The 57,715-nt window shown below is 33.6% G+C and overlaps 1 protein-coding gene and 2 long non-coding RNA genes across 3 annotated transcripts; 1 reads left to right on the plus strand and 2 right to left on the minus strand.

The window, feature by feature from the left end:
• The first annotated feature begins 666 nt into the window (after window positions 1-666).
• LOC123536331 (uncharacterized) lies at window positions 667-41,757 on the plus strand. Its single transcript, XM_053528719.1, has 6 exons — window positions 667-909; window positions 17,776-18,142; window positions 38,083-38,170; window positions 38,692-38,870; window positions 40,678-40,805; window positions 41,737-41,757. The coding sequence occupies exons 2-6, from the start codon at window positions 18,013-18,015 to the stop codon at window positions 41,755-41,757; spliced, it is 546 nt and encodes a 181-aa protein (XP_053384694.1). The 5' UTR covers window positions 667-909; window positions 17,776-18,012.
• LOC128550263 (uncharacterized) lies at window positions 25,683-27,849 on the minus strand. Its single transcript, XR_008368185.1, has 3 exons — window positions 27,210-27,849; window positions 26,736-26,919; window positions 25,683-25,780 (listed from the first exon to the last, which is right to left on the minus strand). It is a non-coding gene; the product is annotated as an uncharacterized LOC128550263 (long non-coding RNA).
• Window positions 31,384-35,817, minus strand: LOC123536332 (uncharacterized). The gene is made up of 3 exons (XR_006683304.2): window positions 35,591-35,817; window positions 34,437-34,612; window positions 31,384-32,759 (listed from the first exon to the last, which is right to left on the minus strand). It is a non-coding gene; the product is annotated as an uncharacterized LOC123536332 (long non-coding RNA).
• Window positions 41,758-57,715: the final 15,958 nt, after the last annotated feature.

A 57,715-nucleotide genomic window follows, 5' to 3' on the forward strand; every position in this document is an offset into this window, starting at 1 on the left:
ATACATTTGTTGTTCTTGATTCCACATTTAATACGCGGACACACATGTACTTAACCCAGGAAATTCTCTAAGAATCGATTAAAATGCATTTCAGATAAGTTTGTAGAGATTTATTAAAGTTTAAATATATTAAAAATTTAAAAGCGGGACAAAATCTTGATCGATATGAAACTAATCAATTTCTACGACCACGAAATTCTAGCCTCACAGCCGTATCCAGTTAGTTCATATAAGACTTCTACACCTGTGCAAAAGTCATTAAACGTAAACACATTAAAGCCATCGGCCTCCTATTCAACGTAAGATTAATTTAAAAAGCTGAAAGTAAATAGCGTTTTATGAGAAAATTTACAAAATATCTTATACATATTATTTTCATTATTAATACGTGCCATGCACTTACTATTTCAGTTTTCTTAAGCTTTTTTTCTAAAGCTGCAGTTGCCGCAAAAAGTACAGCCATGATAAAAACGAGTAAAAAGACATTATATAAACAAATTACAATGGAAATCTGTTTTGCGATGTCTATGAGCGACATTTCACTGTTTATTTCACTATTTACTTAAACATGAGCAGCAAAATAAAATATTCATAGAGCTATAGCGTCATTTTATTTTCGATCATAAATAATAGGTTAGAGACATTAGATTATAATGGCGGACATTCGCGTGACATCGTCTACTGTATAATTAAGTTACAAAAGTAAATAATTGATTTTAATTTTTTTCACATTTTGAAAGCTAAATAGATGCCATAACTTTATAACTTTTATTGTATTAAAACCTTAAATTTATAATATAGGCTGTTACCACGTTTTGAAATAAATAAGGAATTCAGAATAAATGAAGGTTTGGAGTACAATGCGACATGGACAACACTATGAAGGCTTGACAGGATATGAGCTAGAAAGTAAGTAGACATTTTTATACATTTTTTTTCTATTCAATTATGTAAGATGTATTGCTGAAAAACAAGTTTACAAATTGTTAAAGTTTTATTTCGATTCACCCATGACAGGCCATATGTGTTGAGCAGGTCATATATGTTGAGTAGGCCATATGTGTTGAGCAGGCAATATGTGTTTAGTATGTTATATATATGTTGATCAGGCCGTATGTTTTGAGCATGTAATATGTGTAGAGTAGATCCTAGGTGTTGAGCAGCCCATATGTGTTCAGCGGGCCACATATGTTGAGCAGTACGTGTTTAGCATGTCATATGTGTTGATCAGGCCACATGTTTTGAGCAGGTCATATATGTTGAGTAGACCGTAGGTGTTGAGTAGATCGTATGTGTTGAGTAGGCCATATGTGCTGAGCAAGTCATGTGTGTTGAGCATGTCAGGTGTGTCGAGTAGGTCGTGTGTGTTGAGCAGGTCATATTTGTTGATCAGGTCGTGTGTGTTGAGCAGGTCATATTTGTTGAGTAAACCGTTGAGCAGGTCATTTGTGTTGAGTTGGTCATACACGTTGTATGTAAACCATATATCTTGAGCAGGAAATATGTGTTTTGCAGGTTATAGACCTGTGTTGAGTAGATCATAGGTGGAGAGCAGGTCATATGTGTTGAGTGGGAATTATGTGTTGAGCAGGTCATATGTGTTGAGTAGGCCACGTGATCAGCAGTCATAGATGCAATACGTGAACTGTTTGGCACTCAGGAAAATATTTTGTCACTAATTAAACTTTTTAACAAATTAACTAAATACACAAGGCTTCAGTTGCTGAAAATGGGACTATGATATTACAATGTACTTTAGTTTTCGGAAACGGATTTTTAGGTAAATTATTACAGAAATTTTGAGAGATGACTATATTTAGTAAAACGTGTTAAGGTTTTAGGTCACTAATAGTAATGTTTACAAAATGGCCTTTGCTTGGTATATTCTGAAAGGTAACCGTGTTTTGTAGTATTTTGCAAATTTTAAACAACTTTTACCGCGCCGTTTTTTATAAATTTTGAATAACTTATGGTGTCTCCTCAAGCTCAAGTAGAGAGAAATTTCAAAGTGATAGCCACTATCCAAAACGTTTGCAGAGAACTCATTTTACCATTAATTTCAACAGAAGAAACATCAAACTGTTGGTAAACAATTATAAAACACAAAATATAAATGTCAATATCATTTTTTCTATGGTGCCTCAAGTAAACAGATTTAATGAGACAGAATTCATACTTCAACATTGAAAAAAATAAGGTCGATTGATGTGTTTCTATTTTGAATTTTGCTAACTCCATTTAAAAATAACCTTAGGGAAGATGTAACACCTACCTAAATTTATTCCACAATATATAATCTAAGAGTGAAAGCAAAATAGAGAGCTTTCACCGCGTGTAACTCAATATTTTTAAAGATGTTTAACTCTACCCCTTCTCTTTAAGTAGTAAATTCACTTTGAACACCAAGAAATCGCTTATAAGATTCATCTTTTTCCATTTTTGTACAAAAAATCAATAATAAGTCTTGAAAGAAGTAAAAACTTACTAGTAAAAAAGGAAAATAAGAGGAAAAAAATGTGGTCCCAGTAGGGCTTGAACCTACGCACCCCTAAGAATTGCAGTAAAAGTAGGTTTATGGTAGGAATTGAATACTCTTCAAAAAGAAGGTTCTCTATTAGTGATCTAATACCTTAAATATCATATTTATAGATAGGAAGATTCCCTTCCCCTACCCCACCCACCGTCTTAGCTTTCACTTTATTGTCATTGAAATGATACATTTTTTGTTTAATAAAATTAAGAGAAACCATATAATAATGTTTTGATTTTACATTGTCCTGAAGTTTGTTTAAATTACATTATATCAACCGGTACATGTAACATAACCAACACAAACAAAAATCTGAGAACAAAAAATAAAGTTTCTGGCTCGTTTTGATAGGATATCAGACTAATGAACATGTATCACATGACAAGACCACGGATATATTCAAACAGCACTCTCTTTTTTGATGTAACCTATTACTCCGCTGACATATTAATATTTCAACAGAAAATGACAGTCATATTTGTTCGGTTTGAGCTTTAATGGGTAAAAGAATCGTTTCATTTGTTATAAAATCTCGGTTTACATGATTTTAAACAGTTCGATTTTCTCTTTCTGATGAAATGTTGTAACTTTAAACATGTATCCCTATCATATGACTTTGAAAATCGATTTTAACATTATATGAGCCGCGCCAAGTGAAAATCAACATAGTGGCTTTACGACCAGCATGGATCCAGACCAGCCTGCGCATCCGCGCAGTCTGGTCAGGATCCATGCTGTTCTCTAACGGTTTCTCTAATAGCAATAAGCTTTGAAAGCGAACAGCACGGATCCTGACCAGACTGCGCGGATGCGCAGGCTGATCTGGATCCATGCTGGTCGCAAAGCCACTATGTTGGTTTTCTTATGGCGCGGCTCAATTATGTTTAATATTCCAAGCTGGCGCTGTATGAATGGAATTGTGATTTTGTACGTTGGTAAAGGAAATTTATATAAAATGATTTATGGGGAGGTCTTTTCATCATCAGAAGTCCCTTTTCAGTATGACATTAGCATGCAGACTAAGTTTGGATGAAATATATTGAATCGTAAACTATAAAAAAAAACAGGTAGTTTGTTGATGGAGCATATTAAATTAACTCTATTTATTTCTTAAAGTTTATTTTGCATTTGCATGATCCTTATTTACTTACATCAATATACTTGACAGATACGTGTACATGTAATTAATTGATTATTGGTCAAAAACTCAGACTTGTTCCTACATAAAATTTTAGCGACTGAAAGAAAGCCGACTCTTGGTCCATTTATGTGTTGAAAATTAAAGCACTGTTTTTAAAATGAAACTAATGTTTACAATTAGTTTTATTTACAGTGAAACCAATAAACAATTAAAAGAAAACCAAGCTAAATTTCTTCAAGAAATTATCAAAAGAAATAGATATAGATATGTGTACGTACACGTGTTCATGTATGTGCAGAAAATCTGCCTGCTGGCGGCAAGTGATTCTGCCTTTGCGACCAGTGTAGACCAAGATCAGCCTGCACATCCGTGCAGGCTGATCATGGTCTGCACTGCTCGCTATTCAGTCAGTAAATTTTCAGTAAACACAGCTGAGTAATAAATAGTATTGCCCAAATTGAATGATAGACCAGTCCATTTTAGAAATTTAGCAGGCTAAGGGCTAAGCACACCAAGCGTCTGCTAAAGAGTGTCAGATTAATTTAGCAGACGTAGTTGTTCAGTACTGAAATCACCTTTGACACCTAAGACGCATGAATTGATACCCTAGATAGAGTCGCACTTTAACACCAATGACAGCGCACCCACACGAATGGTGAGATTCCAAAACGCGTACACACGTGTACGAGAACACATAAGCTTGAGTAAAAATAAAATAGTTTCTATGTTGTACAAGTTTTTAAATAACATAATTGAGCCGTGCCATGGGAAAACCAACATAATGGGTGTGCGACCAGCATGGATCCAGACCAGCCTGCGCATCCGCCAGATGGAGATCCACTGTTAACACCATACAGCGCGAATTGAGATTTCAAAACGCGAACACACTGGAGTACAAGAACACATAGCTCGGATAACAAAAGTAGTTTCCATGTGTAATAGTTTTTATCATAACCATATCGTAATTTGGCGCTTCTAAGAAACAAAAAAAAAGAACTAAATTTTGACCGTTAAGAAAGGGTATAATTTCTTCGACCATGTAGTTATACTCTAATATCTGTATCTAACTGGTTCATAAAAGACGTGCACACCCTTTCAAAAGCTTTTACAATCCCTATGAAATGTAAAAGATATCGGAGTCCTATACGACGTAAGATTCATTTAAATAGATGAAAGAAAACCTGTTTTTATTTTTTAAAAAAATACACAAAATGCATGTATAGTGTACGTCTCCCATTCATAATTGATATTTGAGCCGTGTCATGAGAAAACCAACATAGTGGGTTTGCGACCAGCATGGATCCAGTCCAGCCTGCGCATCCGCGCAGTCTGGTCAGGATCCATACTGTTCGCTTTTAAAGCCTGCTGCAATTAGAGAAACCGTTAGCGAACAGCATGGATCCTGACCAGACTGCGCGGATGCGCAGGCTGGTCTGGATCCATGCTGATCGCAAAGCCACTATGTTGGTTTTCCCATGGCACGGCTCATTTAACATTAACTTACTATGTATTTCAATTTACTTCCGATACTGTTGAAAGCTCCAATTGCCGCAAAAAGTACACCCGTAATACAAAATGAGTAGAATAGCATTACAGTGAAAACCTATGGGCAATATTTCACTGTTTATTTCACCATTTACTTAAATATGAGCAGCTAAATAAAAGATTCATAGAGGTATAGTGACACTTTCTTTTCAGTCGCAAATAATAGGTTACAGATATGGAATATAATAACGGCTTTCATTTACCATTTAAGTTTCAAAAGTAAACAGTTTACTTTAAAAAAAATACATTTACTAAATGCCATAACTTATTAACTTTTATTGTGTTAAATTTTTTAAATTTATTATGTCGGTTGTTCCTACATGATAATAGGTAACACTTTTTGAAATAATAAGGTGCTTGAATAGGGATGTAGAATAAATAAAGGTGTGTATTATACAAAACAATTTGGATAACTAACGAAAAGGCTTGGCAGGATATGGGTTTGAAGTAAGAGCATATATTTTTTATAAATTCGTTAGTTGCATGTATTGGTACCGACGTGGCTCTTGATATGCGTCGTACTTTTTCAGAAAAAGAAAGGATAAAAGCTAAATCAATTTTTTTTGTTCAATTGGTAGATTTCCAAAATAACTTTCAACTAGGTATCATTCTTTTCTATATATACTTTAAAGAAAAAAACAACAAATAGTCGCTTGCTCTAAGATACATTGTTGTGCGTAATTGAAAGAAGAAGAAAAAACTCTGGAAACTACTCAAATTATATTTTGAAAAAAGACGATTTGATTATAACACATTTACTTTCGCATCCCAGTCAATCTAGTGTCTTATAAGATAGGACGCCAGATCACATGACAAGACCAAAAGTGTGATCACTTTTATTTAACATATTACTCCACCGTTACAATAATATTTCAACATATTTGTTCGGTTTAAGAAAAAGAAAGATGTTAAAATGTACAAAAAAATGCGTTTGTTGTTTACCTATTTTTGACTGTTCGATTTTCTTTTACGAATGATTGTTTCAAAACATGTATCTCTATCTTATGACTGAAAATCGATTTTAACTTTATATGATTAATATTTTAAGCAGGCGCTGTATAGACACATTGTACATAGAATTTACATAAAATGATTTATCGGGTGGCCTTTTCATCAGAAGTCCCTTTCTAGTATGTTTTTGTAATATGGACCAAATTTGGATGAAAAAACATTGAATTGCGAGCTTTTAAAGCGGTACTTTATAACTGAGCATAATTATTTTGGTATTTATCTTTTTACCATTTATTTCGTATGATCGTCATTTGCCTGCATCTAAAGACTTGACAGATATAGTAAATTAATTCACAGATATATATAATTAATGAAATTTTAGTCAGAGGGTCAGCATTTCTATTCACAATTTTATAGGCTGCAAGCGCGTGACGTCAGGCCTGTTGCACATTTCATTGCCTTTCATAAACAGACACAACCAAACCGAGTGAGCTATCATTCTGCCAGCAGGCTGCGATCTATGCTTTCAAATGAACTTATAAATCACATTTCATATACGCAATACCTATTTCTGGTATACAAATTATAACTTGCAAAACTCACAGAAAGTCGCATTTTTTTACACATAGCATTTGTAGAAAACTTAATGAAAATTGTGTGTGTGCAAAAGCGTATTATTTGTTTAAAACAAATGGGTCCAGCAAGAAGTTTTCGGTCTTTCCCTGACAAAAACAAAAAGAGTACCAAATTCGTCAGATTTATAAAAACTTGGCGAACCTTTGTATGTATATAATATGCAAAGAATTTGAAAAAGGCCAATATAATAGACCAAATTGTTACAATTCGGACAGTTTATGACACTTTTCAGGTAATAGGCCTACAAAACATCGGTTGTACACCGGTCACTACTGTAAATGCTAATATTCAGTTCTATTCAAATTAAAAATTCATTTATTTTGTGGTCGTTTGTTTCTTTGTAATCCTTTCTATGGGAATGTAGTAAACAACATAACATGTTACACTTAACCTTTTAGCCTGCTAAATTTGTAAAACGGACTGGTCCGTCATTCAATTTGGACAGTATCATTTAGTATTCGAAGGGGTATTCACTGAAAATTTACTGACTGAATAGCGAAAACAGTGCAGAACAAGATATGCATGCTGATCTTGTTCTGCACTAGTCGCAAAGGCAAAGTTGGCTTAATATAAAACATGAAGTATGCCGATCGGTTAACAACTGTGTTAACATGAAGTATGTCGATCGGTTAACAACTGTGTTTTGTAAACAACTCGGGAGAATAAGACGAAAATAGAATATTTCATAATTTGTATAATATTTACTTTTTTGTTTTATAATAATAATAATAATAATTATTATTATTATTATTATTATTATTATATTATAAATGATAATAAATAAGAAGAAGAAACAACTCTGCTTTCATTAAATACTTCATACAAAGTGTACATAGCATAGAAATACTTGCAAATTTATTTTCATATTTTAGAAATCCTTCATCCAGCAACAATCCTAACTTTTTAAAAAAAATCACAACTTATTTGCTATAAAATCAAATTTTAAGGGAGTTAACTCACATTTACCAAAGACGGTCGTATATATTAAAATACCATCAACAACAAGTAAACAATATCATTACCGTAAATCAATATGAAATATAATTCATTTCAATTTCTTCGATTTTTATCTTATCAATATTATTAACATCACAAAATGACAGAATAAATTTTATAAAACTGTATTATTCAATTAACAGAATTATAAAAGGGCAGGAAAACATAGCTTACTCTCATTAGTAAAGAGCTTACAGATATACTAAGACACAAGATGCTTAAACCGCCTCGGTAGCCTAGTGGTAGACCGTCCGCTTCGAGTGCGGGAGGTCGTGGGTTCGATACCCGGCCGCGTCATACCAAAGACGTAAAAATGGTACTAGCAGCTTCCTCGCTTGGCGCTCAGCATTAAGGGGATAGTGCTAGGACTGGTCAGCCCGGTGTCAGTATTATGTGACTGGGTGGGGTATCATGCCACGTGTCTACGGCGTGATATTCCAGTGAGGCAGCACTATAAAGTTGGGCATTGTGCTCACTGCTACAAGTAGGCACCGTCGTTTATATGACTGAAAAATTGTTGAAAAAGATGTTAAACCCGAACACACGCACACACACACACACACACACACACAAGAGGCTTAAAATATGTACCCGGGTTTGCGTCCCAGTGGGTATATTAAAATGCCTTAAATGACATATTTTATCACCGGCAAAATATTAATTTATACGTAATAAATACATCAGAAAAACAATTTGTAATCCTACAAGGAAAAGAACATAGACAATACAAAAACAATAGTAAATGAACCATAAAAATTATTAGAGAATATATACTATTCGTTCAGTTTCAATAATTTTTCAAAGTCAAAAGCGTCCTGGTTTTGATTATTTCGTACTCTTGTGTACCATACTATCACTGTAATAAACATGAACTACTGCACTCTAATATTTGATTAAGGTATTGTAATCAAATTACCCATGTGTTCAAGAATAACCTTGAAAGCATATCATTGCTCAATGAATTAATACGAGGGTTCATACCCTAAGTATTCAACTGTTATGTAATGTTTATGGCAGTGTTTATGGCAGTCTAACTCAATCATGTGTTTAGAAATTATACATGACCACTGTGAATTTTTATATTTGAATCATGGTGATCTAAGGCTACTCAACTAGAAGGCATAACTTGGATAAAGTTGTCTAAGAGTTCCAGGCTACGTCAGGCTTAAACTGTTGATTCAATATAAAGTCGAACTTCCATTTGCTCAAAACTTGATGGGACTGGATAAATTTGTTCTAGTTATCTGTAGTTTGAGACATTGAACAAAATACATAATATTGGGATAATCTTTTGGGTAATATGTCTTTCTAAACATTTCTTTTCTTCCGAATGCAATTGTCTTTCAGTTCTGTCGTCAGATTTCGAAAATAAACTCGGATAGAACATAGGACAGTTATTGTATCTGTAAAATATAAGAACTGGAAAAAAAAAGCGCCAAAGCCTCGGAATTTGAATGTAAATGGATAAACTGAATTGATATAATCATGAAGTTTTTTCACCGATCATTAATACCAATCTATACAGCAAATCCGAAGTGCTTAAAAACTCACATTAATCGTTTATAGAGATCATCCCATCATTTTTTAATTAAAACACAATTTTCTTTACCCGTATTATAAACCATATTCATTCGGAGTGAAAAGCCCCACAGCTTACTAAAGATCGATCGTTTATACATCGCTATCATTAAGTCTTTCCAATAGTTTATCAAATATAATTACATACAAGTCTTTACAATTCTCTGCATCATTTCCGAGATTAACGGTTTCCGCGTGAGGGAATTCGTCAAGTAGAAAACTAGCGTCTCTTAGATCGGTGACCATGGAAGGGAAACATTCAGAAACTACTGAGAGTATATCGATTTTCATCTAGAAAAGGATTTTACTGAATGGAAAAAAAGAAAAAGCAAGAAACTCTAAATAATTCTGAAAATAGGAGTTTATTATTGATATAGGAATAAAATAGTAAGTTTATGTTTTTCAAATATAAAAAAAAAAACGTGAAGTACAAATATAAAACAGGACTAAGTAAAAGTAAGTTTAATTTTTCTTTTATTTGTATCCTGTGGATGGACAAACGGTTTTAAAATAAATGCTGACTAAAACCCTTGGGATATATTTGATTTCCTTGTATAGCTGAAATATATGTAGATGCAAATGTTTCATCCAGAGTAAAGTAAAATTTAAAGAAGGGACATATGCATATTAGCTTTATTTTTCTGTGTTATGGTTATGTTTTAATAAAACATGTTAAATAAGAGACTAGCACTGGTTCTTCCCATGAAAGAGGTTTCATGTGTATCGGTACAATACTCCAGGTACGTTAAATTACCAGACTGTCTATTCACAAAGAGCCAGGCTAAGTTAGCCGAAGATGCCTGTATTTAGAATAGATTTTTCTTTCTTTGTCCGGGTTTTTTTCTCGCTCTGTCCCTTTGGTCAGATCGCCTGTGTCTGTGCAGAGGATGAATTTGACGCATCGAGTGGCTGCCTTTGTAGTTTGTACTATGTAAAGCGCCATTGAACGTGTTTATCATCAAATGGCGCTGTATAATCTGTGTATATATTGTAATGTATAACAGAAATTTTCGCAACACCTTACCTGTAATACGACGCCGCCACTTCATTTAGAGACCACTTACTGCTGTAAATTACATTCATTAACCCTTGTCCAGGGGTCTTACCAAAACAATGAACTGACTAATATATACCTGTAATGATCTGACATGGAACCGGAGTCATCTATATCATTAATCTAACACTGAATGAATCAATCGTTACCAGATATAGGGATAAGATATAATTACCTAGTGACACCATTAAGACCGTGCATTAAACACCACGTGCCATTTTGCACTGACCGTTCTAAGGCGGTCCTACTGCAGTATTCCTTACTGTACTTGTAGTTTAGTCATTGTGTGATTTGATTTGGTAAGGCAGGAGTACATCAGTATTGTTACTGATTCCTTTTACTCTTTATAAATGTTTCTGATGGATATTTTCTAGTATTTACAGTAGTTTTCAAAATATGTGCTGAAATATTCTTTTAACGAAGATACTATTTATTAATTATGACTGGTCAAATACAAGTAAAACAATGTCACTATTAGAACTGGTACATTTTAAATCTTTTACATGTTATTATTGTAAATGAAGCACAGTAAGTATTCTCATCCTAAATAAAATCAATTTGTGATTTTGTAAGTGTCATTTAGTTTCAAGCGGTATTTATTACTTCCTACTTTACCATCAATTATGATCATTGATTGTTTGTTCAAGCAATATGTTATTAAGTTGGTTCCAATTTAAGTAAATACTGCAATACTGCTTCGACTAATATGTAAATAATTTTAGAATAAACGCATGCATCATTTGTCTGCAATGTAACAAGCAGTACTGTATACGTTACTTTCATTTCAGTATCTGTATACGATGTATCTAAAAACATTGGACTTGATCAAACATATGAATTTCAGCTCGTTAAGATATTAGAAAAGTCATCATCTAAATATGTTTTAACAATATGCAATGTCAAAAAAGGCAAATTTTGCGAACCTTATTTAGTTTTGTATCCACAAAGTATATTTACTTTATGTCTTACTATCTTGTACCTATTAATTAAGATTTTAATCGCGTTTCAGACAAAACATAACGAATAGATAAACAAAGACACACAAATTAAGGGATAGGCAAGTGGATACATAAAGTATACTCAAAATAGAGACGAACAAACTCCGAAGGCAATTGTGTTTTCCTTCTATCAAATGTGGAGACGTTGTCGGATTTTGAAAAGAGAAGTGAATTTGTTAGAAATGAAGGAACAACTCGGATAGATCATGTTTGAAAAAATATAAATTCATTTTATGTTTAAAACGGTGCGGCAAGGGACTTGGATGAACCGTATCGATATAATCATACAGTTTTTCATTGATCATTAAAACCAGTCCATAGAGCAAATCCGCAGTACTTAGAAACTCGCATTAATAGTTTTCATTGAGATAGTCCCAGCACTTTTTAATTAAAACACTTTTTTCTATACATATATTATAAACCATATTCATCCGAAGTGAAAGGCCTCACTGCTTACTAAAGCTCGATCGTTTATACATCGCTATCATTAATTCTTTCCAATAGTTCATCAAATATAATTACATACAAGTCTTTACAATTCTCTGCATCATTTCCGAGATTAACGGTTTCCGCATGAGGACATTCATCAAATAGAGGTTCCTAAGTTTGTATAAGAGTTTTTTTTTTTTTAGATTCAAACGAATATGTCTTATGTCATTGATTGCGAATTGCAGTGACTAGTCGTTAAGTTTTATTTAGATTGAATCCAATTCAATGGTCACTTCTTAATATATTGAAAACCCATTTCGGCTTATATCTTTAAAAGTGTAAAAATAACGCATGATTAACTGCAAATGTTACTGGCAATACCCTATCTCATAACTGTTATTTCAAAGGACAGACTTCATAAAATACATGAGCTTCAACGCGTAGATAGATCAGACCTCCTCATCTTAAGATGTTTTAGCAATAGAAAAGGTCAAAAAGGCAATGTCTGTGTACATAATTCAGTTTGATAATAAAAAAAATATATTTACTTTAAAGCCTAATTATCTTGTACCAACTAAATTTTAATCACGTTTCATGAAAAATATTTCTAATAGTTACACAAAGAGACATCGATTTGGGGATAGGGAAATGGGTACATAAAATTCAAATAAAATACAAACAAGAAAAAAAAGATCAGTTAAGTTCAAGAAGTAGGGTAATACCAGTCAAGAAAATGGATTTCCAACATGACCATTTTAGTGGCGGGTTTATCCGCTACAAAGGTTATAAGTGTACTTCTGACAATCATAGAATCTTCATTTTGTTCCTAATCACATCAAAAAGCTGTCCATGCGCTACGGTGAATTATCAATGATCAAGCAGTCCTAATTTAACCTGTCTCCATTCATACTAACCATTCAGATTATATAAGATCTGTGGTTGATAAGATACTCCAGCCTATGGTTACATCACTGCATTTCGGCGACCATTTAGATGATTTAATGTGAGGTCATGTAGAGGCCATCTTAGATTTGAAGCACATTTGTATTTGTTTGTTATACATGTATTTTAATAGTTTGGACAAATAGGGTGCTACAAATTGTTCAGAAGAATATTATTGATAGCGCAATTTAAAAGTGATGAATTTTAATACATTTGTATTTCTAATATTATCACAGTGAAGCTTTATTTTTTTATTTGCATGCAAACTGTTTGCTATTGTGTTTCATAAAGCTACATTTTGTACAGGTAAAAATGAGACAAAAAGTAAATACAATACACAAGAGTTGCCATAAAACAGAAAATAAATCTACCAAAATCGGCCCTAATCAGACGTTTCAATGCTTTGATCATTTTGACCGATCGGAGTACACCTTTCAACAGTTAACAGTCGAGATCTGGTAGTTTCCTTACAAGACCAGTACTGAATTCTTAAAAAAAACGGTATTAATCGTGGTCTATTGAAAATTGAAACTTGTGTACTGCATCAAGGGCCACATGCAAAAAATAGTTCTACGAAATGTCTAGACTTATTCTGTAATCTTGGTCCCTCGAGGAAACAGTTCTGGGTATTAAGGAATATACGATTCCCTAATCCTTAATGATTCTTATTAAGAAGAAACTCATACCGTTTATTAAGTAAATTTTAATTATAAAATACCGATAGAATACCGATTATTTGGCAGGTTATACATTTTGTTTTCAAATTCTAGTAAATTTTACATTAACATCTTCTGCACTTTGATGAGATATGGAAAGCATTGCCTTCTTTGCAGTAAAGCATTTACAGATTCGTATCTGCCATTGCAACTTTTAAGCTCGATTATACAGAGTAAATGGAGAGCTGCCCTGCTCCCCGGCCTCCATGATGCACCATCCCCAATATTACTGAAATACTAAAATAGTTGTAGCACATGATCACCAGTATTATATACGACAAACTCAATAGCATTTAGTTGGCAGGCATGTCACACAATGATAGAGGACATTGAGAGGAAGTGCAGTGTGCTTTAATCAAAACTATTTCTTTCCACATTTAATCTCCTATGTTAGTTTAGTCCGACATCGCTTGTGTTTATAATGAAATCTTTTGTATGGGCTATGTTTTACGCTGCATCGTCTTTTGCAGTATGCTATAAGACAAAAGTTTACACTGATAAACCCTAAACAAACAAACAAACAAACAAACAAAACCACTGGCCGTTCGAACTTTTAAAGATATACAACGGAATCACTTCTGAAACTCGGTTTTGCACATCCGGGACACTATGTGGATGAAATAATATAATTCGGGAAATAAAAACGAACATTTCTTTTATCAAATAAGGATGATTAAGTGCAAACACAGTACATGTTTAGTTACTGACCCCTGAACAATAATTCACTGCTCTTCTTGCATCTTGCATAATTGTTTTTAGTTCAGTGATGTACTGATATCTCATATTGACCTGTCTGTTAAATTGGTATTATTTTATACAAACCAGTTATTTGGTCACTAATATTCGAGTTTAGCACAACCCGAAGCCATTTTATTGATGATTATTTCGACTGTCAGCTTTAATTCTAATAATAATAGATAAGTGTGAAACTGGCTATCAACAAACACATTCAAATTCTCAGTTTCCTTTTTAAGAGGTTCCAGGCGTTACATGGCGACGTCTAAATTTTCAAATTGATTTGTACCCGCACTTTATTGTATGCTAAGTCTGATTTTTTTACACCTTCTAAAAATACACTTTTTAAATTGTATTTTTGTACGCCCGAAGGGACGTATTATGTTATGACGCTGGTGTCCGTCTGTCCGTTAGCAATTTCGTGTCCGCTCTGTAACTATTGAACCCCTTGAAGGATTTCAAGGAAACTTTACACAAATGTTCACCACACCGTGACGATGTGCAGTGCGCATGTTTTGGATGTCTCGCTTCAAGGTCAAGGTCACACATAGGAGTCAAAGGTCATATCACTTTGTTTCGTGTCCGCTCTGTAACTCTTGAACCCCTTGAAGGATTTCAAAGAAACTTGACACAAATGTTCACCACACCAAGACGACGTGCAGAGCGCATGTTCCGGATGACTTGCTTCAAGGTCAAGGTCACACTTAGGGGTCAAAAGTCATGTCAGTTTGTTTCATGTCCGCTCTGTAACTCTTGAACTGCTGGAAGGATTTCAAAGAAACTTGGCACAAATGTTCACCACATTGTAACGATGACTCACTTCAAGGTCAAGGTCACACTTAAGGGTCAAAGGTCATATATGACTTTGCTTTGTGTACATTGCTCTGCATTGCAGTACTCCTGTTTTTATTTGGCAGATCTCTTTTTTGTACTTACAATAATTATTTTTTTAATTACTTCCCTTATTATGTTACTATAAATAGTTTATTTTGAAACTTTTTTTATTATTGGCCGTAGGGAAAAACCGAGACCACTTTTCTGTGGTACAACATGGATGGTACCTCCAATTTTAAGGTGTATTTTTACATACCTGTACCTGACAAGGATTTTTTTTGTGGACTTCGATTTGTTTTTTGAAGTTTTCCTTTTGTTGTTCCAGTCCTTTGGAGCTACAACAGTCAAGTTCTTAAAATTTTGCTCCCATCCTATGATGTAAGCCTTCGGGCGTATATTGCCCCGCTTGGCGGCGCTCTTGTTCAATATGAGATAATAATTGGTCCTTTTTGATAGGTATTTGAAGCTTTCCATCAACTATATTTATCTACTATATTGTCAATGTTTTTGCCTGCTTTGTGTGGCTCTGTTTGCCAATGTTGTGATCAATGCTAGCAGAGATTCTAATCTTACTCATAATAATTTCTAATTATAGGGATGCTCAATACAAAACAACGGCCAAAAATAGACACCTTTTGCAAATTCGCTGGCTTACTTCCTGTAACTGTTTCTATTTATTGCGTTCTAATTAACTTTACCGCCACCCAGTAGTGTTGCCATGAGCTCCGTCACAATGAATTCTACGTATTGATAAAATCATATCGGTTTCAATTTCTCGCCTGTCACGCTTTTCACATTTGAGTCGTGCTATGAGAAAACCAACATAGTGGCTTTGCGACCAGCATGGATCCAGACCAGCCTGCGCATCCGCGCAGTCTGGTCAGGATCCATGCTGTTCGCTTTCAAAGCCTACTGCAATTAGAGAAACCGTTAGCGAACAGCATGGATCCTGACCAGACTGCGCGGATGCGCAGGCTGGTCTGGATCCATGCTGGTCTCAAAGCTCCTATGTTGGTTTTCTCATGGCGCGGCTCATTTATTGCGATTAATATCTCGCGCGTTTGTCATTTTGTAATATTCCATCGATTAAGGTTGACGTTTATTTAAACAAATTGTTTTTGCGCTTTTAACCTTTTCGAAATATCCGATACAGAACTCACAACTATCTAGAACATATTCGCAAGACATGGCATCAAATAGCAATTCATTTTATACTCATTTTACAGTTATTTATTTGTTTTATTTGTTACAAAGTACTCCAGCTTCAGAAATATTTGATTAATGTTGTCTCGATATAAGGCTTATTATCTGATCAGCAGCGTACAATTTCTATATAAGACACCGTTACATCAATATTTTTGTGGACTTTTCCCAGCAATAAAACTGATAATCATCTAACCTGACAAACATGACAGAAACGTATAAATAGAACAATATGATAGAAACGTATAAATCGAACAACTTGACAGAAACGGTATTAATCGTACAAAACTTGATAGAAACGTAAATGCATGAAACAGAGAAACGACAAACGTAGTTGTAGATTATATGAACACAATTAAAATGTAGCAAGGTGGTTAGTAAAAAAGTTTCTACAGCTGACAGAAGCACTCGTGTGTTCTGCTATACCTAAATGGGTATTTTTTCCTCAATAGCTGACGAAAAACGTTTCACGACAATAAAAAAAAACGTGTTTGTTTAGTGTTCCAGAAGGATTTTACTCATTTTCGCTGTTTCTCAGACTAGACTTTATATATTCAGCTCATGCAGAATTTAAGTTATTACATTGATAGAAAGCCTTTTAGGTAAAGCCGAATGAAAACGTACTTTTGGCGAACAAATTAGCACGGTTTTGATAAAATTAGTTTATATTTTTATGTTGTACTCTAGCTCCATGTATATGCAGCATGGATATATTTTAGACATTTTTATACTGGAGATAAAGCAAAAAACTCCAAAGTAAAAATCTATAACATCTAACAATTTCTTCAATGCTTCAGATATTTTATTGCCCTTTATATATCAGAACGTAGACATGTGAGCTAAAATATTTAGAATATCAATAGTTTATCTTTGGCATCCTGATGTCGGTGCCACCGAACATAACCGCATTTCTAAATTAATTCAAAACGAGTTTCCTGTTAGATGAAAGGACACATTTCATGTCATAATATTTGCGTTCGTTGATACATTTGTACATAGTAGGTGGTGCCTAGCATATTATGAAGCCGTCACTGAAAGCAATTCTGTAGCTAGAAAAGGGATTGATAAACTCTTCATATCATAGCAACATCTTAATTAACTGTTTATACTAGTCATTTTATTGAAAATCCACATCCCAGATCGATGTTCAAGTCCGCAATAACGAAGGTTAATGTCCTCCCTCGTAAAAATATCAAATAACGCCATTACATTAACTAGATATAATAATAATAACTGCAATCAGCGTTGATATTAATCTTCATTTATCATTTGCAGAGCTAAGTCTGTGTCCCTGTTGTTTTCAACAGATTATTCATATACTAATCTGGAATCAATCTAAAATTGTCGCTAGTTTCAATGGATATTTGTCTTCCTTAGTTTTATTGGATATTTGTATCTGGAGGAATTAATTTAAAGTATTTCAGGACATTATCTTGTTCATACTGCAGCAGTTATTAACTTTCATATTATGACTTCAATTATAACAGGAACAGTCAAGAGAGCAACCGTCACGGAAGTTGGATAACCCAGTGGTATGTGAAGTGCCGTTAAACGGTCAAATCGCCTACAAAAAGGAAACAGTGTTTTTACAAAATTGAAATATAAAACTTAAGTTTGAAGAACATGGAAATTTGAACAAATAAACAAATTTAAACCAAAATTGAAATGTAAATGAGGGGTAAAGCTGAAGCACAAACTACTTTGTCGTGACATTGACCAACTAAATGGCGCTTCTTTACGAAAAGGTTGTAAGCACTGTGAGTAAGAACCCCAGTGAAAGGACGGACGCGGAGATAGAAGGAATATTGCCTTGGTTTCGGAAGAAGTCGGAGCTTTTCAAGTCGCAGAAAGCAGGTAAGCCTTCACTTGTAGCACCTTTTTAATTACTACCAAAGACCATGCATGATTTATGTATTTTCATTTGAAGGTGGGCTTTAATCAGAGGTAAAAAAACTGTAAATATGTACATGTACATCGGAAAAGAAACTATACAGCCAAGTTGTCACTTTTCACAAGCGGTCTTAAGTACAGTTAATGCATTGTACAATTGGTCACATAATCACATAAGCGTAAGTTTGAAATAACTTATATATTTTTCAGATCGTCTATTTCTTCAAAAAATATCAATTTTGCATAAACACTTGTACTTTACTTAGTTCAAAGTAGCTGCAGTGTAAAGGGAAAATCATTTACCTCCAACGGGAAACACGCTGAACATAATCCCCAAGTGTAGTTAGTCTGACGTTGTAGTAAATCGTTCAAATAGTCACGTGTACGAGTACTTTCGATTAAACAACAACAACCGTGTCTACTTTTGTGGGAAATAATTTAATCGTGGACATTGGAAAGTGCACAGAAGTATTCCAGTGACTTGTGTTTATTTCTGAGAAAAACCTTGATGATACATTGGTAAAAAAATCACACGAACACCAAACAGCCGGCGCTGTTTTGTTGTTGTTACTTTAATTTAGATATTGCATAGATTTGAACTATGTCAGAATACCAAAGATGGTATTGTTCAAACAAAACACGAGCTGTTTATATGTCAGCTATATATGTCGCCTTGGCGGCCTTTCGGAGAAACTGTAATTTACAGACAAAAGTATGATTGGACATTGACCTTTGACCTAATAACGATAGAGATAACTACTGAGCTATGTAGTTTGATAATGTCATATTTTTGCTCCAGTTATTTATCAATAATCCATTCTATTATCTGACCTTAAAATATGACCTACTGACTCAAAAACGTATACTTGACATTATTTGAATACAGACAAATATAATATCAAGTTCGACAGCCATAATTGCAAGCCTGATTGGAAACTAGTTTTCAAACTCGAGGTGACCTTGACCACGACATTTGACCTTAGAATAAACAGGTGTCATCTAATGACCACATACGATAAACCTATGAATTGTAAAACTGTAAGAAACTCAAGTTATCATTTTTGAGACTGTTTTCAGTCTTAAAGTCGGAGGGACTTTAATCATTGGATCCTATTAACCGCAAAAAAAAACAGTAGAGGTAAACTACTGGCCACATGTACTCATCCTTTGAAGTTTGGCCTGAAGGCCCAAGCTCTCTCCAGTTACTTTGCTGCAAATAATTTCCAGTTTCGATGTCAATATAAACTCGACACGACCTGTAACCAAAATATGTCATTTTCTAACCAAAGCAAATCATCCATTGAAGTTTAAGCGCTCCAAGCCAAATTTTTCTCCGGTTTTTAAAGAAGAATCCATTTGCAGTGTTGAGGCCTTTTTTCCTTACTTAAATGCAAATCACTTAGACCATGACCTAAAACCTGCTATACCCTCTTCCGCGGCTCCTCTAAACTAGAATCTACCGACTACATGCAATCATCATGTGAAGTGTGACTACTGTAGGCTAATGCGTTCGCTAGTTATTGATTGAAACTTCAAGTGTCTACTAACGGACCGGGCGGACGGGTGGGACTGACTTTAGCAAAACAGCAAACGTGGCGGGGCGACATTATAAAATAGAACATTTCTGAGCGTATACAAATATTTTTCAATGTTTGGTTTTATCTATTTTACACATAGGCAGGCGAAATCGCAGCTCGGTACTTCTGCAACACATACTTTCTTAAGGTACTTGGTAACCATACTATAAGTTTTTCTGTGTACCAAAGTTCATTTTAAAATACATTCAGTAAATCTTTTCACCGATATCTAGACTCAGAGACTTAAAATTTCAATGCATATGGATTATCAGAAATCTAACATTGGTATACCTTTTTCAATTTTTTTTTTAATATCTATCATCTAAATTATTTTTCAATCAACTGAAGTATTCTATAAGAGTTTTGCTTTTTACACTTAGTCTATTCCTTAGATAAATTATTCAAGTCCATTAAGGAGTCGTATTTCTATGAAAGCGGAATAGATCATGGTTATAATACAAGACATCAAAAAGACATATTTAAACCTATTCAATAACAAAGGTCAGGTCATATTTCTTAATTAATATTCTAAAACATTTAAAAACTGCTCTTATATATGTTTTCATATAACATTTGGTTTGAAAATATTGATAATGCCTTATTGACCTTTCTGTTTACATTAGTGAAAGACAACTTTTCATCAGCAATTTTTTTAACGGGATCCAATATTTCCATCGTTAAATTAAGAATTAAGAGAGAAACAGGTATTTTAATGAAGTATGCTTTTAGCAATTTGTGTCATGTTAATAAGTTAAGTAAAGATATGTTTGGGCAAAAACGTTAAGCAATATGGTATCGCGATATATGCGGCAACTTAAATTTAAATATGAGATTGAATTTTAGTTAGAGAAGGAATCAAAATATCATTCAAAAAGAACTAATATCATATTCTGTAACAGTTCTAAAATAATATCAGTGCCTTGTTTATAGCACGGAAATAACTCTACATGTATGTCTTTCAAAAATCTATACATTATATCCAGGTCAGGTTAGGAAAAAAAAGAAGAAAAATACGCCAGATATAAAATCGTCATTTGATTTTGAGAAGTCACAAAAACAGTTTGAATAACATCTATATCAAGATCCTTTCGAAGCATAGATTGCAACTTTATAGAAAAATAGAACATACCATTTGCCTGGGTCTGTTCATGCCACCCACTCTACACCCTACTCTTGAGTCTAGTGTACAGATATATTGAATGGACTACATCATCACAAAGGGACAATACAACCACATTGAGTTCAGGTACAGGTGGGGGTAGAGGGGGGAGCATTTTATGACCGCCAGCGGTCCTTAAAATGATGTGATAGGTAAGAAGTCTGTAAATAAATCATTTGGAAACACAGAACGCAAAGCGTTGACCTGTTTGAATAAGTCTGTACTTGTAAGATATAACTATGTGGAACACACTACACTCATGGGACCACTTAATATCAGCTTCAGTTGAAGTATTTTATACAGGTACTTTGCATACTGAATGCACTCTATTATTTTAAAGGGCTACAATTTTTAACATTGAGTTAAAGTACCGAGGTGACTTTCTAGACCGCCATACGGTATTTGAAGACTGTTGTTGTGAAAGTTAATAAAATCAGTAAGGAGATTATTTTGTTGCATAAAACGAAAACAAGAAAAAGAATAATATTTTCAGTTTGGGTGAGTCTGTTCTTAAGAAATGATCAATCGTGCCACATTCCTCACGCTTTTCGACAGTCTTTGGATACACCATACTTCATAGGGACAACGGTTTATATCCAAAAGGTTGAACAAATAATCACTTTTACATAGAACAAGCTGTAACACATTTTGGCATGGCAACAAAGTGAACAAAATACTCTTTTGATTATGCTAACGAGGTGTATTTACAAAGGTTTATAGACACTCTCTATATCAATCAGTCTTTAAGAAATTTGTTTAAGGGCATCTAAAATTGTACATCAAAGTAAGCAATTGAAATACTTTAAACATATCATATCAGATATACTTCAAGTTGTAACGAATCTGAAATCTGTAATACTTGGCAATTACTTTTCTTTTCAATCCAATGCCACGGTTGTGTTGCCTTGGCAACAAGTCATTGATATCATCATGCCCTTCATACTTTGGATTGAATTTAAGGTGTTGCGAATGCTCAAACCAGTTAAAAATGCCAGGCACTTTTCTGCACCTTACCGCTCCATGTTCTGTTATTCATATTTGTTTTTCTCTTTATCTATGTGCCGTACTTATATTTGTGCATGGTTCGTCAATATGTATTGCCGTGTTTTATTTGGAGGATTTGGAAGAAGTCCCAGTGTGGTTTATACCCGTATAAATGCACAAAAAAATAGTTCTTTACATTTTTACAGTAGTTTACTATGAAAATAAGTGGTTTGCTTTCCATGAGTACAAGAAAATTCAAATTAAGATTAGGATATCACTCTTTTCAACATCTAACTAGAACAGACAAAAAGACCCGCGAGATGGCTTACAATAAGTCAATATTATTGATGGCACATATTCGTATTGTTGAGAACAAGTACATGTGTGCACTATTACAGATATTCGCTGCAAACCAAATTCAAGAGCATACTATTATTTGTCAGACACATTTCGAAGGTGATATTGATAATTGTTCAAGTACAGATACTGACTCAGCAAGCGAAAGCGAAAGTCGACTTTCAGTTATAATAAGAAATGAAACTGATAATGCCTTACAGAAAATATAATAAAATAAATTTAGTAGTTAATAAATTATAATACCTTGAAAACAAAGAAACGAATATTAAAGAAATTATTATGACTAAAATCATTAAATGACATTCTTTGGGATGATCCCGCACCTGTCAAATTCTCTTACTAAGTTGTGCAGTTATTTAAAAAAAAAAACTGTTTAGCATCTTTTATACAATGACAATGTCTGGATATCCGCTCAAAAGACTTAGAAGTCAGTGACGCACTATACATAACATTACAATTAATACACTGATGTAAGTGATTTCTTAAAGGGAGCTGTATTCTTGATGTAAGGCTATACTTTTGCGATCGTCCTTGTTTTAAGCAATTTTATACCATTTATGCTTTATATTTGGTTTCAGTTTAGTTAGGGGAAACCTATTACGATTCCTGTTAATCATAGATTCAATTGAATCATAATACCTGTTCGCACAATTGCTTTATGTTCATAATTGAGCCGTGCCATGAGAAAACCAACATAGTGGGTTTGCGACCAGCATGGATCCAGACCAGCCTGCGCATCCGCGCAGTCTGGCCAGGAACCATGCTGTTCGCTTTCAAAGCCTAATGGAATTGGAGAAACTAATAGCGAACAGCATGGATCCCGACCAGACTGCGCGGATGCGCAGGCTGGTCTGGATCCATGCTGTTCGCAAACCCACTATGTTGGTTTTCTCATGGCATGGCTCAGTTATATCATATCCATGTTCTAGGTCTGTGATTTCGTATCCCTCTTTTAGTACAAAAACCTGCAACAATCAGAACTTACATATGCTTTAAGACATATTAGGATCGATTATTAAAGATCATTCTTTTTATCACAGAAACATTATTTTTCACCTTTATTTTTAGGACTAACTGTATTACTATTGACTAAGGCTACGTGAGAATGTTGCCTACTCGTATGTTTTCTGTATGCTAGGAAACATTTTTACCTGGAAAACCCTTATAAATTTTCATAGCAGATTGTCTTATTTTTTATTGTTAAAGTTTTGACTGTACGAGTTGTCACATATTATTGTATCACACAGAATACTTTGATTTTTGTTTTATTTTTCTCAAAAATAATGCGTCCAACATATATTTGGTTTCTTTCTAAATCTGATTAAAATATTGCTTACACTGATAAATTAAATAAACGGAGGTCACTGCTTTTTGCTTATATGACTGAATTATATCACCCTTCTATTATCTGAGTGGACAGTAGCTATTTTCACGATTTGTCGTATCGGTGTTATGACTTAGATAGCTGACCGAGCTATTCTGTAATCAAAGAAATTAATTATTTAGTTGAAAGAGGTTTGACCCGCACTATTGCCGTCGCGATACAAGTGTAATGTGGAACATTTTAAAGTCTTCTTGACCTGCATTGTTGCATAAGCCTTTTTGTCAGTCTTTGGAATATATAGAATGTGAAAATTACATTTTTATGATTGCCACCTTTTGAAAAGAATTTCTTTTTACTTTGGAAATAATTTCTGCTTACAATCACAGTCTATGCTTTGTTCGAAACATGTTGAACAGTGATGACAGAAATAGGCTCGTTTAAAAGGCACAATCTTGTTAACTGATTTTTCTATATAGGTTTTGTGGTATCAGCTTCAGTATTGCATTAAAAATAAATTCAGAAGCGTAGAACGCAACCTAGCAGACTCAGTTTGACTGAGTCTAAAGATAGGATGTAACAGAAAAAGCAACACTCCTCAAACACCCTAGCACTAACTTAAGGTAGTTCTGCACATTTGAATATTTTTTTTCTACAATATAGAATTTGATTTTTTTTAATCTTCAAAATATACGTAGACAATGCGGCAGATAAAACGATAGGGTCAATTGTTTGAGTTTTTGACCTCACACATATTTTTATAATGGGCGGTCGTGGGAAAATTACAGCTTTGAAAACATTTTTATCTACAATGTACATTTTAATGAAACTTCGCACAGTCGTACGTACACAACCTATGGTCCGTAATATGGTGAAATAAGATGTATAAATCCGTGTGTTTGTTTTTAAAAATATGTGCATATGATTACAGAGAACCGCACATTAGATGTTGATTTTAAGACATTATTCAGAATTGTTAATTGTGTTAATATCATATACATGTATTATCTTTAGAAAGGTAGTGACGTTGCCAGACTGTCGTTACTTCGTAAAACGTTTTTGATTTTCAATGTACCGAGTCCTATGTAAACCATGTTTTTCTGATGGATCGCTTTTGCAATGGTACACCTAGGAATCATTTGTATGAAAATTTTTAAGGTAGATCTTCACGTTTGATAACCGGGAGTAATGGCGTAACTTCTTTTTTTCCCCGAATAAAGCCTGGAATCGGCGCACGGAAAGACAATCTTTTTATGAATCATGGTATTGGACCCCTAATAGTAATGTTTAAAAAATGGTATTTGCTTGGTGTATTTTTAAAGTTGACCGTATTTTGCACTGTGTTACAGTTTTTAAATAACTTTTACCATGCCGTTTTTTATAAATCTTGTATAATTTATGGTATTTCCTCAAGCTCAAGTAGAGACAAATTTCAAAGTGATGGCCACTGTCCAAAACGTTTGCAGAGAAATCATTGATTTAACATTCTTTGGAGAGGGTTACCCCATTAATTTTTCTTTTGAAATATTTAAGACTAAGGCGGTTTATCAGTAGATCTTGTTTAAAGATTGTTTTGTGTTGTTTTTTTAGCTCGATAGGCCATGCTTTGACGAATTGTATTAATTTAACTATCTATTTTTTTTAACTTCCGGCAAAAGAAAAGAGTAACCACGCCCGTAACGACCATGTTTTGTTTTCAAATCGCAGTTGGTAGAGTTCATCCAAGGATTATTTCAAAATAGAGCAATTTCTTAAGATACTAATTAAAATTGATTTTCCAGTATTTGCATGTAGAGAAAACTGACAACGACCCCTGGTGGCCATATTTTTAAGAAATTGAAATAATTTTGACAAACTTGGTAAAGGGCCACCCAAGAAATAATTGTGTAAAATAATTTCAAGATCTGACCAGCGGTGTGTAGGAAAATATAGTTTGAAGAAGTTCCTAACCACCTAAGGAACATTCCTGATATTGAATGAATGGTATAAGAGCAGATGACATTCAAAGAAAACATTGGACTGACGGACGACGAATTGTTACAATAGCTCGCATCAAGCACTTTGTGCTCCGGTGAGTTAAAACATGCAGTGAACGAAATCAGTACACTAGACAAATCATTTTTGTTTTATTTTTTTCGCGTTCTGTACACACAAATCAAACTCCTTACAGCAAAATGATCTTTCTTCTAGCCTATAACTCCTTGCTGAAAAAGATGAAAATAGTTATTCTATCTTAAACAAACCATGTTGTTTTCTGAACTTGATTTGTTATGTTCCAGTAGTAAGTCCTTGCAAATATAAAAATAAAACTGATCGTATTTAAACAAAATATTATAAAAGTCATCTTGCAACAGAACCTGTATATTATATAATATAGTTATGATAATGTATGCTAAAATATACGACAGATTCTTATCGACATAGCAAGTAACAAAAGTAGAAAAGAAAAGGACAGGGTTGATATCTTTTATCAAAACCCATATTTGTAATAATACTGTATCAGTTTCTATTCATTAATACCCTTAATGAAAATATACTGTAACTTATATCAACTGATAGCTTTGTACCATATTTTTTAAATATATTTAATTGGATTCTTTTGCCATAAATGTAATATTTAAGGTAATGCTGTAACGCCTTTTGTTTGTGAATACATTTACGACAAAACTTTATTTCGGCTATTTCAATAGTTTGACTTTGATGCTCTGCCACGATTGTATGTTTTACAGTTATTCTTTTATTCGTGAATACATTTACAACAAAAAGTGTAACTACAAACAACTGCTGATAAAACATAGATACTGCGGTTCTGACTCAATCCTGTCAACAGTTGTAAACATAGGATTCCACACGGAATAGGGTTGTGGTTATAGTTAATGTTTGTGTGCTAATTTACAAAGTCTGTAGTAATGTTTCTGACACTAACCGTTCTAAGACAGAGCTCCATTGTTTTCTTCTGTTTTTGTATGTATTTTTGCGTAAATGCTTATGAGTTACACATCCTTACATACAAAGTAGGAGGGAACGACTTCTTTGACCTTTGCTAATCATATCAGATATATGCCCTTGTTTATATTCAGAAGAAATTTGTTAAACACTTTTCCCAACATAAAACATTATTCTTTTTAATCAACTAAAAGTTTATATTCTAATACTCACGTTCTTAAGTTCGGTGCATGTTTCACAGCAATCCGTCAATATATAGTCACACCAACGTTGAGGATCTTTATGAAGCCCCAGAAAGATTCTGTCACAATGTATTTGCAATCTACAGACCCATCGGCTATCCATACGTATCGATCTGTACAGCTCGCCCGTGTGCGTCCTGGTGTTCTAGCACAACCTAATGCATCAAAACTTATATCCATCAGTGCCGAGGAATCCAGAAATGAACTGATTTTTTATATTATTATAGCAAACTAAATAGTGCGCATACCCAAATATTCATAATATTGGTCTTTTTGACAATGGAGTTGGGAACCAGTGATAGGTCCTGTTTCATATAAAATAATTGAAATATTTTAAAAGTACTTACTTATCAAATGAACAATTGAAAATTACTGTACACTTGACAGGAAAGTGTTTTTAGCATTATTCAATAAATATATTGAAAATACGCGAAAACACACTCACCAAGAACTAAAAGTACTGCGAATAAAAGGCACTGGTAGACTCTTCCGAACATTTTTCTTATTCAATGCAACAGTTAAGCTTTAAAGGTCAAGAGATAAGAGTAGAATAAAGTAATCAGGTAACAACATTTATTCGTGTTATCAGCTGATTATATTGTGTTAAATAGCTGAGGGCAAAACAATGATTAAGCAATGAATGGGTGCATTATAATGATAGAGCAATGACTGAAGGCAATATAATGAAATACATCTATAATGATAGAGTAATGACTGAGGACAATATGATGATTGGCAATATAACGATAGAGCAATGACCGAGGGCAACATGATGATTGGCAATATGATGATAGAGCAATGACTGAGGGCAATAATGATGATTGGCAATATAATGATACAGCAATGACTGAGGGCAATATGATGATTGGAAATATAATGACAGAACAATCACTGAGGACAATATAATGATAAAGCAATGACTGATGGCAATGTGTAATATGGGGGCAATATGATGAAAGAGCAATGACTGAGGCCAATATAACAGCACACGACAACGAGACTTTTTCTACATTATATATCAATCTTTGAAATATTTCAAATGAGACAATTCTATTTCATACAAAAGTACTCCGGCATTCAGAGTTGTGTAATAAATGAACATGAACTGTACATTAGTGACAGTATCAGTGACAGTTAGTTTTGCTTTGACCTTGACCCTTTTTTCCTGTGTTCAAAAATACGTAATACCTGATAAAGATCATCACGTCAGTTCGTTTATTTGTTCAATTTAGGATAGATTTATTTTGACATTATTCGTTTACAACGTATAAAACCTACTCAAATGTATTAAAATAGGCATTACTAAAAATGATTTAATCACAAACCTGTTGTCACTAAAACGGCGAGAAGAAGAATCTTTGTGATCATATAACCCATGGTCACTTCCTGGCACTGTGTCTTTTATTCAGAATGATTTGTTGAGCAATGCTTCACTGGTAATAATCCTTTTATTTAATTAAGCAAAAATGTTTGAACGGTACTTCTTTGCTTACTTGATCAATTGATATAAAACAATAAATGGCAAGATAAATTCAGCTATTAAATCAGAACAAAAAGCTGTTGCATGTTGTATACAGACCACATGTGTGTATAAAATGTTAAATTAGCCTGGAGATACACGGACCACTATGCAGTGATGATACATCTGTTTGTGTCATAGTTGTAGCATTCAAATCAGTGTTGTTGTTTTTTTAAAAAAGCATGACATTTGAATTCGATTGTACTGGTTTTAAAAATAATACATATAGTCTGGCTACCGACTAGATATTAATCCTTTTCTTTAGAAAAATGTAATTATGTTATATATTCTTACTTCATCAGTCTTGGCTCTGATTATCCTGTGTTCTGAGAAGACAAGTGACATAATTATACAAAATTTGAATAGCCTCAGGAGTTATCTCCTGTGAACAAAACACAGAGTCTGTACACAGACTAAAAATAATACTGCAGTCATTTTACTCAGCGATGTGGAATGTAATACAACCAACTCGGTGCTATACAGATCAACACAATAGTAAAATAACTCACATTCATTGCAGATAAGTTACCATTTTTATTTACTTCATATTTGTAAATATATTTCTGTTTCTGCACTCCTCCGCCTCTCTCCATACATAACCAATAATTCCCATTTTATTTCTTGATTTTAGTCACATAATCATGTTATGTCAGAAATAGTCAATTTGGTCAATTTGGAAATTTGAATATATTGACCAGTAATAGAGTTCCACATAAGCCCGAGTGTTTTGAACGGCGCTGTGCATCCTATTTTTAAGGGCTTATAATAAATTTGCTTATAATGTTGCAGCCACACTGGTTTTTTTTATGAATATAAAATATGTTTTTGTTGCTAAATCTGTTTTGTGAACGTGTTTATCAATAATTTGAATATTGATTATCATAGTAGGAAACACTATTGAAACCATTGTGTACGATTGCCTCCCTTTATGAATCTAACTCTATATAAATTCATGTGTAATACTAAAAGTAGTGATTTTCTAACTATGTAACCATGCATAACATCTATTTGAATAGCTGTTTTATCAGATTTTTACATAAAACTAAAAGCCTTATGGAACTGTGATAAAATGTGCCTTTTTTCATGGACAGTCTAAATAAAACAGAACCAGATGATATTTGTCTGGCTGCGTTTGATGATTGTAAAACATCATTGACAGAGAGCGGTACTATTATATATGCATGTTATCCATACATCTTGACCAAAACTAAAAAGAGTTTTAAGTATACAAAATAACATTTGTTTCATGTTTATTGAATATTCCACACATTTTGCTTACATATAGCCTGTTGTAACATAAGTTTACATGTGTCAGACATGGTCTGTCTTGTTATTTAAAGCTAATAGGTCTTTACATGCATGATATTGTCGTGTTGAGCAGTCAAGAGTGTTTGTTGTTTGCTAACGGTAGTAAAACATTACAAATAATTTCATTCGTCGAAACTATTTATAAACAGTATGATAAGTAATCCACTTTTACATTTGTTCTGTACAGGTTTTTTTGCCTTTTCTAGAATGTCATTCTCAACTTTTACAATTTTATGTAATGCACTTTTTTTTTTAAATAGATGTCTTATTTTTCGTCAAGGGAGCCATATCTTAATAACATATTAGAATATGATATGCCCTGAAAAAATTAATAGAATTGATATTTCTTCCCTCAAAAGCACATGTTAGGGGTCAACATTCTACCTTAGTATTTCATATAGTTAAGGACATCGCCCAAAACAAGTACACTTCTAAGGGTTTTTATCATAAACATCCGCATATATATGTATTGATCATATCAGATCTCTATAGCACCATTTTCATAGTTAAACATTTTCAAAGGCGCTTTACATATACAAAACTGAAGTATGCTGCAATAATACAAGACACAAATTATATCAGTTGACAGAATGCCATTTTTACCAAATATGCAGCAGATTTTATTGTTGGATGCCTAAAGTACTGAAACAGCTGTATTTATCTGGGACCTAATTTATTCTACAATTAATCATCACAGCATGTTTTATCCGAAATTAATTAGGGGGTTATACCATAAGTCACATACACTGATTTTATTTCACCGCATCATTAATCATAAAATATCATAATTGATTCATATATGCAACACTTTGCACCAAATTTGGTATGATCTATACGGTATCACGTATTTGTTAGAGTTTACGTCACACCGACGCATTTTCAATTACATGACGACTTTCCAGCTAAAATGATTCGAAGCCGTAGTGATGAAAGTCTCAGGTATTTCATAGTACAAATGCAACATGCACATTTTCAATGTACACTCCTTTATTACGTTTTTTTTTCAGTGAATCATTTAAATATAAATATATTTGGTATTTCCACACTGATAAACATTAAATACATTTATCAGTGGTAAGAAATAGAATGCGTGAATTTAGTCAACCATGAAGTTAAACTAATTTGTTTGTTTTACTTGTTCATCAAAATATATTTCACTCAAAATATCTTACAATTTTACTCATAGCTATGCCACGGTCGTGCAGGCTGTTCATGGACTGCACTGCTCGCAATTCCGTCAGTAAATTTTACATTGAAGCTGAAAATATTACATTGAACAAACGTTGCCTTTCATTATATTCCCAATATTGAGACACTAGGTTACATAAAAACACCTCAACCGATATTTCTAGGTCGAAAATGGACATAAAACTGTCAAAATTGAGAGTTACAGGACGTGTTCGTCAGATTATCATAGTGGTAAGTGTATGAAATTTCATTACATTCAAATTAGTGGCTTTTGAGTTATCAGTTTATAACCTGTTATGTACATGTCCTTCGCCATTATGATTCACGTTATTTTTTTATTTTGGATATTGATGACCCATTGTTTACGGTGTAGCCTGTCCCCTAGTTTTGAGACATCATGTATATCAACAAGTTATTTATATTCTATGGTTTTCAAGAAGGTTTTGTCATAAATACTGATGAACAGGGTGTTATCATTAATTTAATATCTGGATTTATCCGAGTTTTTCCAGAATCTTCTTTTTATTCTTGGTGATTGGAGTCTTCAATGATGCTTAAAATAGGAACCTGTATGAAGACAAAAAAGAACCTCAACAAAATCTTGTTGAAAAACGTTCCTGTATTTCTTCATATCAAAATATTACAAGTTTGGAATTTAACATTTGGTGAATTTACTTACATTAATATAGCAGTGGACTTCAAAAAATATCTTGAAAGAGAGGATGTATATTCATTGGATATACTAAATTCAGTTTGGATTCTGTGTGCGATAGGGCAATAGCCTTGTAGAAGCAGAGCTATTGAACATTTGCAAAGCATATTAGGTTTTCCACAGTGTACAAAGGTGTAGAGTTTTAAGTGGTATACTAGCTTACAAGCTTACATGCAAAGATTTAATCAGTTGGTCCTATCGCTGCAGGAGCCTACACTTTAAAAAGGATTTTTTTCAATAGAACTACCCGTTTTTCTAATAATCAAACTAAAAGGAAATGTCTTTAGTTAAACTAGTTTGTCTTTAAAGGAGCTGGACAAAAGTTGTTACTTGTAAAACAAAAAAAAATAAAGATTACGTTTACGATTTTTAGATCACACGATTGGTCTACATTAAGTGTAATTTTGATGTCAATGTTCGGTGATTTTTTTTTAAAAAGCGTGGCACTTATAATTATGTTTATCGAAATAATATTGTTCTGTGTAAATTTCAAAAAAAAATTTTCGCAAAGTATTTCTTCTTTAGTATATGTCAACTTTAAGAAATATACTAAAGACATAAGTCTTACATAAATTAACAAAAACCGAAAAGGACAAGAGAAGATAATGAATTACATATATTGAATCAAACCATTAGCCCATATTATTCAAAATTTGAATATGGTACAAAAATACCAGATCTAATACACATTTTATAGCGCCAATGTTGAAATTTATATAACACTTTACTAGTTAACGACAGTTACAGCTTATATCGTGCAAGTCTTCCGTTTGCGTTCACATGAGCTACACGGAGCGGACAATACAGAGGAATTAACGTACTTTCACAGTGGAGGACGCTTTTTTTTAGAATGTAACTGTCACCTATGAGACGAATTTGCGTAGCTCTTTCTAGTGCAACTTATGGACAACAGGTATTAACTGTTACTGTCGATTACAGTGTTAAACTAATATGAAAAAAGGTGTTATAAATCTGTGCATAAAATCGGCATTGTTTGTTTCAAATTTGTTGGCATTTTAGAATAACGCATGTAAATAAATTAATTTGACTATAGCAGTATACGTTATTATTTTTGGTCCTTTTCATTTTTTGTTAACCATGCATAACGTTTGTCTGAAAGTAATATATATTTGCTTTAACATAACATGGAGCAAATTTGGTGTTTTAGGCATAATTTAAACAATAAACAATCATTCCACAACATTTTACTCCAATACAAATAATAATCAGCCGACATTGTCCTATATGTTGTTTCTTTTTCATCCGTGCTGAAAAATAATAGATGAACATTTATAACTAAATTATATGTATATAATAATCATAGTAGAATCACAATAGTATAGGTATATAATTAACTCTGTGTAATTACTGGTAAAGGTATATAATAATCATTGTATAATTACAAGTATAGATATATATCAATCATTGTATTACTAGTATAGGTATATATTAATCATTATACCGTGTGTATGATTACTAGTAAAGATTTATATTAATCATTGTACGCTTACTAATATAGGTATATATTAATCATTGTATGATTACTAATATAGGTAAAATCATTGTATGATTACTAATATAGGTATATATTAATCATTGTATGATTACTAATATAGGTATATATTAATCATTGTATGATTTCTAATATAGATATATTTTAATCATTGTATGATTACTAGTAAAAGGTATACAATGTATATTTTAAAAATCGTTAAAATTAATTGTATTTAGTAATTCAAGATCTTCTAAAATCGTCATGCTTATCAACCTACACATTTTCTAATTATATCTAGATTCGGAAGTACTATTTTTTCTTCAACATCTTTGACATATTAGTCGCACCATGAGAAAGCCGACATAGTGCGTTTACGACTGCGCATCCGCCCAGTCTGGTCAGGATCCATGCTGTTCGCTTTCAAAGCCTATTGGAATTAGAGAAACTGGATGCGCAGCTTGTCTGGATCCATGCTGGTCGCAAACGCACCATGTTGGTTTTCTCATGGCGCGGCTCATATTAGTAATTTACTTCATGGTTTTTTGTAATGTAAGCATTTCACGATACAGTTAAGTCGATATTATCAATCAAAATTATCGCCTGTTTTGCTGGTCTGATGAGCTGAACTTGTAATTACAGACTGTCGTGCTGTCATGGCCCTCGACTAGAACGATTTATAATAAAGTGTATGAGCCGTGCCATGAGAAAACCAACATAGTGGGTTTGCGACCAGCATGGATCCAGACCAGCCTGCGCATCCGCGCAGTCTGGTCAGGATCCATGCTGTTCGCTTTCAAAGTCTAATGGAATTGGAGAAACTAATAGCGAACTAATGATTTCTCTAACTGCAATAGGCTTTAAAAGCGAACAGCATGGATCCTGACCAGACTGCGCGGATGCGCAGGCTGGTCTGGATCCATGCTGGTCGCAAAGCCACTATGTTGGTTTTTTCATGGCGCGGCTCAATTATATTGTTAATCATACGTATCGTTTTATAGAGATATAATGTTAATATATATTTAAACTAGAGAAGAGAAAAGAGAATATATAAAAAGCTCTATTGCGCCCTTGTGTTGTTTGTAGATGAGTCTCAACATTATATATTGCCACTGAAAACGACGTTGGATGTGTTTTATGACGCAGCTCCAATATAAATCATTGAAGACTCGTTTAGAGGCATTTTGCAATGGGAAATGCTTATCGACTTGGTACCATAAATACCATTTAACATGTTGCACGCCTTTATAAAATACTTTTGAAAGTAAAACATAATTAATAAAAATGCGTTTGTATCTAAATAGAATTTACAAAAAAAGATGTATGCAGCGTTTAGGTTAGGGACAGCATGTTATTTGAAGATGTTTTCTATCAGATATTTTAGTTCGATAGGTCCCTTTTTTGGATACTCAGATTTTTTTTATATGAAACACTTTTTAATAACAGTACTTACATTTCTTATCCTGGCACACGTAGCACAACAGTCAAATAATCTGTCTCTACACCAACGCAGTGGATTTCTATGGAAACCCAATAAAGACGGCGTTTCTAAGTATTTGCAATCCCAGGAACCATCAAGAAACCAGATTTGCCCGTCTGCGCAGTTCTGGGCCGGGGGCCTAGCACATCCTATCGCCAAAAACAAAATTTCATTCCATACTAATTCCATATGAAGAATGCTAATTGTTTTAGAACACAATACGCGTAATGCATACTTTGAACTTTCATTGAAATCACATTTAATTCAAATGCGCATGCCCAAAAAATTACGACAAATTCAGGGAGTTTATTAATTGTTTCCATATTAAATTCCTATAGTTAAGATTGCATCTTTAATTAAAAGCAGCAGCATTTTCTTGCGACAACGTAGTTCATATTTAAACTCTATATATTTTTCAGAACAAATTAAGAAAACTGACAAATTAAGTTATTTCCCGGGCCGTTAGTCTTCGAAAATGCTATTATAAGACTTAATGTGCTTTTAAATAAGTCACCGAAAGCATTTAGAGACGTGAATTTTATATATTTGAATTACACTATGCTAGTACTTGTTTCTGCAACAATGACTATTTTAAACTACTTATCGTGCAATAATTATACCATGTCACTTAATAAAGACACTAATACAGGCTTTCTCAGTGAAAGGCCAAAAATTTTATCCGGGCTATAGTGGCTAGCATTTAGACTAAACCTGAAAGGTCATATCATCGTTGTGGTTGTTATAGGAGCAGATAGTAAATGTTAAATGACTATATAATATTAACGTCTTTTTGTCAAAATGACTTTTCAAGTATATTTACTATGTATTGTCGTTCATGGTAAACGTAATTATTTAATTTGTTGATATAATTATCTAAAATATAAATTAAATGTAAAATCTGAAATATTTGAAATTTTCACATTTGATAAAAACATGAATAAAAATATTGCAAAATTAAGTGTCATAACTATCTATTACAAATACTGTACATTTACAGCGCTATTTGTAGCCCTGTGAACATTTTTATTTAGTCTTTGTTATTTCAAATTCGTTTTCATTATTTATTCATTCATTTAGATCAAATGTTAACCCGAAATTATGTCATGCTAAAGAATAACTTTACTTACCCAGTGTTATAAAAACTGTGAGTAAAATAATCCGTGTTATTGTCGCAACCATTCTTTTTTCCTTGCTGTCCCCTGTCTATGATCCTGAACGCTGTTTACAGTTGCCTTTTAAAACAATCCTTCAGACTGTTGACCCTTGATTACCGCTGCTGATGTATCTGATTGTTTAGTATGCAAACGTCAACTGGCAAAATGTAGTGCAATTGGTTAGCCTGAATAAAAAGCTGTTTAATTAGTACGGTAGCCAAAGCGATATATCAAATGAGCCGTGCCATGAGAAAACCAACATAGTGGCTTTGCGACCAACATGGATCCAGACTAGCCTGCGCTTCCGCGCAGTCTGGTCAGGATCCATGCTGTTCGCTTTCAAAGCCTATTGCTATTAGAGAAAATGTTAGCGAACAGCATGGTTCCTGACCAGACTACGCGGGTCTGGTTCCATGCTGGTCGCAAAGCCACTATGTTGGTTTTCCCATGGCACGGCTCAAATACTTAATTAGGATAAATGTACGGGCGCGCATTCAACAAACATGTCTCGAATACAGTGAAGGTCTGTCACAAATATTTCCATAATTATGTACTTATTCAAAATGATGCACTGTTTACAAAGATACCAATGTTCAGACACGAATATTATATCAGAAACAAAAATATTTTCCCTCGATTTTAAGTGTGGTTCGGTCTTTTTTTTGTTGTTTTTAAAGAAAAACCCTACCTTACTACCGACTTGTCGAGAAAGCCGGAACAAGTATACGAGGGTCCTCTGTCGACATATTTATGCATTTCTTTTTTCACATATTTTTTTTTTTTTTTTAAAAGTACATGAAAATGAAATTTGTTGGACACGCACGTACTAAACTTTTTGTCCATCTTTTTAACACTCCCCACAAGCCTTGTAACATCATGACATTAAAATATATGTTTTCATGTGTTTGACATACCTTGTTTGTTCAAGCAGTTAATTATCACTATTACTTGTTGTTTTCTGTGGCCATACGCGAGTGTATAAAACAAATGACGTTTTGGTTAACAATAACAAAAAGAAATGATGTTTATACATTTTCAACTTGCTCATAAAATTTGCACGTACACGTCGTATTGGCAATTTTCTTGAAATTCCTTAAAATTGAAAATCGTCAGATTACCCAGATCAAGTTTATCTTTACATAGAAATACTTTCAATTATATGAGGTGAATCATTAAATGTCCATCGTGAATGAAAAATATAGAACTTAAAAATCATTCCACCGATTTTAATCTAGTGTTAATGGAACTCATCTGGTAACATGAACTACCAGAAAAAAACCTTCTATTTTCTTTTCTTTTTCTTTACTCAGTCGTTTAAATTGGAAGTAAAAATTGCCTGCTAGGAAAATCTGTCCTGTGATGTGATGTTCAAAAATGAAGTCGGACCAAAATTTCTATACTACCGATGTGGTACTAATCTAAGCTCTGTTTGTGTGTGTGTGTGTGTGTGGTGTGGTGTGTGTGTGTGGGGGGGGGGGGGGGGGAGGCGTTTAGAGAGACATTCGTCTGATATGTTTTAAAGAACTATATTAGTTCGTAGTCTTGTCATATATAAATTAGTGTGATTCTTAAAGTTTAAACCGTGGCTTTTTCAAGATTATTCTCAGCATTTCCTCTTGGCATTTGCCGCAAGTTCAACATTCTCTCCGGAATGGACAATCCGATGCAGATGCATTTATGTTTGCATTTGGTGTTCACACCACTCGACTGTTAAATGTTCACATTTTTCTCTGTATCATCATTTGACATGACTCTATGTAGGCAACTGTTAACATTAAACTGCTTATTGCCGAAAGAAAGGGGCCTTTCCATACATCATTGACATAACTCTAAATATTAAACTTTATTTTCCTCCCTCCAAGAAGCATCTGAGGGTGACTGCTTAATCTCTTTGATTTCTGCTAATCACTGCTGGCTTCTTGTCTTTATCATATCTAGCCTCGATCTAGTAATAACGAGTACAGAAAACCGTAATGGTTCGACCCAGATTTTAGTCCTAAAAACAACTTAAAATGTTTTTTTTTTTCTATAACAATAAAAACTGGAAAGTCAGGACATGACCCGCATTGGCATTCTTTGCCTTATGTTTTCTGATACATTTACAAGCAAATTGAAGTGAATTTAACTATTCCAAGCATGTCTGGTGTTGAGCTTGTCGGAAAGTTGCCTGTAATTTACTTTGATCTATTTTCGAAATGAAAGACTGTCAAAACGTGTACGAGTGCTTGAGTTTGACCGGTGTATCAGGAGGTACCTTGTCGTTGGATCATAATTATGTAGGCCTGTATAGTCCGTATGAAACTATTGTAAATTGTTTTTGTTTAATTTCAGAGAATAGCTACAGGAAAGCTCAGTTCTTCGTTTCAGCCGTCTTCCGCAGATTCATTCATAAGCCGTACGCTTACTTCCTTCAAGCTTCCTAGTGTATGGAGAACAATAGCAAAAAATGTATAATTTCATTTCAGAAATCGTCAAAGATATTCTAAAGAATTGTCAGTTTATGACCTGCAAAAGAGATTTTGTCATAATTAAACAAGGCGAACAAGGAGACTGGTAGGTTGCTTTCAAAATATAGTACCCTTCCTTTTTGTAACAAAAAAAAAACAACAACAAGTAGTGGCAATCGGCTACTTCCGTGACATTAAGTATTCTTGTATGACGTTTCGGCATTCTTCGGACGATAACGTAACTTTTACGAACACCTGATCTTCGGTCCATTACGGAAAATGCCGAAAACTCATTCGGAAAATACGTAATTGAACGGAAATATACGATTGTACTCGTATTACGCGTCATGTGCCTTAAACATTGGAAATTAAGCTTATAATTATATGGACTTCAATTGACACTAACCTCCAAAAACAAATGCGTTAAGTTTCATATAATAAATACTTATTTTCATATTAAAAAGGATCTATGTAAAACTGTTTACACTCAAAAAACCTTTACAGAAAAAGTCAGTGTATGTTTTAATGTATATATTGCCTTCGCATACGTAAGAGTATGTGTATGTATAAGCGAATGGCTAATTTTCCAAGTAGAATCTACTTTGACATTTTTTGATATCATTTCAGTTTTTTTATCATCCTCAATGGGTCTGTAGCAATTCTTATCCACACACACCTTGGGGAAGAAGGAATTCCTTATCATCCCGTCCCTGAAGATGACGACGACACCGACAGTATTTCCGTCGGCAGTAAACAGAAGAAGGAGCTGGATAGATCTATATTTGGAAACTTTGTCGGAAAGATTCGTAAGTGTTTGGGCGAAATCTTTGTGCTGTTTTATAAGTCATGATTGCAGTAACAATACTAAAATCATCTAAGAATAAAAATTGTGTATATTTGTTGAAATCGCACCATTTGTTCTTTTTAGCTCACCTGTCACATAGTGACAAGGTGAGCTTTTGTGATCACCCTTCGTCCGTCGTCAGTCCGTGCGTCCGTGCGTGCGTCCGTCAACAATTTCTTGTCTGCACGATAGTGGTTTCATTTATGATTTTATTTTAACCAAACTTGGATACAACTTGTATCACCATAAAATCTCGGTTCCTTTCTTGAACTGGCCAGATCCCATGATGGGTTCCAGAGTTATGGCCCCTGAAAGGGGCAAAATTAGCTATTTTGACCTTGTCTGCACAATAGCAGCTTTATTTTTAATTTGATTTTAACCAAACTGGCACACAACTTGTATCACCATAAGATCTTGGTTCCTTTCTTGAACTGGCCAGATTCCAGTATGGGTTCCAGAGTTATGGCCCCTGAAAGGACCAGAATTATCTATTTTGACCTTGTCTGCACAATAGCAGCTTCATTTATGATTTTATTTTAACCAAACTTGCACAAAACTTGTGTCACCATAAGATCTTGGATCCTTTCTTCAACTGGTGAAATTTCATTATGGGTTCCAGAGTTATGGCCCCTGAAAGGGCCAGAATTAGCTATTTTGACCTTGTCTGCACAATAGCAGCTTCATTTATGATTTGAATTTAATCAAACTTGCACAAAACTTGTGTCACCATAAGATCTCGGTTCCTTTTTTAAACCGACCAGATCCCTTAATGGGTTCCAGAGTTATGGCCCCTGAAAGGGCCAGAATTAGCTATTTTGACTTTGTCTGCACAATAGCAGCTTCATTTATGATTTGATTTTAACTAAACTTGCACACAACTTGTATTACCACAAGATCTTGTTTCCTTTCTTGAACTGGACAGATTCCATCATGGGTTCCAGAGTTATGGCCCCTTAAAAGTCCAGAATTGGCTATTTTGGCTTTTGTAGCCATATAGATACTTCATTTATGGTTTTATTTGATACAAACTTCCAAAATATCTTCAACAACAATAAATCTTGGATTCCATGACAAATCAGATCCAATCGTAGGTTCCAGAGTTATTTCATATCTGATTACCTCCCCTGATAGTAATCAAACTGGATTTATATCAGTAAGTACTTACAGGACTTATTTGAAATTTCATTATTGTCATAAGTTTGACTGAGCCAATCAGGGTAGATAACTATGGACTGATTTTATATCAAATTACCTCCCTTTATTTCAAATTAAAATAGGTATATCTCCGTAACTAATGAAGATACTGATCTGAAATTTCATTTATGTCAACAGATGTATTTGGTAGATCCTTCTTTTGTCCACTTACAATATTTTTTTTAATTACTTCCCTTTTACGTTACTATAAATAGCTTATTTTTAGTACCTTTTTATTATTGGCTGTAGGGAAAACCCGAGACCACTTTTCTGTGGTACAACATGGATGGTACCTCCAACTTTTAGGTGTATTTTGACATATCTGTACCTTGTAAGATTTTATTTTTCTTTTTGGTTAAATTTCTTCCCTTTGTTGTTCCTGTCCTTTGGACTTAGATATTTTTTCTGAGGACCTTCTTGTCCTCAAGTGCAATGATAACAGGTGGGCGATATAGGGCCATCATGGCCCTCTTGTTCTATTTACTAGAACTGATTATAAAATGTTAATCGAAGCTGTAGATTCACACAGCATGATACTTAAATTGCATATTTATACAAATATTTTAATATTTCAGCGGCAGGAAGGAGTTTTGGAGAACTTGCCTTGATAAATGCCGACTGTGTTCGGAACGCTTCAATTATTGCCGACGAAGTAACAGATTTAATCGTGGTCAACAGAGAGCTGTATAACCGCTCACTCAAGGTATGCTGTATCGGTACATCCGTCAACTTTCACTTTCACTTTATTATTTTATATTGGTTTAACGTCACACTGACACAATTATTGGTCATACAGAAACTTTTCGGTTGTTCATGTGTGGAGGAAAAGGTAGATGCCGCTTCGGGTATTATTTCAGGCAATGTAGGGTAGAACCATCGACCTTCCGGAAGCCAGTTGAATGGCTTCGCAACATAATATTTCGAACCCAGAGCGACGGATGACAACTGATTTAAAAATCAGCCCATTAAACCCCCAAGGGCAAGCATTCGATCACAAAAAATTTAGATCAATTTTTCAGACGGGTTAATATATTCACAAAGACACATTCAGCTTCCCCCTCAATTAACATCCCCTTTATTAAACAATTTAAACATCGTTTTAAATGGCCATTTATTAGCAGTAACAAGGCCATGGGGGAAACCCAAATAAAGCTTTCCCAATCAAAAAATTTTTAAACATAAAACTTTAAAACCGTGTTAATATTTTCCACACAAGCACACTTTCAGTTTCCAAACCTCATTTAACATACCTTACTTAAAAATTTTACATCGATAAATGTCCCACTTTATTAAGGAAAAACCCCCAAATCGGGGGGGAACCCAAAGGGGGACGCTATCCGATAAATTATTTCCCATTTTGTAAAAATGTTTATTTTGAAAATTTTTTCCGAAGTTAGTTCCCCCAAAAAATTGAGTCCCAAAATTTTTTTTTTGTATTTGTACTTCCTCTCATGCAATTTATCGTTTTTTAAAGGGTTTCTTTAAATTCCTGCGAAATTTTGAAAATTTCCCAAAAATTTACTGCAGCAATTGAAAAATTAAGGGAAAAGAGAAAAACCCCTAAAAAATTTAATTAAAGGGGCTTTCTACTTTTTTTGTCATAAAATCTTTTATAACAAATTTTCTTTTTTAAGGGTGACCCATCAAAAAGTTGAAAAGTTATTTCAGGGGGGGGGGGGGGGGAGTTTTGGTATTTTAATTTCGGGCACTTTCACTCATTGTTTAAATGAAATCCCCGGGACATCTGGGGTTCTGAAGAAAAACCGGGGGGAAAAATTACTGAGTTAATGTTAACATTTTACATTGAAAATTTTGTGTTAAATTTTATTTAAAAAAAAAATTGGGCCGAGTTAAAAAAAAAGGATAAAAATTTTCTTTTGTTAAAAAGGAAAATTATATAATTTTTTAAACAATACTTGATAGTTTTGCCACTAAAACATCCCTTTTCTTTATTTCAAAATTGATAACATTTTTTTATACTTTTTTGTTGCATGTAGTAGACATTTAGTACACGGGGTGAAAGAGAAAAAATTTTCCCTTGAATGGGGAATTTTATTTTTAAACACATTTTAAAATCTAAATTTTTTTTTCTGTTCTCCCGGCTTTCCAAAAAAAGAGTTCAACAAAAAGAAAAATTTGGGGGGAAAAATTTTCGTTCCGGGGTGGCAAATTTGAAAATAAGAAAAAAAATGGCTAGGGGTTCGGGAAAAGAAAAGATCTTTTTTTGATGGAATAATTACCAAGGGGGGTTGCCCCTTGGAGGGATTTTTTTTTCTTTTGAGGTATATATCAGTTTTGGGCTTTTTGGACATTTTAAATCGTTAAAGTTTTAAAAGGAATATTAAAATTGAAGGTGGTTTTAAAGAATGTCAAAATTTTGGAAATGTTCGCCCCGTGACCCGAAACCCGCACCCCTTTTTGCTCAATGGGGAAAGATTTGCATACGTGATTTCGACCCCCGGGGGCGGTGCGTATGTTCTCCTGGACCATTTGATAAAATACATGGCGTCTAAAAACATTCGTTTCCCCCTTTGGGTTTCATGGGGGAAAATTTTTTTTGTTTCTTTGGAAAAACGGGTTTGTACTGTACAGAATCAAGGAACATGGCTAGGTTAACTGCCTGCCTTTTACTTTAATGAAATACTGTTAAAAAACACTTTAAAACCCCAAAACAAAAAAAATGAACGCGGGGTTTCATGAAAATTACCCCTATAGGGGGGAAAAAAACCGATAGTTCGTTTTTTCCATTATTTAAAAACCCCCAGTTAAAACGATAAATTTCGATTTTTTTAAAAAATATATTTTGGCTTCTCTTTTTTGGGAAAGAAGGGGGTTTGTTTTAAAACGGTTTTGAAAAAAAGTTGACAGATAGGGTGGTTATGTTTTTTTTTTTTGGCTTTTTGAAATGTATTTGCTGCATATGGGGAAGAATTTTTTAAGACTGTGCCCCGACAATGCCCCGTGTTTTTAAAACCCTGTTAAAAAGTATACTGAGTAAGATTTGTTTTTTTTTCCGCATGGCTTTTAAACGTTTATTGTATTTTTATCTTTTCGATATATGAAGGGGTAAAAAAAAATAAATTTTTTTGCCTTTGTTTAATTAGTATACTCGAAATATGGGCATCGGGCAAAAAATATCCCCAATTTAAAAAATGAAATTGTTTGGTTATTGAAATTATTTTCGTTAAGGGCGAATTTTGCCCCACAAAATAATTTTGTTTTTTTGTTTTTTTTGGGGTTTAAAACCCCTTTTTTTTCAACCTATTTCGTTATGTAAGGGCCCGAGCAGTTAACCTAACCATTTTCCCGGGATTCTTTTTACCAGTAAAAACCCTTTCCCCGAAAGTAACCCCCCAAACTCCCCACGTAAAACGAGGTGGAGGAAAATGATTTCAGAACAATGTCTTATATAAAATTTGGGGCCCGGAAAACCCCCCTCGCCCGGGCCCGGGCCCTCAAAACCTCACGCCCCGAAATCCTAGAACGGGCCCCTCTCCCTTTTGGCAAAAGCGGGGGGCCCCACTATAATTTTTTCAAAGGCAACAAAATACCGAAAGGATAGCCCCTTTTAAAAACTCCCCCCGAGTTTTGATGTAGTTTAAAAGGGGATACTATTTTTTATCCCTGTATTTTTGGGAAAAAAAAAAATTTTTAAAACGGGAGAAAAATTAAAAGGGACAAGAAATTCAATTTACGCCGCATCTAAACCCTTCGTATCGTTATATTTTTCCACGTTTGTGTATTCCCCTGGTAAAGGGAAAAAAATTTTAGTTGACCCCGTGCAACGGGAGATAAAATTATCCGGGAAAGTTTCCCCCACTGCCAGATATTGCAAAATTTTAGAGAAAGTGGGGGCCCAGAAAAAATCTTTACGAAGGAATGATAGACATGTTCAATTTATTGCCCCGTGAAATTAAAAAAAAAATTTCTTTTAAAAAGACCCTTTGGGAAAGCAAAAAAATACAAACAAAAAAAAAATAAAAGCAGACTGGGTTTTAAATTGAGTCTTTTTCATAGGGGGCAATAAAATTCGGAAATTTTAAACAAATTGAAAAACATAAATTTAATAACAACAATAAAGAAAATTGCTGTTGAAAGTTTTTTTACACACTTCTACAATTATACTAAATTAAGGGGCATGAGAAAAAAAAAATTAATTTTTTCCGAACAGTGTACAGCTTTTGGGAATAAGATATATTTTCAAGATCACCGTTTAGAACTTAAAAATTTATTCTGTTTGATATATGGAAATTTTGGACTATCCATTTATGGGAAAATTTTCTTGGCTATAGCGGTATGAATCTTGTAAAAAAAAAGCCCCCCTTCACATCAAAGGTTGTCGTTCTCCCCCACATCTTTAAAAGCATTCGGGAACGACAACTCGGGCAAAAGACATTGAAAAGTTTTGCGGGGAAGTTTGAACATGGCCGGGCCTTTTTACAAAAAGGAAAAGAAGTAAAAATTTTTAGGGAAGGGCCCGAGTTCCCCGAATTCTGGGAAAAGGAAACGACAGAAATTAAAACTACGGGAAGTTTGTGTTTTTTGGTGTGTAAAAAATTTTTGGGGGTTTAAGTCTTTCCCAATGATTTAACTTTAAAAAGGGGATAAAAAAAGTAAAATTTAAAATATATCAACTTTAACAATTTTAAAAGGTGTAAAACCTTGAATGAATTTTTCAAAAATTTTTTTATATCAGAAAATTTTAATATAACATGTTTTGAAAACAGGGGAAGTTCAACAAAGGGTCCATGTCGGTACTTAAAAAAGTATAAATTAAATATTTCTTATATCTTTTTTAAAGATACATAAATCTAGGTGTCCTGTTTCAATTTCGCTTATATATAATAAAAAAATTGATCCCGGGGGAAGTTATCAAGACTCAGCTCGCAATCACTTTTTAATTTTCGGGGGATCGGGAAATGGCATTTGGTTGCCTTCTTACGCGAAAAAACCCAATGCACAGAGTCCCCAGGGGTTTTTGTGCTTGACCAAAAAAAACTACGAAAGACTCATCAAAAAGCGCAAATCCCAATCACTCGATTTTTAAGCGTGTGCTTTGCACAAAAAATTTAAAACCCTTCAAATGTCGGGGGAAAATTTAAAAAACGTTTTGTTTTTCAGGTACTTTTTGTAAAAATGGATGTGGAAAACGGCATGGTTTCAAATTTTAAAGAAAATATTAAAAAACGAGATAGAAGGGAATCTATTAAATTACGGAAAAATTTGGAAAATTTTTTAAAGGGCCCTTTAAAATAGCCCATTTTTGGTCCTGGCAGTGTTTTCTATACGAAGAATGAGACAAAGTAAAAAGACTTTGGGCCCTAAAAGGGTTAAAACCCAAAAGGGCTTGCACGGATAAACAAAAGTATGAGAAAAACAGAGTGGTGCTTATTGTCAAGAAGAACGGCCCTCCGTGTTTCGACCTATTTAAAAAATTGTTTCAAAGGGGGGACTTTTAAAAAGCTTTTTGCGGAAAACAAATTTCGCTTTTTACAAAACATGGAAAGTGATGGAACTGACAAAAGGCCCTGTCAGCCCAGTGTCCAATAGGGAAAATTAAAGGGACATACGGCTCAAGAAGAATTTGAATAATGTTTGGAATAAGAAATCTAAATTTTAAAGGGAGCAAAAAAACAAAAAGTAGTTGTTCTGTGAATGATTTTATAAACCAAGATTTTGAACGAGTTGGAAAGGACACGGCTGGAGCGAAGATAAAGAAGGGCCCATCGAAAAGTAAAACAAGTTGGGGGAAGGGGTGGGATCGTCGAACTGGACAAAAAAACATCTTTTTAAAGGGCTGCATAGATAAATGCTGGGAAATTTAGAAGTTCTTTTTTATCATAAATTTTTTATGATTTTTACCCAAAAATCCGGGATTTACTGCCTTTAGAATATAAAAATTTTTTTTGTTAATCTTTTAAAAAAGTTCATCCCATAAAAGGGAAAATCCCCCAGTAAGGTCTTCGTATGCTGCTTAAAAAAAAATTAATTATGGGGGGTGGTTTTAAACTGGAAAGAACTGAGCTTCGTGATCTTTTACTACAATTGTCCCCTTTGTAAGCATTACAGAAAATTACTATGACTCGTGGTGGGGGGGGGGATATTTCTGTAAAGGGTTTTCCTAAAAGGTTTGGGCTAAAATTATATCGTTTAATAAGTATCCCCCATTTTTTTTTTTTTGCAACAAAAAAATTTCGTTGTTTTTAAAAACAAAAAAAAAACACTCGCATTTTTTATTTTTTGATCGATAAAAAGCAGGGGGCCCTTTGCCGGGAAAAAAAGATCTTTTTAAAACCCTCGTCTTCTTTCCAAAGCCGCCGGGTTGACGTTCTTTTAGAGGCCAGGGAAACGTCAACCACAGTCAAACACCACCAGAATGAAAATGAACCGGTAAGCAGTAACCAATTGGATTTTTCTTTTTTTTAAAATTTTTTTTTTAAATTTTTTAAATTTGGGAAAAAAAATTTTTTGGCTTTGAAATGTAATCAGTTTTTTATTTATTTCAAAAAATTTTTTGAATTTCCCGCGCAGTCAAGCTTTTAGTCATTTCAGGTTTTTAAATCAAAAATTTTTGGGTTTATGGGGAAAAAAGGCAATTTTAAAATCTTAATATTAGTTTGGGGAAGCAAGATAGAAATTTTTAACGTTTTCCCCTACGACGTTTAAAGTATATATTATTTAGTTTGAAAAGCGGGAAAAACCGTTTAGGCTTAAAAAAGCCACATGGTTCAATTCCGAAAATATACCAGGGGCCCAAGAGGGGTTACATAAAAAACCCATGCAAAAAAAAAAAATTTTAAAAAATTTTGGTCGGGATAAATAGTCCCAAAAATAAAACCCTTAATTTTTGGCTAATACAAAAAGGAACAAAAACCGTTTAGTGTTTTTTTAGTCTTTTGGGCCCCGGTTGCGCAGGGTTGGTGGTTCGACCAAGAGTTTAAATGCTTATCCCCAGGGGATCCCCGGGGGTATTTTAAAATTACTTAAGCGGGAAAACTTTCCCCCCAATATGAAGGGGCCCGTGTGATATATAAATTCAAAAAATTTTTGGCAGAAAAATTTTTAAACCTTTCCAATTTTGGAAAAAATTGTTGTCAAGTTTTTTCGCTTAGCGATCTGATATCCCATTTTTAAACTCGAAATATATTAGTCATAAAAAAAAAATTTTGGGTGTATCATTTTCCCCCCTGTCAAAACCCAAAACCCCAAACATTTACTTTGGGGCTATTTATCTTTTTTTTAATTTGTTTTTTTTTAATCAAATAATTTGATTTTTTTTCGGGGAATCAGTTACGACCCAAATACAGGACCCTTTTTTCCCAAAGCCTTTAAGACTTAACATTTTTTTTAAAAACCCCCTAAATTTTGGTTTTTAAATTATATTTTTTTTTTAAAGGGAAACCTATTTTTAAATTTTGGATTATCATTAATCTTACTGAATTCATGCATTATTTAACCCTTTTTTCATTTTAACTATATTAAGTTATTTTTGTTTTGTTGAATATTTGCACTTTATTTTCTCTAATAGCGCAGGGTTTTCACGTGTTTCGGAGGCACGCGAGCCTACTGAATCACGTGACTTTGGGAACGAGGAAGCAGGGTCTTTTTTATATGTCTTACTGGACGTTTACCTAGCTGCAACGAAAAAACTGCAAAAAAAATTTTCCCATTTTCAAATTGCGATCCCTCGAAAAACAACAATTTGCCCAAGTTGTGTTTTTTTTGGGACATAATTTTGGACCAGGCTTTTCTTTCTTTGAAAACGAAAAGTGTTTTGGATTTTAAACTTTTAAAATTTGAAAAGTTAAAATTTATATACTCTTAAAAAAAAACCCAAACACAAAGCGATAACAATTTAAACAAATTGAGTTTTTGTCGGAAAAATTCAAACCGCTTTGAGGGTGTGGTTTTAAAGGGCTTCCACTATAAAAAACAGAACCCCTTTAGGCTTTTGCATTTAATTTTTTAAACTCTGGCCCCTTTTTCATAAATGCTTCAATTTGATAGGGGTACAGTTTTGGACGTCTTTTTTTTCATAATTTTTAAACTCTCATGAAAATTTTATTGGCCTTTGATTTATCTTCGTTTTTAAAGTGGGTAGGGTTTTAAGGCATTGCCCTGAAATTATAATTGGGGGGTTCGCACATTGCTTCAGCTTTTTTAGGGGTACAGTAATAGGTTTTTCATTTAATTTATATTCCCTCTGTTCGCACATACGCTGCAGCTGGAAGAATACAGAAAAATAGGGTTTTTCATGAATTTATATATTTGCTGTTCGCACATTAAACAGCTTCCAATTTTGTTGGGTTCAAATTTTTTATTTTTGTCTTTATTTTGGGGGAAAATCGTTTGCTTTCTATAAAAAAGGGTTTCGTTTTTACAGAAACAAATGTATTTAGATAGAAAAAAGGGATATTTAATTTTTTAAAAAAATATATGTACAGTTTTAAAAAGCACGTTTTATATATGTAATCTTATTTTCAAATATAAAATTTAAAAACATTTTGTACAAAAACGTATTCCTTACACATAAAATTTACACAGTATAGTTTTATTTAAGAAAAAAGTCAAAGTCAAAGGGGTATGTTTGTTATGTCCAAATTTTGTGTTTTTTTCACAAGTAGTAAATTTACAAAAAGTCTTTTTTGTCTTATTAAAAATACCTTTTGCTACCCCAAAAGCATGTAAACTGAAAAACTTTTACGGTCGAAAAGCTTTATCACCCACAATTTGGGGTGCATGTATATTCAAAAACGGTAACGCTGGCAATATGCATTTTTGCAACAAGTAAATATCAGTCAAATAGTTTGGAAATAATTATCGTTTTACACGTTTTTCGGTGACACTGAAATATTGGAGGGGAAAAATATTTGGCATTTTCGCCCCGTAAAAAATGTCAGATATATTTTTTTTAATGGTAAGAATCAAAAATGGGGGAAATTCATTTAAAAAAGAAATAGAAAGAAAATTTCGGGGGGGGGAAAGTAAGATCAAAAAAGGGTCAAAAATGACCCTATATCGCTCACCTGTTTTAATTGGCCTGGAATCATCAAGATAAACCTTTTTCCCCAAATTTCAAAGGGCAGGGGCCCTAAATTTTGGGATCACAGTGTTAACAAGTTTTTTTTCCTTTTATTTGAGTGGTTTACCCAGTTTTTGACCCCCTATGATAGTTTTTAACCCGGTCTGAAAACATCAAGAGAACATTCCGACCAAGTTTATGAGGATAGGGTCATAAATATGGCCTCAGGAGGTTAAAAAAGTTGTTCCTTTATTTACTGGGTTTACCTAGCTTTTTAAACCCCATACCCCGTTTTAAATTTTGGGATAGGGTCAACAAGATAAACATTCTGACAAAATTTCATGAAGATATGGTAAAATTGTGGCCTCCGAGTGGGGACCCAAACTTTTCCTTTTTATTTTACCCTTGGTGACCTATTTTTTGACCCCCCATGACCAAGTTTTGAAAATTGGGCCCAAAAGATCAACTAAAAAAACAATTTTTGCAAAATTTGAAACAAATCAAAGCCCTAAAAGAAAAAATCTATATGGCTGAAATGGCCAATAAAGAAAAACTCTAGAGCCCCCTGACCGAAACTAGCGGTTTTGAAAGGGCCCAGATATTACTGTGACTTTATATAGTTATGTGTAGGTGTTGGGTTAAACTTTGAATGTAAAAAGTTTATTCTATTTTGTTTTACAGGGAAAATTAACAAATTTTGGGTTTTTAGGGGCGGTAAATCTGAAAAACCCTTTAAATTGGGTTTTTGCCGGATTCATCATGGGAAACCAAATCTATTGTCGTTTCGATATTTTGCAAGTCTGTATCAAAAACCCAAAACCCTAGATTTAAAATCTCTATTGGCAGCAAAAGCAAGAATATACATTTTGGGCCCTTTTTAAAGGGGATAACTCTTGGGAAACCCCGATTGGAAAACTGGTCAGTTTTTTAAAAACAACCCAGTATTTTTGCCAAAACAATTTGTGCCCAAATTGATTAAAACCAATGCAAAATGGGTCTATCGTGTTCACAAGCCAAAAAAAGTAAATTTTACCCTTTTAAAGGGGGATAAATCGGAACCCCTGATGGGATTTTGGGAGTTTTCAAAAGGAAAACCCATATATTATGCCCAAAACAATCGGTGCAAGTTTGATAATTTATTGCAAAAATGTGGTCTCTATCTTTTTCCCAAAACCCAAAATTTGCAAATTTTTGGGTTTTTAAGGGGGCCCTTTATCTGGGGAAACCCCTGATGGGGTTTTGGCCAATTTTGAAAGGGCCCAGATATTATGCCAATACAAACGTTTAAAAGGTGAACTAAAAATTTTATCACCCCTGAACCTAGATTTTTTCATTTTCCAAACGTGGGGTAAAGCCATTCATGAAACAAATTGCACGGAAAAAAATTCAATTTACCCTTTAAAAACAAAAAATCCCCATACATTCTTTTCTTTTCTGGTCACGTGGACATATTTCAAATTGCAAGCTAGACTGTAAAATCTCTTTTTAACACAACTGCTTAATGTAGATGTCTGACTGATATTCTTTTTAACTATTCTATTGGTAGTATGATTTCCTTAGTATCTTCCCACGTTAGACAAAGTATAGGTTCTACGTGAAAAAACTTCTTAGATTAATATCTGTGGGTTTTGAAAATGGCTTTTTTTAAACCCGGTCGCTTTGAGTATTTAAAGGGGGATAAAAAAAGTTTTGTCTATTAATTTTTTTTCCCAAAATTTCATTGGGTTTTTAATTTTTATGTTATTTTTTGTTCAAGTTTAAATTTTTCCGAGGGAAGAAAGTTTTATGGAATAAAACCCTTTTTCTGGGAAAAAAAAATCTTTTTTTTTCTTTACAGTTTTTAAACAGCTTTTTATGTCACTAAAAAAGTCTTGTTTCCGAGGCGAGCTGGCAAAGATACTTTTTACTTTGGATGCAAAGTAACCCACCAGCTAGCAATTTGCATTTCTATAACAAGTAAACCCGCCCAAACAAATTTTTGGAAAAAATGATCCCTTTTTTACACTTTTTTCGATCATTCCCGAAAAATTAGAGTGTAATATAATTGGTTTTTTTTCACAGGGAAAAAAAATATCCCGATATATATTTTTTTCACCCGGTAAAAAAATCTGTCAAATGGCTGTTTGGTATATTTTAAAATTGCAAGTTGGACCGTAAAATCACTTTCATAACATAACTGCTCAATGCAGATGCCTGACTAATGATTTGTTCAAACGCTGTTGGCAGCTTGCTGTTCTATTGGCAGTATGCATTTATGTGTTGCCGCGTCTGACAAAGTATAGGTTCTGTAAGAAAACGCTTGTTAGATTAATATCTGCTATATGAAAATGGCTTTGTTTAACCATTCTCTGTGAGGACAAAAATTTAGTTTTGTCTCTTCATTCTCATTTCAATATTTCTGTGGTGTCTATTGTAAAAGTTAATTGTTTCGATGTACAAGAACATTTCATGGCATAATACTCATAATTTCAGCAAAACAAAACTTTTGACCACAAAATATTGTATTGTCAAGAGGTTTTTTTACGTCTCGATGATTTGTTTACGAGGTGGACTATCAAAGATATTTTTACAAGTAAACAATGGTTCCAACTAAACAGCAAGCTCCGTTTAAAATGACAAGAGACAAAGGCCTAAAGAATTAAAGATACCAGGATAAAAAAAAATGGTTTTATTTTGATCATACTACCACCATTTTTTTTTTTCACAAAATAAAAATTTTCTGACTATCAAACATTTTTTTGTTTTTTCAGGGGCACCCGGGTTTCCCAAAATGTTAAACAAATCGACCCCATCCCTTTTAAATCAGTACACAGCAGCCCCTGTTCCGGTCAACTAAAAAAAAGGGGAAAATAATCTTGGGCCCGGGAAAAATTTTTTCTGAGATGCATTAGTCTGTTTATTGCCCCCCCAGCCCGAAATTGATCTGATATTTGGATGTTTTGGACCAAAAAAAAACATAGTTTTAAAACCCAGTTTCTTTCAAATTTTTAAAATAATAGAACCCACAAAATATAACAATCCCCCTTTTTTTTTTTCCAATGTTTCGGGTTGATTTCCTTCTTCAGGATTAAAAAAAACGTACCAAAAATTTTAATAAATTTCAGATGTTTTCCCGGTCAAAGTCTTTCTTGTGTGGGCGGCTTCTTCGATTTGGTATTATCTATTTGGAAAAAATTGATGTTAAAGTCATTTTGTGTTCTCCCTGTAAAATGTACCGGGTTTCATGCAATGCCCAAAGGGCGTTCAGACAAGCAAAAATTTCCTCGTTTTTAATTCCTTTATTCCCTTTTTTCAAACGGGGGGAAAAAAAATATTCCATTTGAATTAAAAGCAGGGCCCAAAATCGGCCAGAAAATACACTGCAGAAGGGAAAATGTAAAATTTTAAAAAAGGAAAAATTCGCCCGGGAAAAAGATTTTCGACAAAACCCTTTCACAAGAACTAGTTTCCTGCTTCGATTAAATAGAGACATTTTTATTAGATGCTTTATTATTTAAAAAGGAAAAATAAATTTATTTTTATATGTTTTGTTCAAAAATGGGCCAGAAAACGTTACATTTTGTCCCCCGATTGAAAAAAAGCTCAAGAAAACAGGTAGATTATAGGGTTTACCGGGGGCTTTTTTCGTGAAGAAAAATTTTTAAAATTTAGCTTGGTTCCCACTCATCATCGTTTTAAATTTTTAAAATTTGAATTTGACTTGCATCCCTTGAAGGTTTTCCCTGTCAAACCCCTGTATGAAATATCTGCGGAGTCTCTAAATTATATTCTGGAGTATAACATGTGTTAAAATTTAGTTCTGCTCAACCCCGGGGGGGGGGGGGTGGGCGATAGCTTCCCAAAACCGTCCATAAACCGGGGCCCCAATCAAACCCAGTCCCCGCAACATTTTCATTTTTTGTTTTGGGGTTTTGGGGCTTTTGGTTTTCCCCTTTTTTTATTTTTTAAACCCCCAAAAAAGAGCTGCAGAGGGAAAAGCAACGTTCGTATGTTCAAAAGCCTTTCAATTGAATGAATATATAAGTAGAAAAAAGGGGGATAATTCTGTAAAAATTTCCCAAAACCGGGGTAAGGGTGATGGAAAAATGGACGGGGTGTTGGGAAATTTAAAATTTCTAGTAAATTCCCCAAACGGGTATGAAATACTAGCTTATAATTCAAGAAATTAGGGAAAATAAAAAAATCTTAAGTCCCAAAATGGGGCAAAAATGCAAAAAAGAGTTATGGAATCTGTGCACTGGTGTTGTTCATGACAGGGAAAAGGGGTGCGAAGTTTTAAAACCATTCCCCTCAATTCCCAAAATTAACCAAAAACCCGCTAAGTCAAAAAAAAAGGGCATAATTCTGTTTAAAAAGCAAAAAGAGTTTTTAGAACCCGGGGGAATTAAGTCATTTGCCAAAAGTGAAAAAGGGGTGAAAATTTAAAATTTCCCTTCCCACATGTGGTTACTGAGAAAGGGGGCCCTTTCAAAAAAAAAACTTTAAACCCAAAACGGAAAGCCGACCACCGGGGGGGGTTCCCAAAAAGGGTCTAACCCATTCTTTGAATAGTCGAACCCAAAAATACAAATTGCCGGGGGGAAAACCCTTTTTGGGTGAAAATTTTTACGCGTTTTTGCTGTTAAAATTTACGCCATTTTCCTTTAAGTTTTTTTAAAAAAACCCTCCCTAATTACCAAACAAATTGCCAAAAAAAAGAATTTTTTGCATTTCAAAATCTAAGCCTTGATTAGACTTTAAAAAAGTTAATGAAAATTTTTGAAAAGGGTTTGGGGGTAAGGAAAAATTTAAATTTTTTAAACAGATTAATTTATCTTTAAATCTTAAATTCACCCGTTTTTCAAGGAGAAAGGCAGCCTATTGCAACCCAAACTTTTTAAAAACAATAAAAATTTTTTTTTTCTTATAAAAACATAGGAATGTTTAAAAATTTGGTTTTTACAACCACCCTAAACATGGTAGAATTAAATTCAAAAAATCGAAAACCCAGTATTATCGCACAAAAAATTAAAAAAATAGTCAATTTAATTCAAACAAATTTTTTTCACCCTTTCACACTGTATTTTTGTAGTGTAAATCAAATGTTTTCCCCCCTTCTACAAAAATATTTTTCATTCAAACAAAACCCCTTTTTATGGTCACTATTTTATTTTAATGGGGATGAAATTTCATTTTTTAAACGATCCCCCAGCAGTTTTCTATATAAAAAGTATAGGGGAAAACGCCTTAATGAATTCCCATAAAATTGGTTGGCTGTTACATTTCAACCCCCTTAAAGGGCTGTAACCCTAAGAGATTCTACTTCGTTCCATTTCATAAAGAATTATTCCCGGGGCCCCCCGGTTTTAAAACACATTTCAAAAAATAAAAAAATAATAAAAAGTATACGGGGCTTATAAATGTATAGGTCCGTTTAAAAACGTTCTGTTTTCTACAGCGAATTCAGTTAGCTTAAATTTTGATTCACGGTGACCCTCCCTAAATGTATGCCATTTAAAATATGACGTCCTAATGGTGACGTCAAATAAAAAATTAAACTCTTCACTCGTAAAAAACCGGGGGCAAATTGCCTAATTTTTATGATTCTGTTCATAATTAGTTTGCGAGCTGTTTTGATTTCTAATTTATTAAACTTCTCGAAATTTGATAAAAAAGAACAAATATCTAAAGTTCCCTTGGCTATTCAATTTTTCTAACCATAGGGGGGTTAATTTACGTGAAAAAGCAGGGACTGAAAAATTTGAATTATTTTCGTTGTTAGAATTTGAAAAAATAAAAATGTTCCCAAAAATTTTATCAATTAATAAAACATGGGGAGTCGTTTTTGGGTGCGAAAAATTCGCACTCGTTTATTTAATTGTTTCGCACCAAACTCCTTTCCCATTTTTATTAATGATAAAAATAGGAACAGATTTTTTTATTTCTTAATTCTCCCCCGTCCGCAGCAATTTCTATATAAACATTTTAGCGAAATCGCCTATTAAAGAAAACTACGATAAAAAATGGATGGCTGTTAACATTTTTACCCCCCTATGATTGTAAAATAAAAGATTTTTCTACTTCATTCCATTTCAAAAGAATTATTTTTAGGCCCCCAAAAAAATTTGGGAAAAAAAGCATTTCAAAAACCCAAAAAAATAATAAAGATCATACGACCTAAGTGTTTGGTCCCCTAAAAAAACGTCTGATCTCTACGAGCGAAATTTAATTAGCTTAATTATGATTTAGCGGTGACGTTTATAAATGTATGACATAAAGTAGACGTCATAATGTGTGACGTCATATTAAAAATTAAACTCGTCCCCTCGTAATACGGGTCAACTCGCCCAGTTGATTCCCGATCATAATTAGTTTTCGAACTGTTTGATTACTAATTTATAAATACTTCTCCCAAAATTCTGATAAAAAAAAAACCCAAAAATTTTTTACGTTCCTTTTGGGGGATGCAACACTTTTTTAACCATAGGGGGGAAATTGTAACAGCAAAAAGACCCCAATGGGGTATTACGCTTTAAAATGTTTGTACTGTAAAAAGCGAATTAAATTTGCGTTGTTAGAATCGAAATAATAAAAATGTTCCAAAAATTTTAAACAATTAATAAAACATGGGCCCGTCCCTTTGGGTGGAATAATTTTATCACTCGTGCTGCGCACCTCGTGATTTGATTATTTTTTCATCCAAACCCCCTGCCCAAAAATTTTTTTTATGAAAAAAATATAAGGGGGCAGTTTTAATTTTTTCTTAAATGTGTATGGAATTTAAAACTTTTATTTTCCCGCCTTTAATCAAGAGACACGCAAACCAAATGCTCAGATCATTTTAGTCGCTAGCTCGGTCATGCAACTCTGTTCGTATAGAATTTGTCATCCTAAAACTACATACCGGGACCCAAAAAACTATACTATACTGACTCACACTGACAATTTAGATAAAATATAAGAAAACCCTACAACACAGAGTATCATGAATGTGTAAATGACCAACATTAGCACAAGAACACACAGACAAGGTAAAACCAGAAGACAACAATGAAAGCAAAAGTAACCTGTGACCATTTTAAACAGTCTGATTATTATAAATGCTGCTGCACTAGGTAATCATGCAAAACGCATGTCATGCACTGAACACAATAAACAATAAAACCCAAATTTATAATATATATATACATGTATACGGTCTACACATAACAAAATTTTATAAAGTGTTGTTCTCTTTAATAACTCATGGCAGTGTAGGTAAATGGTGAAAACATGAAAATTAATACATATACAAAAAAAAAATCTTGAATATATGAAGATCCTCAATTAGAAATCTATGTAATGCGTCTGTTAATCATACTTTTATGGCACTTCTACATAAACTACAGTTAAAAACTTGAGACTTGAGGTCTTCGTTTCATATGCGAAGCATTCTAAATCCGGGAAGTAAAAATATGATCGTCAGACTTAAGCGTTTCTTACATAGCTGCTCCCAATTGCGTCTTGCACATGTTTGAACAACAATTTGACGGCGAACTGAAACACGAAGCTGAAAACTTAGATTACTTCCATGCCTTTCACAGACTATTTAACAGCATCTGAAAATTGGCTAATAATGTCAACAAAAATCAAGACAAATTTAATGAAATGTTTGGCTTTCCAAAAAATATTTTTCTTGAATTATTCTGTTATCAAAACACTACATACAACAATAAATATGTTCAAAATTTGCTGACGAGTGGAAACTAGACCATTCTAGTGTAAAATCAACAAATAGCTGACCCTGTGATATTTCCAAATTCATTTCTGAATTTCTGAAGCCGAATATAACAAATCTAGAAAATGAGAACTTCGCTGTAAAACCATACTGCGTGCGACAAAAATATGGCCTAGAAAAAAAAAACAACCGACACAACAATACTAAAAGCTTACTTATGTCACAGGTAAAACACAATTAACCTATAAGACATTGGTATATGCTCATCTGAACTCGATCGCTACGAAATATGTTTTGTGAAAACCTTTTCCACGGAGAGGGAGCTCTATGGAATAATGCTTCAGATCAAATTGCTGCATTTCCATCTAGTGATGCTGACTTAGGTTTTAACCCTAGATGACACACTTTACAAATCTGACCAGGTTTCATGTAGAACAGGTAATGATGTAGTCCATGAAATATCAACAAAGCTTTGTATTTTTTAGCAACTCAAAAAGCCTAAACATGAATAAAGATGATACAATGTAATACATATAATTTTCGTTGCTAAACTGCTTTAAGATTTTTTTACGTGGTGGCATAGCCATTTTATAAGAAACGTTACAAGGAAGGTATGATCACAATTTCTATTTTGGAAAAGTGTTAAATAGATATGAAAACATAAAAAAAAACTTTTTAGTAAACATATATCCATATTATAGTTAAGATATATTCTATCCATACACTGAACAAAACTTCTAATTAGTATTTCTTCACACTGATATTATTTGGTACAACTTCCCGACATGTCATGGCTCACTTGAGACGGTTATACTCACTTGACATGGCTCTGCTAACCTTCAATATTCTCATTTATGGGAGGTCTGTCATGGTCAAGAGACAGACATACATCATC

The sequence above is a fragment of the Mercenaria mercenaria genome, chromosome 17, assembly GCF_021730395.1.
Source record: "Mercenaria mercenaria strain notata chromosome 17, MADL_Memer_1, whole genome shotgun sequence".
Taxonomy (NCBI): domain Eukaryota; kingdom Metazoa; phylum Mollusca; class Bivalvia; order Venerida; family Veneridae; genus Mercenaria; species Mercenaria mercenaria.

Bases quoted from the DNA above. Each gene is read 5' to 3' on its own strand.
- LOC123536331 (XM_053528719.1), top strand. From the start codon at position 18,013: ATGGCGCTTCTTTACGAAAAGGTTGTAAGCACTGTGAGTAAGAACCCC. The intron at 18,143-38,082 runs GTAAGCCTTCAC...ATTTCATTTCAG, and splicing joins TTTCAAGTCGCAGAAAGCAG to AAATCGTCAAAGATATTCTA. The intron at 38,871-40,677 runs GTAAGTGTTTGG...TTAATATTTCAG, and splicing joins AAACTTTGTCGGAAAGATTC to CGGCAGGAAGGAGTTTTGGA.